Source organism: Gorilla gorilla, chromosome 14, assembly GCF_029281585.2.
Source record: "Gorilla gorilla gorilla isolate KB3781 chromosome 14, NHGRI_mGorGor1-v2.1_pri, whole genome shotgun sequence".
Taxonomy (NCBI): domain Eukaryota; kingdom Metazoa; phylum Chordata; class Mammalia; order Primates; family Hominidae; genus Gorilla; species Gorilla gorilla.
In genome coordinates, this window is record NC_073238.2 from 31,723,563 (window position 1) to 31,795,651 (window position 72,089).

General features: G+C 38.2%; 1 protein-coding gene and 1 pseudogene across 1 annotated transcript; both read right to left on the minus strand.

Annotated features, from left to right (window-relative positions):
- Window positions 1–5,338: 5,338 nt before the first annotated feature.
- LOC129526487 (phosphatidylinositol 3,4,5-trisphosphate 3-phosphatase TPTE2-like) lies at window positions 5,339–42,340 on the minus strand (annotated as a pseudogene).
- A 4,304-nt stretch (window positions 42,341–46,644) lies between these two features.
- On the minus strand, window positions 46,645–46,965 carry LOC129526436 (cytochrome c-like). The gene has a single exon (XM_055360615.1). It carries the CDS (start codon window positions 46,963–46,965, stop codon window positions 46,645–46,647), a length of 321 nt encoding a protein of 106 aa, XP_055216590.1.
- Between the last annotated feature and the right edge of the window lie 25,124 nt (window positions 46,966–72,089).

Genomic DNA, 72,089 nt, shown 5'->3' on the forward strand with positions numbered 1-72,089 from the left:
ATAGCACGAAATGCCTTCATCAAGAAGTTAGAAATATCTCAAATTAACATTCCTACTTTGCACTTAAGGGAACTAGAAAAAAAGGATAAACTAACTCCAAAGCTGGCAGAAGAGAAATAACTAAAATTAGAGAAGCACTGAATGAAGTGCTTTTTGAAGTGCTGTTTTTTTTAGACTAGATGCAAAAATCCACACAAAACATCAATGAAACCAATAATTAGTTTTTCAAAAAATAAACAAGATGGATAGCCTGATAGCTAAACAAAGAAAAAAAGAGAAGAGCCAAATAAGTACAATCATAAATGACAAAGATGACATTACAACCAATCCCACAGAAATACAAAAGATCCTCAGAGAATACTACAAACAACTCTATGCACACAAATTAGATAATCTAGAGGAAATGGAGAAATTCCTGGAAACATACAATCTCCCAAGATTGAACTAGAAAGAGATTGAAACCTTAAATAGACAAATACCGAGTTCCAAAATCAAATCATTAATATAAAATCTACCAACAAGGAAAAGCCCTGGACCAGATGAAGCCACAGCTGAATTCTACCAGATGTACAAAGAACTGGTACTAGTTCTATTGAAACTATTCCAAAGAACTGAGGATGAGGGGTTCCTCCCTAACTCAGTCTATGAAGCCAGCATCAGCCTAATACCAAAATCCGGCAGAGAAACACACAAAAAGAAAACTTCAGGCCAATTACTCTGATTAATGTAGACACAAAAATTCTTAACCAAATACTAGGAAACAGAATCCAGCAGCACATCAATAAGTTAACACACCACAATCAAGAAGGCTTCAGTACAGGGATGCAAGGCTGGTTCAACATACGCAAATCAATAAATGCGATTCACCACATAAACAGAACTAAAAGCAAAAACCATATCATCATCTCAATAGATGCAGAAACAGCTTTTGATAAAATCCAACATCCCTTCACATTAAAAACCTCAACAGACTAGACATCAAGGGAACATACCTCAAAATAATAAGAGCCATCTATGACAAACTCACAGCTACCAACCTACTGAATGGGCAAAACTTGGAACCAATCCCCATGAGAAATGGAGCAAGACAATGATGCCGACTCTCACCACTCCTATTCAACATAGCACTGGAAGTCCTACCTAGAGAACTCAGGCAGGAGAAAGAAAGAATAGGCATCCAAATAGGAAAAGAAGAAGTCAAACTATCTCTCTTTGCTGGTGATATGATTCTATATCCAGAAAACCAAAGACTCTGCCAAAAGGCTACTAGAACTGATAAACAACTTTAGCAAAGTTTCAGGATAAAAAAATCAATGTATCAAAATCAATGGTATTTCTATACACCAATAATGTCCAGGCTGAGAGTTAAATCAAGAACAGAATCCCATTTACAGTAGAAATAAGGAAAATGAAATAACTAGGAATACAGCTAACAAAGGATGTGAAAGATCTCTACAAGAAGTACAAAACACTGTAGAAGGAAATCAGAGATAACACAATTAAATGGAAAAACATTCCATGCTCATGGATTGGAAGAATCAGTATCATTCAAATGGCCACACTGCTCAAAGCAATTGACAGATTCAGTGCTATTTCTATCAAACTACCAATGTCATTCTTCACAGAATTAGAAAAAAGTATTCTAAAAGTCATATGAAACCAAAAGATGGCCTCAACAGCCTGAGCAAATCTAAGCAAAAGGGCAAAGCCAGAGGCTTCAAACTATAAGGCTATAGTATCCAAAACAGCATGGTACTGGTACAAAAGCAGACATATAGACCAATGGAATAGAACAGAAAACCCAGAATAAAGCCTTACACTTACAACCACCTGATATTGCAAGCTGACAAAAACAAGCAATGGGGAAAGGACTCCCTATTCAATAAATGGTGTTGGGGTAACTGGCTAGCAATATGCAGAATAATGATACTCGACCCATACCTTTCATCATATACAAAAATTAACTGGAGATAGATTAAAGATTTAAATTTAAGACCTCAAGTGATAAAAATCCTAGAAGAAAACCTCAGAAATACCCTTCTTGACATTGGCCTTGGGAAAGAATTTTTAACTAAGTCCCCAAAAGCAATTGCAATAACAACAAAGATTGACAAGTGGGACCTAATAAAGCTAAAGCGCTTTGGCACAGCAAGAGAAATGATCGACAGAGCAAACAGATAACCCACAGAACAGGAGGAAACATTTGCAAACTATGCATCCAACAAAGGTCTTAGACCTTAGACCAGAATCTATAAGGAACTTACACTAATCCACACGCAGAAACCAAATAACCCCATTAAAAATGTGGAAAGAACATGACACATACTTCTCAAAAGAAGACATACAAGTGACCAAGGAGCATCTGAAAAAATGCTTCACATCACGGATTGTCAGAGAAGTGCAAATCAAAACCACAGTGAGATACCCTCTCACACTAGTCAGAATGGAGATTAATAAAAAGTCAAAAACAACAGATGCTGGCAAGGCTGCAGAGAAAAGGGAACCTTTATACATTGTTGGTGGGAGTGTAAATTAGTTCAGCCACTGTGGAAAGCAGTCTGGAGATTTCTCAAAGAACTTAAAACGAGCTACCATTTGACCCAGCAACCCCATTATTGGATATATACCCAATGGAAAAAAGACCATTCTACCAAAAGACACACACACTGATATGTTCATTGCTGTGCTATTCACAATAGTAAAGATATGGAATCAACCTAGGTGCCCATCAGTGGTGGACTGGATAAAGAAAATGTGGTACATATACACGATGGAATTCTACACAGCCATAAATATGAGTGAAATCAGGTCTTTTGCAGCAATATAGGTGGAGCTGGAGGCCATTATCCTAAGCAAATTAATGCAGGACCAGAAAACCAAATACCACATATTCTCACTTATGAGAGCTAAACAACAGGTATCTTTGGACATAAGCTTGGGAACAATAGACACTGTGGACTACTAGAGGGGGATGGGGGGGTGCGGGTTGAAAAACTACCTATTGGGTACTACGCTCTCTACCGCGGTGCAATATACTGATGTAACAAACTTGCACACATACCCCTACATTTAAAATTAAAGCTAAAATTTTAAGACATGAGTATCATTCTGATCTAAGTTTCTTGAGTTCTTCAAAGAATCATTCATTTTGCACTCCAAGAAAGCAACACCCAAAGAGGCCTTAAATGAGTTTTCTTTGAATAAGCAAAAGCAGAATAGTGTGACAACTCATAATTTCCAGAAATTTTGGTGGGTCTTGGAGGTCTGGGGAAGAGAAACCTTAATGGTAATCTCCTTATTTCAAAAAGGGAAATTCTTAAAATAAAAAAGGGGGTTTCCTTCCTTCCTGTGTTTCTAGTATTAAAAAGACAGATCTTATTCTTCCCTGAGCCAGCTAAGTATTTTCCTCCCTATTCACCTAAACCCAGGACGTAATCTGCCCTCTGTAGATTATGGCTGTGTGAATTTTAAAGGAAACAGTGTAACCTATGTTGTGCCTACACATGTTTCTGTCATTAATGGCAGGGCATAATATTAACATGAAAGGAATTTGAAAGCAAGTTCTATGATCTTTTCCTCAAAGGGGGAGTCAGATCAGGGGGAGTAAAGGAAAAAGGCCTTAGCTGGGCTGCTGCACGGGCAGTTGGAACCTTTTTTGGAATATTTAGAGGAGAAAAAATCACCTGCAGCGAGGCGGCTCACCAGCCTAGTGGGGCTCTTGGCTCCTGGCAGGTTGCTGCCTTCCATGCCCACCATGGCTCAGGGCTCTGCTCTCGTCTGTGCCACTCTGGTACCCACAGCCCCTATAGCAAGTATTTTTCTATTTCCAGTCAAAAATTAAAAAGCTCTATGGCAAACTCCCAACATTCAGCTGCTGATGTGGGTGGTCCCAGCGGTTAGTGTGTTGGTTAGAAAGTTGCTATGCCGGACAGGTTGGCCCTGGACTCTCAAACTCTGTATTTTCATGAACTGCTTCTTTTTTTAGTCCTTTCTGTAGAGTGCCAGGTTTTTCAGGAATGAGTATATTGTGTTTTAGCAGTGACACTTGTCTTATTAGTTGTTACCTTTCATTTCCTGATGAACTCATCTTGGTCTAGATTGTTGAGGGCCTTGCCAATAAAAGGAAAATCATTCAAATAAGAATAATTTCAATAAAGCCAAGATAGAAGGTTTTCAAGGACAATCATGGCCAGAAGATACAGTGGCAATAAAGGTATTTTGAATGAAGTAACACCCACAGACTGGGCGTGGTGGCTCATGCCTTAATACTAGCACTTTGGGAGACTGAGGCAGGCAGATTGCTTGAGTTCAGGAATTTGAGCTCAGCCTGGGCAACAACGGCAAAACCTCATCTCTACTAAAAATACAAAAAATTAGCCGGGTGTGCTGGCATGCGCCTATAGTCCCAGCTACTCGGGAGGCTGAGGTGGGAGAATCAACTGAGCCTGGGAGGTTGAGGCTGCAGTGAACCAAGATCACACCACTGCACTCCAGTCTCGACAACCAGAGTGAGATGCTGTCTCAAAAAATAAAAAATACAAATAAAAAATTTGTTAAAAAAAAGTAGAACCCAGCACCAAAGAGGAAATAATAATGATTTCCTGTAGACATAAGGCTAACCAGTGTTTATAATGAAAAGATAACCTCCCTTCAGAGTCCCCCCAAGCTTAGGTGAAGTTGGTTGTGAGCAGGAGTAGTGTATTTCAAAATAATACACCTAGATTACTCTAAGAACATTTCTTTTGACTTCACTTACAAATTTATACAAAAGCAGAAGTTACCAAAGATTACTTATCTTCATATTTACCACCATCTTCTTACCCCAACCCCCATGTCTGTGTGTGATTAAAGGAAGCTTGTCAAGTAAGCTACCTATTTAGTGCTCGGAATGAGAGACTGTGTGTTGGGAGTTGGGGGACTGCTTGTGTGAAACACTTCTCTCTTCTGGATTTAAAACTGAGTCTTGGTTGCCAGTCTGTTAACAGACAGTTTGTAAATGAAGGGGAAGAAAAATATATAAATTAGCTTTCTAATAAATCTGAAATTACAAATGTGAACCAAAGCAGGGAATAAATACTTGACCAAAAATATGTAAGTAAGTGGGGGTTGGGGAATCACAAATTCTAAATATCTCAAGTTTTTGCTATGAAAGCTCTATTTCAAAGTTCTTCAAAATGATGCCTGATGTTCCTGCATACTGTGTTCCAAATTTATGTAAATACAAGATGGAAACTGTGGAGTATGTGCCTTCAAAAAAGAAGAAAAACACTGACATTTTATCTATATATATTTAATAGATTTATGAAGAACATATATAAACATATATAAATATAGATGCATCATCAAGGAAGACTTAGGACATATGAACATGTGGCAGGGGTTGGAAAGAACATAATTCTTTCCCAGAAGGGGAAGGGGTAGCTATACTTAATCGGATCCAGCTACAACGTCATTGGAAGTCATTTCTCGCCAAAAAGTGTCTCCACGGCAAATTCTGGTGGATAAATTTTCCATGCTTTTTGTTTATGTGGATTATCCAATTCATTTCTGGGTAGATAAAGCCTAAGAACAGAAAAAAATATATTACATTTTATACTGGGGCTCACCGAAAAGCCACACAGTTGGGTACCCACGTTAGAGCTGGAAGAAACAAAAAAAGAACCTCACCATGAATAGAACTCCAGCCCCTTTTTTGTGTCTCAGTTGGTTCCTTCCACCTTTTTAGTGAGACTTAAAAATACTTTAATCTTCAGCAACACATCAGTAACACATGCTGACTCTCTTAGCATTGCTTTATATGGAATTAATGACATCCAAGTTTAATAAAATATCTAAATTTCTCTATGCGACAAATATCAGGATAGACATGAATGAAAACCCAGTAATAAAATACTATATCTCTTTTAATTTATGTGTGAGGTTGCAATTTTTTGAATTTTTACAATCAGACCTTGGAAATGACCTTGAGCAGTAGGATATAACTCCCATATGCTTAGCGTTCCAATAATGGAACACCAGGCATAAATTGGTTGACCCATTTATGCCTAGTGTTCTAAATGACAGAAGTTAGCATTTTTGGCTAAACAACAATCTCATAACTAACAAAAACAGCTTTACCAAGTAGTATGTAAATTTAAATGTTACAGAAATCTTTAGAAATGTATATAAAAGTAAGAATAAAAGTGATCTAGCTTATCACTTCTCCAAAATGAACACAGTGTTTTAAAGGAAAAAAAAACGGTATCCTTTAGCAAGAACCACTTTTGAGGAGCAGCATCAAATGAAGCTACACCCAGGTCTCACTTTTTGAGGGACTTTGCTCATGTTAGAAGAAAAAGCTTATTGTTTGTATGCATCCAAAAAAAAAAAAACTTGTAAAAAATTTCCATCGAATCCAAGGTTGACTCTATCAAAATCCATTAAATGTTTTGCATTGCAAGTGTGTAGACCAGAGGTTTAATTTCCTGTTGCCTTGCTGGACTTAAGGAGTTATTCGATCCAGCTCACATTTGAAGAAAAGATTAGGACTAGATGTAAAAATAACTTTCAAATTCATGCCACATATAATCATAGCCACTTCTTCAACTCTGACCTAAATCATTTAAAAAATATTTTGTCCTTTTGTATTGAACATTATGGTTGATATAAAAAAAATCTCAATTTTTCACCATCACAAAACAAATGCTACTTATAGTGGAGAACTTCTAGATTGAGAAATGAGTTTCCAAATAAGGTAGAAGGTTTTTTTGGAACAATAATCTCCAAATCCAATTAATAATTTTTCAGAAAGGTTTCCCAATTCAGTTATTAGAAAGCCACATTTGAATGGCTATTTAAATAGACTATTACTTAATGATATTTCTTAGCTGTATTCCTTAATACTGTGTCTTGTAACTTCTCCCAGATATAAGTGTGTCCATCAGCTTTTAATCTAGCTGAAGCCTCCCTAGGTCCTGCCTTACTTTAGCACAAAAGGTTGATGGTGGTTCGTCATTGGTAAATCAGCACCTACTGACAGGGACCTGATATATTGAAGGTGCTCAGCAGCCTCATATTGAACTTCTCTGGGAGGAATTTACTACCAAACTTAAGATCTGATGATAATACTTTTGAACTCATAACACAGTCCTATGGCATGGACCCTGAGGATACTGCAACAGTGGGTCTCAAGAACAAAGGTATTTTTAAAATAACCAAAGTAAGAGGAGTAAGGCAAGGAATAATGGTGGCTCAAGGATTTTGCTTTCTATAAATTAAGTTTATGACAACCAGCAAAAGACTTGCCATTACACCTTATATATAGACATTGAAGATTAGGCTGTTTCTATGGGTTTCTATTATATTCATACCTGTTATTTTGAATAAAAGATGTGTTGAACCAGAAGAAAAATGGACAATTGTCATAGTATTTAGGAAGATTCTAAAAAGAAAAAAAATTTCAAAGTAAAACTGACACCAAGAACTAATCATTCCAAAGAAATTAAAGTTCCTTTCTTTATTCCTTCATATATTTATCAAACAATTATAACCATTAAATAGGTAGCACTCTGCAATCTGTAACAATACACTCAAGACACAAAGGAGGAGGCTTTAAGAAAATGCTATTGCATTCTCTTGCTGTTTCTATCAAAATTTTCAAGGAATAGTGTTTTTCCCATGATAGGTATTTAATTTAAATGCTGCTATTTGAATCTGGTTTAGATAGTGCCAAACAGACGCTACTAAGGACCTATGCCTATATATACCCAACTACATTGTAGTGAATTCTTATAATTTTTTGTTGCCTCAGCATCCCTTTTAATTATAAATTGGATTTTCTGATATCAGAAGTGGGGTTCAGTCACCCTCAGCAGTTTCCAGTTCACCTCCTCCCAGTTTCTCCATGTGACTGATCCTGATATCTACCTTATACAACCTTCTCCTGATGACCACTTCACTATGGGACAGCTAGATATAACCTACTTGACTCACCCCACAGACCCCCATACTCCACAGGGACCATGTGGATATATCAGTGACCACCTCTCAGTCACAGCAGAGACTCATGGCTGCTTGCGTTAAACCAAATTAGACTTCCCCGCAGGAAACCTGCTCAGGTAGCACCTTACATCCCAATAAAGGCTTCCACTGTCAGGTCCCTCCCTCTCTCTCGCTATTGCTCCCACCCATCAGTCAAGCACAGGTCTCCTGGATGGCTCCCCCTTCCAGTTGGCCCTGTGAAGTGTGCTGCCCTCTTCTCTCTGGAATTAATAAAAAACTGCTTTGGTTATTTCATGTGTTGTATTGTGCTGCCTTCTCTGTTTCACACAACTGAGTCACCCAAACCTAACTCTCTTTCCAATCAGTGCTCCCAGCTACTCAGGAGACTGAGGTGGGAGGATTGCTTGAGCTCAGGAGGTTGAAGCTACAGTTAGCTATGATCACGCCACTGCACTCCAGCGTGGGTGACAGAGTGGGACCCTGTCTCAATTTCTTAACTTTTTAAAAAAGATGCAAAACAAAATGTAATCATTGCTATGCAGTAAAACATACCTTTGGGTTTTTTTTTTGGGTTTTACTTTTTTGTGTTTATTTTGTATTTTTTGTATTTGAGAATACATGTAAATTTAGAAAAATTTAGAAAATTTACAATTTAGAAAAAAACAAATGAACAAAAATTATTTAAATTACATATGCTCTTTTAAAAAAATTTGTTATAGATCTGATTTATTCTTTTCCTCCCCCTCCCCCTCCCTTGTTGGGAATTGTAGTAAAGCAAATCTTAAATAAAATCATTAGACCAGACAAGAACAATGGCAGAGGCTATTTTGTGATTACTCACCAAAGAGAAAAACTGCACTTTCACATCATCATACAGAGGTGGACCGTCGAATACATCAATTAATACTTTGTCTGTTTCAATGTCATGCAATATCTATGAATGAACACATGGAATTGAGAACTATAAACCTAGATAATAATAACAATGAAGTTCCTTTTCACTTATCATGACTTCCTGTATTTATCAAGTACTTTTGGTCTCACAGCCCAATCACTACATGCATAAATAATTATTAATAATCTTTTCTAGTTGCAATACTATTGTTTATGTGTGTGTGTGTTTTCATTTGTTTTTTGTATTTTGAGACACAGTCTCACTGTCCCCCAGGCTGAAGTGCAGTGGCATGATCTCAGCTCACGGCAACCTCTGCCTCCCAGGTTCAAGTGATTCTTGTGCCTCAGCCTCCCAAGTAGCTGGGACTATAGGCACCTGCCATCACACCCAGCTAATTTTTGAATTTTTAGTAGACATGGGGTTTCACTATATTAGCCAGGCTGGTCTCAAACTCCTGGCTTCAAGTGATCTGCCCGCCTGGGCCTTCCAAAGTGCTGGATTACAGGCATGAGCCACTGCACCCGGCCTGTTGTTTATGTCTTTTAAAGGCCAACATGTTTGAGGGTTATCATGAAGCACTTTTCTTTTTTTTTTTTTTTGAGACAGATTCTCACTCTGTCACCAGGCTGGAGTACAGTGGCATGATCTCGGCTCACTGCAACTTCTGCCTCCCAGGTTCAGCTGATTCTCCAGCCTCAGCCTCCCAAATAGCTGGGACTACAGGCATGTGCCACCATGCCCAGCTAATTTTTGTATTTTTAGTAGAGACGGGGTTTCACCATGTTGGCCAGGATGGTCTCGATCTCTTGACCTCGTGATCCATCCGCCCTGGCCTCCCAAAGTGCTGGGATTACAGGCATGAGCCACTGTGCCTGGCCATGAGGCACTTTTCAAAAGTGCCGCACTTTTAAACAGTATTGAACTTTCCATTCGACTTTAATCAATTAAATATTATTATTTAATGTGTGTCATTTGATATTCATGTGTTAGGGCCTTTTTTGAGAATACATTAAGAAGCTCAATTTTAAAGCTAGCATTGACAATCAAAAAGCAATGCATAACTTATCATGGTTTTTTATTTTCTTTTTTTTTATTTATTTATTAGACTTTAAGTTTTAGGGTACATGTGCACATTGTGCAGGTTAGTTACATATGTATACATGTGCCGTGCTGGTGCGCTGCACCCACTAACTCGTCATCTAGCATTAGGTATATCTCCCAATGCTATCCCTCCCCCCTCCCCCCACCCCACCACAGTCCCCAGAGTGTGATATTCCCCTTCCTGTGTCCATGTGATCTCATTGTTCAATTCCCACCTATGAGTGAGAATATGCGGTGTTTGGTTTTTTGTTCTTGCGATAGTTTACTGAGAATGATGATTTCCAATTTCATCCATGTCCCTACAAAGGACATGAACTCATCATTTTTTATGGCTGCATAGTATTCCATGGTGTATATGTGCCACATTTTCTTAACCCAGTCTATCATTGTTGGACATTTGGGTTGGTTCCAAGTCTTTGCTATTGTGAATAATGCCGCAATAAACATACGTGTGCATGTGTCTTTATAGCAGCATGATTTATAGTGCTTTGGTTATATACCCAATAATGGGATGGCTGGGTCAAATGTATTTCTAGTTCTAGATCCCTGAGGCATCGCCACACTGACTTCCACAATGGTTGAACTAGTTTACAGTCCCACCAACAGTGTAAAAGTGTTCCTATTTCTCCACATCCTCTCCAGCACCTGTTGTTTCCTGACTTTTTAATGATTGCCATTCTAACTGGTGTGAGATGGTATCTCATTGTGGTTTTGATTTGCGTTTCTCTGATGGCCAGTGATGATGAGCATTTTTTCATGTGTTTTTTGGCTGCATAAATGTCTTCTTTTGAGAAGTGTCTGTTCATGTCCTTCGCCCACTTTTTGATGGGGTTGTTTGTTTTTTTCTTGTAAATTTGTTTGAGTTCATTGTAGATTCTGGATATTAGCCCTTTCTCAGATGAGTAGGTTGCGAAAATTTTCTCCCATTTTGTAGGTTGCCTGTTCACTCTGATGGTAGTTTCTTTTGCTGTGCAGAAGCTCTTGAGTTTAATTAGATCCCATTTGTCCATTTTGTCTTATGTTGCCATTGCTTTTGGTGTTTTGGACATGAAGTCCTTGCCCATGCCTATGTCCTGAATGGAAATGCCTAGGATTTCTTCAAGGGTTTTTATGGTTTTAGGTCTAACGTTTAAGTCTTTAATCCATCTTGATTTTTGTATAAGGTGTAAGGAAGGGATCCAGTTTCAGCTTTCTACATATGGCTAGCCAGTTTTCCCAGCACCATTTATTAAATAGGAAATCCTTTCCCCATTGCTTGTTTTTCTCAGGTTTGTCAAAGATCAGATAGTTGTAGATATGTGGCATTATTTCTGAGGGCTCTGTTCTGTTCCATTGATCTATATCTCTGTTTTGGTACCAGTACCATGCTGTTTTGGTTACTGTAGCCTTGTAGTATAGTTTGAAGTCAGGTAGTGTGATGCCTCCAGCTTTGTTCTTTTGGCCTAGGATTGACTTGGCGATGCGGGCTCTTTTTTGGTTCCATATGAACTTTAAAGTAGTTTTTTCCAATTCTGTGAAGAAAGGCATTGGTAGCTTTATGGGGATGGCATTGAATCTGTAAATTACCTTGGGCAGTATGGCCATTTTCACGATATTGATTCTTCCTACCCATGAGCATGGAATGTTCTTCCATTTGTTTGTATCCTCTTTTATTTCCTTGAGCAGTGGTTTGTAGTTCTCCTTGAAGAGGTCCTTCGCATCCCTTGTAAGTTGGATTCCTAGGTATTTTATTCTCTTTGAAGCAATTGTGAATGGGAGTTCACTCATGATTTGGCTCTCTGTTTGTCTGTTGTTGGTGTATAAGAATGCTTGTGACTTTTGTACATTTATTTTGTAGCCTGAGACTTTGCTGAAGTTGCTTATCAGCTTGAGGAGATTTTGGGCTGAGACAATGGGGTTTTCCAGATACACAATCATGTCGTCTGCAAACAGGGACAATTTGACTTCCTCTTTTCCTAATTGAATACCCTTTATTTCCTTCTGCTGCCTAATTGCCCTGGCCAGAACTTCCAACACTATGTTGAATAGGAGTGGTGAGAGAGGGCATCCCTGTCTTGTGCCAGTTTTCAAAGGGAATGCTTCCAGTTTTTGCCCATTCAGTAAGATATTGGCTGTGGGTTTGTCATAGATAGCTCTTATTATTTTGAAATACGTCCCATCAATACCTAATTTATTGAGAGTTTTTAGCATGAAGGGTTGTTGAATTTTGTCAAAGGCTTTTTCTGCATCTATTGAGATAATCATGTGGTTTTTGTCTTCGGCTCTGTTTATATACTGGATTACATTTATTGATTTGCGTATATTGAACCAGCCTTGCATCCCAGGGATGAAGCCCACTTGATCATGGTGGATAAGCTTTTTGATGTGCTGCTGGATTCGGTTTGCCAGAATTTTATTGAGGATTTTTGCATCAATGTTCATCAAGGATATTGGTCTAAAATTCTCTTTTTTGGTTTTGTCTCTGCCAGGCTTTGGTATCAGAATGATGCTGGCCTCATAAAATGAGTTAGGGAGGATTCCCTCTTTTTCTATTGATTGGAATCGTTTCAGAAGGAATGATACCAGTTCCTCCTTGTACCTCTGGTAGAATTCGGCTGTGAATCCATCTGGTCCTGGACTCTTTTTGGTTGGTAAACTATTGATTATTGCCACAATTTCAGCTCCTGTTTTTGGTCTATTCAGAGATTCAACTTCTTCCTGGTTTAGTCTTGGGAGGGTGTATGTGTCGAGGAATGTATCCATTTCTTCTAGGTTTTCTAGTTTATTTGAGTAGAGGTGTTTGTAGTATTCTCTGATGGTAGTTTGTATTTGTGTGGGATCGGTGGTGATATCCCATTTATCATTTTTTATTGTGTCTATTTGATTCTTCTCTCTTTTTTTCTTTATTAGTCTTGCTAGCAGTCTATCAATTTTGTTGATCCTTTCAAAAAACCAGCTCCTGGATTCATTAATTTTTTGAAGGGTTTTTTTTGTGTCTCTATTTCCTTCACTTCTGCTCTGATTTTAGTTATTTCTTGCCTTCTGCTAGCTTTTCAATGTGTTTGCTCTTGCTTTTCTAGTTCTTTTAATTGTGATGTTAGGGTGTCAATTTTGAATCTTTCCTGCTTTCTCTTGTGGGCATTTAGTGCTATAAATTTCCCTCTACACGCTGCTTTGAATGCGTCCCAGAGATTCTGGTATGTTGTGTCTTTGTTCTCGTTGGTTTCAAAGAACATCTTTATTTCTGCCTTCATTTCGTTTTGTACCCAGTAGTCATTCAGGATCAGGTTGTTCAGTTTCCATGTAGTTGAGCAGTTTTGAGTGAGTTTCTTAATCCTGAGTTCTAGTTTGATTGCACTGTGGTCTGAGAGATAGTTTGTTATAATTTCTGTTCTTTTACATTTGATGAAGAGAGCTTTACTTCCAAGTATGTGGTCAATTTTGGAATAGGTGTGGTGTGGTGCTGAAAAAAATGTATATTCTGTTGATTTGGGGTGGAGAGTTCTGTAGATGTCTATTAGGTCTGCTTGGTGCAGAGCTGAGTTCAATTCCTGGGTATCCTTGTTGACTTTCTGTCCCGTTGATCTGTCTAATGTTGACAGTGGGGTGTTAAAGTCTCCCATTATTAATGTGTGGGAGTCTAAGTCTCTTTGTAAGTCACTCAGGACTTGCTTTATGAATCTGGGTGCTCCTGTATTGGGTGCATATATATTTAGGATAGTTAGCTCTTCTTGTTGAATTGATCCCTTTACCATTATGTAATGGCCTTCTTTGTCTCTTTTGATCTTTGTTGGTTTAAAGTCTGTTTTATCAGAGACTAGGATTGCAACCCCTGCCTTTTTTTGTTTTCCATTTGCTTGGTAGATCTTCCTCCATCCCTTTATTTTGAGCCTATGTGTGTCTCTGCACGTGAGATGGGTTTCCTGAATACAGCACACTGATGGGTCTTGACTCTTTATCCAATTTGCCAGTCTGTGTCTTTTAATTGGAGCATTTAGTCCATTTACATTTAAAGTTAATATTGTTATGTGTGAATTTGATCCTGTCATTATGGTGTTAGCTGGTGATTTTGCTCATTAGTTGATGCAGTTTCTTCCCAGTCTCGATGGTCTTTATATTTTGGCATGATTTTGCAGCGGCTGGTACCGGTTGCTCCTTTCCATGTTTAGCGCTTCCTTCAGGAGCTCTTTTAGGGCAGGCCTGGTGGTGACAAAATCTCTCAGCATTTGCTTGTCTGGAAAGTATTTTATTTCTCCTTCACTTATGAAGCTTAGTTTGGCTGGATATGAAATTCTGGTTGAAAAGTCTTTTCTTTAAGAATGTTGAATATTGGCCCCCACTCTCTTCTGGCTTGTAGGGTTTCTGCCGAGAGATCCACTGTTAGTCTGATGGGCTTCCCTTTGAGGGTAACCCGACCTTTCTCTCTGGCTGCCCTTAACATTTTTTCCTTCATTTCAACTTTGGCGAATCTGACAATTATGTGTCTTGGAGTTGCTCTTCTCGAGGAGTATCTGTGTGGCGTTCTCTGTATTTCCTGAATCTGAATGTTGGCCTGCCTTTCTAGATTGGGGAAGTTCTCCTGGATAATATCCTGCAGAGTGTTTTCCAACTTGGTTCCATTCTCCCCATCACTTTCAGGCACACCAATCAGATGTAGATTTGGTCTTTTCACATAGTCCCATATTTCTTGGAGGCTTTGCTCATTTCTTTTTATTCTTTTTTCTCTAAACTTCCCTTCTTGCTTCATTTCATTCATTTCATCTTCCATTGCTGATACCCTTTCTTCCAGTTGATTGCATCGGCTCCTGAGGCTTCTGCATTCTTCACATAGTTCTCGAGCCTTGGTTTTCAGCTCCATCAGCTCCTTTAAGCACTTCTCTGTATTGGTTATTCTAGTTATACATTCTTCTAAATTTTTTTCAAAGTTTTCAACTTCTTTGCCTTTGGTTTGAATGTCCTCCCGTCGCTCAGAGTAATTTGATCTTTGGAGGAGGAGAGGCGCTCTGTGTTTTAGAGTTTCCAGTTTTTCTGTTGTGTTTTTTCCCCATCTTTGTGGTTTTATCTACTTTTGGTCTTTGATGATGGTGATGTACAGATGGGTTTTTGGTGTGGCTGTCCTTTCTGTTTGTTAGTTTTCCTTCTAACAGACAGGACCCTCAGCTGCAGGTCTGTTGGAATACCCTGCCATGTGAGGTGTCAGTGTGCCCCTGCTGGGGGGTGCCTCAGGGACCCACTTGAGGAGGCAGTCTGCCCGTTCTCAGATCTCCAGCTGCATGCTGGGAGAACCACTGCTCTCTTCAAAGCTGTCAGACAGGGACATTTAAGTCTGCAGAGGTTACTGCTGTCTTTTTGTTTGTCTGTGCCCTGCCCCCAGAGGTGGAGCCTACAGAGGCAGGCAGGCCTCCTTGAGCTGTGGTGGGCTCCACCCAGTTGGAGCTTCTCGGCTGCTTTGTTTACCTAAGCAAGCCTGGGCAATGGCGGGCGCCCCTCCCCCAGCCTCGCTGCCACCTTGCAGTTTGATCTCAGACTGCTGTGCTAGCAATCAGCGAGACTCCGTGGGCGTAGGACCCTCTGAGCCAGGTGCGGGATATAATCTCGTGGTGCGCAGTTTTTTAAGCCGGTCCAAAAAGCGCAATATTCGGGTGGGAGTGACCCGATTTTCCAGGTGCGTCCGTCACCCCTTTCTTTGACTGGGAAAGGGAACTCCCTGATCCCTTGCACTTCCCAAGTGAGGCAATGCCTTGCCCTGCCTCGGCTCACGCACGGTGCACGCACCCACTGACCCGCGCCCACTGTCTGGCACTCCATAGTGAGATGAACCCGGTACCTCAGATGGAAATGCAGAAATCACCCGTCTTCTGCGTCGCTCACGCTGGGAGCTGTAGACCAGAGCTGTTCTTATTCGGCCATCTTGGCTCCTCCCCCCCGGTTTTTTATTTTCTAAATTTAGAAAATAACAACGGGGGTCTGTAACACTTGGGGGTTGGGCCTGCATGCTCCTCCCAAGGGAGGGGGACAGTTGGGTCCCCCTGCTCATCATGTTTTATCAGAACTCTTGTGTTTGTCAATGGGATCTTTGAACTTGACCAGTGCAGGCTGCTGGATGGAGGAAAGATAGCTCATCTTTGGAGCAAAAATTGACCAAAGATAGCTGAAGTTTTGGAATGAATGACTTTGAAGCTGTACTAGTTCTCTGACTCATTCTCATAGAAATAATGGCACCCACAATAAGAAAGGTCTATGCTAGGCCCTGTGAAAAACACAAAAGGAGGTGCAGACTCAGTTGGCCCCTTCAGGGAGCTGTACATTTAAGAAGCAATAGTAGAATGGTACATAACTCAATCTGTATGACAAAGACTGGGTGTGCTGTTATGCACTATTGGCGGCTAATTAACAGAAGGTGCAGAATGCAAAAATTTCATTAAGGAGGTAGAAATTGAATTGTGCATGAAGCAGTTTAGATAAAGGAAGAAGAGCTCTGAAAATAGAATCTAGTCCAAACGGAGGGAAAAAGACCAGCAATAACACAAAGTAGAAATTAGAAAAATGGGCCAGGCGTGGTGGCTCAAGCCTGTAATCCTAGCACTTTGGGAGGTTGAGGTGGGCAGATCACCTGAGGTCGGGAGTTTGAGACCAGCCTGACCAACACGGAGAAACCCCGTCTCTACTAATAATACAAAATTAGCCAGGTGTGGTAGCACATGCCTGTAATCCCAGCTACTTGGGAGGCTGAAGCAGGAGAATCGCTTGAACCCAGGAGGCAGAGGTTGTGGTGAGCTGAGATTGTGACAGTGCACTCCAGCCTGGGTAACAAGAGCAAAAGTCTGTCTCAAAAAAAAAAAGAAAGAAAGAAAAAGAAAAAAAATTGGAAAAACAACAACAAACAATGTCGGGCAGTGTGGCTCATGTTTATAATCCCAGCATGTTGCGAGGCTGAGATGGACAGGCTGCTTGAGGCCAGGAGTCTGAGACCAGCCTGGGCAACATAGCAAGTCCCAGCCTCTACAAAAAAAAAAAAAAAAAAACTGGGGGATTGCTTGAGCTCAGGAGGTTGAGGCTACAGTGAGCCATGATCATGCCACTGCACTACAGCCTGGGTGACAGAATGAGACCCTGGCTCAGGAAAAAAAAAAAAAAGGAAAGGAAGAAATAACCAATTAACTAACTAACTAACTAAATTAGAGTTGTGTTCCAAGAGCCAAAAGGGATGACCCAGTTTATTTGGAATGAAGTCTGCTGGTCAAGCTACTGATGGAAAAAAGCTCAGGTATTACGTTAGGGCTATTATATCTTCAGAGCTCAAGAGCCAAGGAAATAAGAGTGAAGTTGTTGAAAAATATGGTGGGGCATTTCCTATGTGAGAAAGAGGCCTGATAATTATCACATATAACACTTATTTAGTGATTTATAGTTTACAAGGAAACTTTATATATATTATCTAATTTAATTCCCATTACACTTGGATGTGATATTCATTTTACAGATAAAGATGTTGAGTCAAAGGTGTTAACTGGCTCTGACCACGGGCACACAGTGTGTCTTCTGCTCTAGCTACAATTTTTCACAATGAGAGCAATATTTCAGGAGGCATATTTCAGGATTCTATAGATTGCAATATAGAAGGAGAAAGAAAGGGTAAGGAGACCACTGCAGAAATCTACGCATGAGCAAAGGAGATTCTGGACAATTAGTGGCAGTGATAACAGAAAGGAAGGAGAACATAGAAAACTGTCAAAGGCATAATCAACAGAGATGGATGACTAACTGGATTTAGGGGGCTGAGGCAAAGAGAATCAGAGCCCAAGGCATGAGTGAAAGAATGCTGGTGCCATTGGCAGAAGCAGAGAGAAAGCTCCTTGATAATTCAGACTGGTGAATGCATTTGAGTTGGAGTGGAAACTGTTCATGTTGTAGCTCCTGCATCTACAACTCAGTGGATGCGCATAAATAGCTGTTCAGTAAATGAACAAATAATAGCTGAAGTAAGGGGAATGGGTCATCCTTTGAGAATAAAGCATTTGCTAAGAACAGAAAGCCAAGGGTCAGGCCTGGGTGAATGCCCTCAGTTGGGAGAGGCCAAAAAAGCTGGGGGCGGAGTGGGGAGGGGGTGGCAGGGAATAGGGTTAGTAATAGGAGAATTTGAGAGAAAGGCCTGAGTAGGAATTCTAAAAGTTTATGGTTATTAGACCATGAAGGATGCTTTCTTACTGTTTCGGAAAAGGTACATAGTTTTAGGCATTTCTTCATTGTAGCAAAACATTGACTACCAGGTCCCTTTTGCTTTGGATAAAAAGGTTCCTCCCCAGTTCATTCACCCTTGCATTGTTTCTCACAGGGTCATCCCACAGAACCTCTGGCTTAGAATCACTTGGGACATTGCTAAGTCTATAGATTCCTGGGCCGCATTCCAGATTTCCCAAATCATACTTTGGGGGTACAACCTAGGAATGTAAATCTTTACAAGCTCCTCAGTGGTTTTCATGCACACTAAACTTTTAGAATCAGTGCTATATAATAAAAGATCAAATGACTGAGAAGAAGAGAATATGGCTAAAAATGACCAGATATGTAAATTAAAATCCTTAATACATTCCTGGGAACATGCTCAGCATTTGTGGAAGTGTGAAAGGCAAAGCAACACTGACCAGAAATAAACTCTGGAAAGCACCCTGAAAAAACTGTTTTGAACAAACAGGTTAATTTACCTCTGGTTTGCATCCAAACCCAGTGACACCAAGTTGGATGGTAACCAGAAAGCGTTACGGAATCTCTTTATGGTGAGTGATAGTTTAGGGAGGTGAACATTGCTGGTTTGACATTCAGCCTTAAAACAAACATCAGAATTTTTCAATTCACATGTTTTCTCTTACCAAACAATTTCCTAATGAAGTACTGGAAAAGACAACCTTTTTCTCCATTACTACTTGGACTTTTAGATCACATACATCACCTGTTCCAACAAAATGAAATTAAAAAGTTAGGTTGGTTAGCATGAAGATCAATATGTCTCACCAATTAACATCATGGATTAAAAAGAGAAAAAATTATGCAAGCTAACAATGTATCAATAGTTACTTATTTGGTCTTGCATGGATTTTGTCTTTGAAAGACAAGCCTTCAAGCCCATTTCTGTCTCCTAAAGCAGATTTTATAAGATGAGAGAAGAGAAAAGAATACATATAGTTCAGCTTCCAAGACTTAGAATCCCATCACTTTATCTTTCCAGAAAAAATATTTAGGGAAGCTAGGCTGGGCACAGTGGCTCACAACTGTAATCCTAGCACTTTGGGAGGGTGAGGTGTGTGGATTACTTGAGGTCAGGAGTTCTAAACCAGCGTGGCCAAGATGGTGAAACCCCATCTCTACTAAAAATACAAAAATTAGCCAGGCGTGGTGGCACATGCCTGTAATCCTAGCTACTTGGGAGGCTGAGACAGGAGAATTGCTTGAACCAGGAGGCAGAGGCTGCAGTGAGCCGAGATCACACTACTGCACTCCAGCCTGGGTGACAGAACAAGACTCTGTCTCCAAAAAAAAAAAAAAAAAGAAAAAGAAAAAAAATTCAGGAAAGGTGACTTGCAACCTTTCTTGCTAATATGTTGCTTTCTTCAGACTTCTAATCATAATGATTCTTAATAATAAATACTGGAGTTTAACTACTTGGGCCCTACTTTAAGGCCAGTTCCTGATGCAATCTCTATAAAAATATAGGATAGTTATATCCAAAAATTCCCGTGGTGTTCAGTATATATTTACAGACAAAGGCTCTTTTGTTCCTTTTTTTCAATTCAAATGACCCACTTCCCTTAGCGTTTCCTCAAAGACTTGGTTTCTCAGCCAATTAATTTTTTTATTGCTTTCCTCTCAACTCTACATTAATTTTAGTTTAAATATTCACAAAACTAAAGGTAGAGAATTAAAACAAATATTTTAATAAACTAGTGTATTAATTATCTTTGATTGTTCATCTCATATGCTGTTTGTTTTCATTTAATTTTGTTTTCACTAACACCATGATATTCATTTGTCATTAGAAATCACAGTTTCTTGCCTCAGTTCCCTCTTTCCCATTCCAGGTGCAGAACTTTTTTCTATTGATGTCTACCAGAAATCAGTGAAATGTAGAACTAAACTCAGAAGGCTAAAAATACTAGGCTGTCTATGTGGACACCAGCATCCTGGCCCCATGGCACCTATAGCACCCAGCACTGGCACCATCTCAGGTCCACAAGCTGGCTGCTAGAAGAGGTTTGCTTTAGGGGTTCCGAAGCATCGCCTCCCTGCTACCTCTCTGGCAGTGGGAGTGGTGAGGCCCCATCCCTTCCACACAGACACATCCTGCTTTCCCACCTCCCCTGAGTGTAAGCTGGGAGTGAGAGGGTTACAGATGGAGGAGAGAGGGGAAAGGGAGAGCCCAGGGTGATGAGAAAAAATATGCCTCTAAAAGAAGGTGAGAAAATGATACGATACGGAGACACCTCCACCAAGGCAAGCTCTGAACTAGAGGTGGTTCTGAGAAATAAGCAGGCTTGAGGGCACATGGGTCCTCCTCCTCCCTCATCAGAGGCTCCCTCTGCCCGGAAAAGTCCACCTGGGTTGAGACCAGAGGAGCAATGAGAACAGGAGAGATGGGAAGGGGATGAAGTCCCCCAAGTTGGTGATGGAAAAGAAAAAGTGAAGAACATCTAAGGGCTGGCAATCAATGGGCAATTGCAGGAGGAGCGGCATAAATAAGGAGGAGTTCCTGTGTGAGGATATGTAAAAAGACAGGTATGAGTTAGGATCATCTGTATATATAACTATGAGCAAAACCCTCCCAGAGTGGGGACATTGGCCCTCCTGCCCAATTCTTCAATTATACATAAAGCACTTACCACGAATCGAATAAATAATCTTTTTATAAAGAGTATCCGTCTTGGAGGGAGATTCCAGTTGTAGAGATGTTTCACGTGTGCAAAATATCCAACATATCTATTCTGAAAAGCAACAGAAATCTTCCTTTAAGTGGAGACGAAACGTCTAAAGTCAGCATTCCTTTTTTTTTTTTTTTTTTTGCATAAAGCTTGTTAATGGAGGTAAGTAATTAAGAAAACATTTACTGGATGCCATTATATAACTAGACATTTTTAGGGATGCTGCCCCACAACTATCTACCTTGAGGGAAAAATACTGAATTCAGTGCAATGGGGAAGTAACAAGGATGGAGCCAGGCCCTGTTTATAGACTGCTTATGGTTGAGAGGGCAACTAATCAGAAGCACAACAAAACAGTTACAGCATCATCAGTGTCCAGACAGAAGCTTAGTTGTGACTGAGTTAGAGGAAGGCTTGTGGTTTGGTGAAGAGCAGCTTCCTGGGCATGAGAAAATGGTATAAGTGAAAACTCCAGAGGAATACATGCAAACCTCAGTAGCAGGTTTCCCATCACTCTTCTCTTGTTCCTGACAGCTAGGATTTCTTCACTTTGCATTTCCTCAATTCTGTTTTCTCAAGGAGGCCCTGGAATTCTCTCAGCCTTGTCCTTTCCCTGGGGCAAGCTGTTCACAACGGTTCTCCCCTGAATCTTTCTTCAAGGTATTGAAGAGCTCTGGTACTCAATCAACTGGTTCAGAATTCAAAAGTTGGCCATCATGGTGGCTCCCACCTGTAATCCCAGCACTTTGGGAGGCCGAGGTGGGCAGATCACCGGGCGTCAGGAGTTTGAGACCAGCCTCGCCAACAGGGTGAAACCCTGTCTCTACTAAAAGTACAAAAATAGGCCATGCGTAGTGATGGGCACCTATAATCCCAGCACTCGGGAGGCTGAGGCAGGAGAATCACTTGAACCCAAGAGGTCGAGGTTGCAGTGAGCTGAGATTGCACCACTGCACTCTAGTCTGGGCGACAGAGCGAGACTCTGTCTCAAAAATTAAAAACAAAACAAAACAAAGCAAAACTCATAAGTTCACAGACTCTTCCTTACCCATTGGGAAATGTTCATTAAAGTAACTAACTGCCATACTTCCCTTTAGAAAGGGCCAGTCATGAGACAGGTTCATGAAAGTCCTTAACTTAGGAGTAGATGTAGTCAGTAGAATGGCCCACAATACAGGATCAGAATGTGATGGTGTCTGAGAATCACCACCAGACACAGAGGGCACTCTGCCCTGAGGTCTTGCCAACACAGCTCTCAAACGTGCAGCTGAATCCCTGTGTTGCTTTTTCGGTGAATCAGCAGAGATTCAGTTGCAGCCTTTGGTGTGCTGGTTCTGGACTAAAGTTAGGGAAACTATGCATGACTGCAGAAGAAATGGGGATGGGGAGATGTGTGGGGAGAGTTGTTGAAGGAGCTCCATCTAGCATCCCGTTAGTTTCTGCCACTAGATTCTCCACCTTTCCCTAAGGGCTGTAAACCACCAGGGCCCTCAAGCTGCTTGTGCTCCCACGCTTCCTTCTCCTACAACTTAAAACAACATGGACTTGTAGTAGAAATTAATACAACCAACACATAGGAGGCACTCACTACAAACAACAAGATATTAAGAGAAAAGGGTGGAAAGATGGGTAAGCCATGGGCTTTGCCTTTAAAGGGGATACAGAAGTCACCACTTCAAATAACTAGAGAATGATGCAAAGCGACGTAGTCCCTAAAAGAAACACAAAGGGCTCTAAGAATTGAAAAAGCAAGAGACTACTTCAGGCTGAGAAGGGAAAGGGACTCTAGGAAAAGGGGCATGAGCAATGGCATGAGGGTATCAAGTGTCCATAGGCTGGGAAAGAGCGCACAGTCTAAATGTGTTGGAGTATGGGATGTGTGCATGCACATAGCGGAAGAGAAGGTTGGAAAAGTCAAAGTGTGGCTCTTGAGTGCCAGGTTGAAACGTTTAGTTTATTGCCATTGGCAGTGGGGACATAGTATGGATTTTGAGCATGGAAATGGCATGTTTAGGGCTGCACTTCAGTAAATTCACCTATCACTTTTAGCTTAGGGTCTATGACTATCTTTGTTTTGTTTTGTTTTGTTTGGGGCTTGGGTGTGGGAGAAAAGTAGCAGTGGATAAGGCTGAGTTCTTCTGGCCCAAACTAAAGGTTTAGGGCCAGTAGTTAGAGTGTTCTTCCAACGGGGCCAAGAGTACTTACTCAGCTCCCACCACTTTAAGAAAAACTCATTTACAGCCACATCCAAATCCATTTAGGAATTCCCAACCCGCTCTCACTTTGGTTTCAGGGGCAATATAGAAAAGGCAATATAAATGAGAAGCTGTGCACAGCAAGGGCTTCAGAGACTGACATCTAGATTTCAGTCCTTGGTTCAAAGGTTACTTTCTCTGAACCTCAATTTTCTAATTTATAAGATGAGAATAATAGTAGTGCCTACTCATAGAGTTACTGAGAATATTAAATGAGATAGTGAAAAGAGAACTCTTAGAATAGTTCAGCAAAGTCTAGAATGTTGTAAATGCTATAGGATAAACATCCTGGTTTCTGCAATAAACAAATTACAAGTAATAAAAAATGGTGAGAAATCTATGAACTTAGATTCTTAAAAGAGACTTAGGAGACACAGCAACCAAATGAAATGTGTGGACTTTGTTTGAATTCTGATTAAACAAACTAAATTTTCAAAGATTTTAAGACAATTTTGGAAACAAACATGGACTACAAATTTGATACGTAGGATTTTTAAGGTATAATATTGTTAGATATGATATAAAGTGTTAAGGTTTTTTGTTGTTGTTTTAAGAGTACTTAAATGTCATACTAAAATGCTGTGGGATAAAATGATCTGACGACTGAAATTTCCTTTACAATAACTCAGATTTAGGGAAAGCCAGAGTGGAGAGTGGGGTTGGGGGGTGTGAGTGGAGTGGGAAAGAATGGATGAAACGTGGCTGGCGCCGGCTGAAATGGCTGTTGCAGCAATGTGATGACTACATGAGGATATATTGTATGATTCTCTGGACTTTTGTATATGATTAAAACTTTCCATAACAAAATGTTTCTAAAAGAAAAAACAGAGTAACAGTGTATATTTCATATAGGTGTTATGGGTATTAAATGAGATATGTAAAAGTGCAATACTGTCTGGTATACAGAAGGGGTTTTGAAAAGTGTATTTCCCCTTTTATTTTCTGTTTTAAAATACACCTCCCCCACAACACACAGAAAATACACACACACACACACACACCATGAGTCATCCAAAAACAGTCTTTGTGATGTTCTGCAAGGGTTGAATTGCCCTAGTAAGGGTTTGTGAAAGACTTGGATCTTTTTTACATTGAAATCAAAGGCTGGTGATTTTAGATACACTTCAGGGTCCTGGAGCCTTGGGTACTGGACCTTCCTACTTTGGGAAAATAATCAACTCCTGATCTCCGTAAACAATAACCAGTATAGAATAGAAAGCAGGATTCTCTGAGGAGAAGCCAGAGTCCCCAGCATGTGGGCAGCACCTGAAGCGTGACCCTCAGACTCAGGGAGGGACCAAGGCCTGTTGCAGGGCACCCAACTGCTGCTGCCTGATCACCAAAGGAGAAGAGTCTAAAATGAAACCAAATAACAGGTGGCAATCTTAACCCACTCCCCTTAAAAAACTCCCATTTTTAAAAAGAAAACTTACCTGAGAAGGAGTTTCTACTCCCTGAAATTTATTGCTGTGGGTTTTATCTGTTTGCCTTTCTCCAAAATAATATAGGCTTTCCTACAAAAAAGGGTACAATCCAACCATGGTTCATCTGCACTCTTTCCTTTCCTATATTAGGTACCCTTAGTGTTTCTATGCCCACCTTCTTTCCTAAAGTCAGTGATTTTGTTTGTTTGTTTTTTGGTAGAGTCTTGCTCTGCAACCCAGACTGGAGTACAGTGGCAGGATCTAAGCTCACTGCAACCTCTGCCTCCTGGGTTCAACTGATTCTACTGCCTCAGCCTTCTGAGTAGCTGGGACTACAGGTGTGTACCACCATGCCCAGCTAATTTTTTGTATTTTTAGTAGAGATAGGGGTTTCACCATGTTGGCCAGGCTGCTCTCAAACTCCTGACCTCAAGAGATCCACCTGCCTCAGCCTCCCAAAGTGCTGGGATTACAGGCATGAGCCACCCATGCCCGGCCACAGTGATCTTTGGGCAGAGGCTACCAAAAATAACAAAATTAGGACTTCTCTCATTCAAGGATTCACACATTCATAAATTTTAGAGCTGGAAACACCTTAGAAAGCATCTGGTTCAACCCTTCTTTCCATATTACAAATGACAACACTGAGACCAAAAGAAAACCAAGCAACCTGCCAAGGAGATGCTGCAGCCAGTTAGAAGAAGCACAGGCCTGGAATACAGGTCCCTGGATCTCAGTCTAGGGCTCTGGATCAATGGCTGTCAATGACTTTCAAACCTTTTGTTTTTTAAGCTGCAATCCACATTAATAAACCTAGGAGACACACACACACACACACACACACACACACACACACATACACCAATATTTAAACCTTTTGATATTTTCTATTCTGCTCTATTCCATTTTATTTTCAAAAGATGTCAGTTACAACCCAGTAACTTTATTTTAAAACTCACTGATAAATCATGATCCACAGCTTGAAAAACACCATCCTAGAACACCCATTTTCAAAATCTGTGTATCTCAAATTAGAGAAAGCAAAGGTGGTGGAACTGGAGTCTGGGTATTGTGCACAACCACCACCTCTTCCGTAGACTGAGGCCAAACAACTCGAGCAGAGCTGCTGGAAATGGTAGCATCTCAGCAAGAAAATGGCAGAAAGAGAAATGACTGAGAACTCTGCTTGAAGTGGAAACAGCCCACCTTGTCTTATCAGAAATGTCTAGAGGTCACAGACTCCACATGTATTGACTAAGCAAAATATTTATATTCAGGAGACGCTTTGTTTTGAGTTGTGAAATGTTGCTTTTTATCTACCTAAGAGTTGTGAGGATGGGCAAGGCTCTTTGGAGAATTTATCTAATTAAGCTTGATACTATTCTCACGAGGAAGGAAGAAGACATGGTACTGGCAGAAGTAAGAGCAGGGCCAGGTGAAGTGAGGGAAGCATCTTGATTACTGAATGTTTTTTTCTGTGTAACATGGCTTTACACCCCTCACCTTAATCCTGCCCCATCAGGTCTTGTCTTTATTTAAAATGTTGATATTGTATACATCATAGATTTTTTTGCATTAATTTTTATTAAAATATTGTGTTAAGATTATTTATTTTAATTACTACAATTTTTAGCATTCCCTTAAATGTTGCACCTCATTGACCTCACTCTAGTCCTGGCCCAAAGAGATTCTGCAGTCAGCTACTAACTAGTGCACGTTAAACAAGAAAGTATCAAAAACAGACTTTCTAAAAACTGCTTCTCTAATTACAATTTTACTAAGCACCATAACTCAAATAATCATCTTAACGTCCTACCAGCGATGTTTCAGAACGAGCAAACTCAATCATCATAAGACAAAGTTTGTAGAACATCTTTCATACCTCGGCAGTTAAAAATATTTCGGAGGCAATAAGGAGGGCACAAACCATAGTCCCGGTTCTTCCTAGAAAAGAAAAGAAGTTAGTTCAAGAACATACATGGTATAAAAATACACTCAGAAATATTCAAGGAGTGCATTTTAACTTGATTTTCTTTCTTTTTTTTTGAGACAGGGTCTTGCTGTGTCACGCAGGCTGGAGTGCAGTGGCACAATCTTGGCTCATTGCAACCTCCGCCTCACAGGTGAAAAATACGCAAATTACATTTACAGTAAAAATATCTCTCGATATCTCTCCACAAAAGGACACGATGAGGTTTTTACTAAATCTATAAGAAAGCAACAATTCATGTCTTTTATAATTTTTTTGGATAATAGTGAAAAAGAAAAATTCCCAACTCATTTAGTACATTAATATAACTGATTCCAAAATTGCACAAATACAGTAGAAGATATTTTTACACCAGTCTCATATATAAATGTAGATTTTAAAATATACATATATTTTCAAAGTGAATTCAGCAACGTAGAAACACCATGTATCAACACCAAGTGCCATTTCTCTTAAGGATGCAAGGATTTTTTTCCAAGATGGCAGATTACAGGCTTTTAGCATGCCTCGGTCATTTGGAAATAGCAAGCAAGTACATAAAGACCAACTCTGTGAGCTTTAATTCAAGAAAGAAAATGGCAATTCCCCGGAATTATGAAGGACATCCCAGATCCTGGGGAGGACATTGCAGGCAAGCAGCCCTCAGGACAGCATTCGACTGATAAAAGTGAGTGAAGCCTCAGTATGTGAGAGAGGCAGACAGCATCCCTCTGTCTCACCTTTCCACTGGAGATCCACGCAACCCGGGCAGAGGAAGAGATTGTTTCTCCCAAGCCTTGGAGCTCATTTGAGGAGAGACTTGGAGACTTTGTGGGGGAAAGACACAGGGAAACGCCGCTGGCATTGTCCCAAACCTGGACTGGGAGCAGGACAACACTTGGGGAATCTTCCCTATCTGGCTCCACCCATCTTGTGCCCCCAATCCCCCTACCCCTAGGGCTGAGGGAGCTCAGATTAATGTGTACTCAGGAAATCAGCCCTTCGCCTGGGGCAGCAGAGAGCTCCTCCCAATAAACAAGGATCAAGTACAGAGCCAGCAGCACTGGCAACAGCCAGCTCTTACCCATGGCGCCATCTACTGGCTTGTAGGTCAAACCACACACCCAATATAAAACCTGCTGGCAGAAGTGCATAGGGCTGCAGAAGCAAAGCCAAAAGACCCTACCCAGCATGCTCTACAGTCACACCCCCTAGGGAGAAGGGACAGGGAAAGAAGAAAAAAATAACAATAATATTATAGGAAAGGAAAGAAAAAGAAAAATCCTACCCAAACAAAAATAATTACACAAATTAGAAGTGCTAGCATCTCCAGATGAGAAGGACCCATGCAAGAATTCTGGCACCATGAGAAATCTGAATGTAGTGACACTACCAAAGGATCACACTAGCTCTCTGGCAATGCTTCCTACCAAAATGAAAACTCAGAGATGACAATAAACAATTCAAAGCTTGGGTTGCAAGGAAGCTCAATGAGATTCAAGGTTGAAATCAACAAAAGGAAACTTCTACATCAATCCAGGAAATGAAGGAAGAGATAAACATCTTAATAAGAAATCAATCAGAACTTCTGGAACTAAAAAAATTCACTTAAGGAATTTCAAAATACAACTGAAAACTTTATCAATAGACTGGACAAAGTAGAAAACATAATTTCAGAGCTTGAAGACTGGTCTTTTGAACTAATCCAGTCAGACAAAAATAAAGAAAAAAGATTTTTTAAAAGTGAAGAAAGTCAGAAATATGAGATTATGTAAAGTGACCAAACCTACAAATTACTAGCATGCCCTAGAGAGAAAGAGAAAAAGAAAACAGCCTGGAAAACATATTTGATGGAATAATTCAAGAAAATTTCTTGAATCTTGCTAGATAGACATCTAAGTACAGTGAAGCCAACGGCACCTGTGAGATACTATAAAAAATGAACATTACCAAGGCATATACTCACCAGACTGTCCAAGGTCACTGTCAAAGAAAAAGCCCTAAAGGCACTGGAGAAAAAGGCCAGATCACATACAAAGGTAGCCCCATCAGGATAACAGCCAAATCCAACAGCACATCAAAAAGTTCATGATCAAGTAAGCTTCCTTCCAAGGATATAAGGTTCAGCATATGCAAATCAATAAATGTGATTCACCACACAAACAGAATTAAACAGAAACCACATGATCATCTCAATACATGCAGAAAAAAAGCTTTTGATAAAATTCAACATCTTTCTTGATTAAAAAAAAACCACTCAAGAAACTAGGAATCAAAGGAACATACTTCAAAATAGAGCCATGGGCCGGATGCAGTGGCTCACATCTGTAATCCCAGCACTTTGGGATGCCAAGGCAGGCAGATCACTTGAGGTCAGGAGTTCAAGACCACCCTGGCCAACATAGTGAAACTCCGTCTTTACTAAAAATACAAAAATTAGCCAGGCATGATGGTGCACACCTGTAATTCCAGTGACTCAGAAGGCTGAGGCAGGAGAATCGCTTGAACCCAGGAGTCGGAGGTTGCAGTGACTGAGATTGCACCACTGCATTCCAGCCTGGGTGACAGAGGAAGACTCCATCGCAAAAAAAAAAAAAAACCCAACAAACAAACAAACAAACAAAAAACAGGCTGGGCACGGTGACTCATGCCTGTAATCCCAGCACTTTGGGAGGCTGAGGTGGGTGGATCACCTGAGGTCAGGAGTTCGAGAGCAGCCTGGCCAACTTGGTGAAACCCTATCTCTACTAAAAATACAAAAATTAGCTGGGCGTGGTGGCAGGCACTTGTAATCCCAGCTACTTGGGAGGCTGAGCCAGGAGAATCACTTGAACCTGGGGGGTGGAGGTTGCAGTGAGCCAAGACTGCGCCATTGCACTCCAGCCTGTGCAACAAGAGCAAAACTCCCTCTCAAAAAAAAAAAAGAAATCATTTCCTTTGCAGCATCATGGATGCAGCTGGAAGTCATTATCCTGAGCAAATTAATGCAGGAACAAAAAACCAAATACCATATGTTCTCACTCATAAGTGAAAGCTAAACAATGGGTGCTCATGAATATCAAGGTGGCAATAATGGACCCTGGGGAGTTCTAGAGGGGGCACAGCAGAAAAGGGCAGAGGTTGAAAAACTAACTATTGGGTCCTGTGCTCAGTACCTGGGTGATGCGATCAATCACACCCCAAACCTCAGCATCACACAACATTACCAATAAACCTGCATATGTACTTCCAAATCTAAAAGTTAATTTATACCAAAAATCTAAGCTCAAAAAGAAAAAAAAGTCTTTTGCCCATTAAAAAACAAATAATAAAATATACAAGAATCATCCTATATCAGAAATCTATATTAATGCAATTTATCATATTCATTGATTAAAGAAGACATACCTTACAATTATCTCAATTAATGCAGGAAAAAGCATTCACTAAAATTCAGCCTGCACCTGTGACTTTAAAAATTAACAACAACTAGGAAACTTCCTAAACTCAACAAAGAGAATCTACCAAAATAACTACCAGGAACATCATATTAATGACATAATATTGACAGCATTTTCTTTAAAGCCTGGAATTAGACAAAAATGCCCTCTCTTCACTGTTTCCATTTAACAGTATACTGCAGAGCCTAACCAGTGTAGAAAGTCAGTGTAGTAAGTAAATCTTTAGAATAACTCCTTAATCTAATGAGAGAATTTAGGAAGATTTCTAGATGCAGGCTCAACATAAACAAAAATTAATAGCTAAATCAAGGATGCAGGTTGAAATCTTTACAGTAATTACTAAAAACATAGAAAAGGAGTATATGACTTCCAAGGTAATGACAGAGGGTAAGAAGCAAAAAATTATATTATTAAAATTCAATGGAACGAAAACAGAATTTCAGTAGGAAAATAGAAGAGTTAAATAAAATAGATGTACATAGAATGCTGTTCTCAACAATGCATAATACATGTTCTTTTCAAATGTACAGAAAACATTTGACAATATCGACCAAATTCTGGGCCATTAAGCAAGTCTAAACAAATTTCAAAGAACTAAAAAAGAAAAAAATACATAGTATGTTCTGTGTCCACAACAAAATATAATCAGAAATCAAAAATTTAAAGATAAATACAAAACTCTCATATGTCTGGAAATAAGGAAGCACACTTCTACATAACTTATGGGTCAAAAAAAAAAAGCACAAAGTTGGAACATAGTTTGAACTAAGTAAAATAAAAACACTACAAATAAAAATTTATGGGATGAAACTAAAGCAATTCTTAGAGGAAAACTTGTAGCCTTAAATGGTAAATAGAAAAGAGAGTGGCCGACACTCTAAGAATTATCCATGTCAAGAAGTCAGGAAAAGAACAAATTAACCCAAGGAGTACAGGAGAAAATACCAAATATCATAGTAATTGATGAAATAAAAAATAAGTAAAAAATAGAGACCACCAATAAGGCCAAAAATTTGGTTCTTTTAAAAGACTAGTAAAATTGATAAATCCCTGGTGAGACTAATCAAAAGAAAAAAGGGGAGAAGGCACCAAGAAAGCAATGTCTGGAATAAAAAAGGGAACATCTCTGCAGACACTAAAATGGTAAAATGATATTGTGAACAATTTGATGTCAAGGCATTTGCAAAGTTAGATTAAATGGACAAATGCTGGGAAAACTATAATGTACCAAAATGGGCAAAAGAAATAAAATTATAAAAACATTCTATATAGGGAATTGAGCCATAATTTAAAGACTTCTCTCCAGAGAAAACTCTAGGCCAATGTGCCTTCACTGGTGAATTTCACTTTACACTTAAGAAGGAAAAAAATCAGCATGCATAAATTTACCCAGAGAATAAAAACAGAGAAAATGAAATCTAACTCATTTTACGAAGCCAAGATTTGAAAAAACTATGAGAAAGGAAAATTATAACCAATTGACCAGATGACATGAATTTGAAAATCCTAAACAAAATATTAACAGACAGAATCTGGCAATATAATAATAAAATAATTTAATAAGTATTTAACAAAATAATACAGCACAACTAAATTACATTTATTCCAGAAACATGTTGGTTTACCACTTAATCAATGTAATTAACCACATTTATTTATAGGATAAAGTAGAAAAATTATCATCTCAAAGATTCAGAAAAATCTTTAAGAATTCAACATCCATTCATGATTTAAAAAAAAAAAAAACTCTTAGCAAGCTAAAGGAATTTCTTTTTTCTTTCTTTCTTTTTTTTTTTTTTTGTTTCATTTTTTCAGACAGAGTCTCACTCTGTCATCCAGGCTGGAGAGCAGTGGTGTGATCTTGGCTCACTGCAACCTCTGCCTCCTGGTTTCAAGTGATTCTCATGCCTCAGCCGGAGTAGCTGGCATTACAGGCATGTGCCACCATACCTGGCAAATTTTTGTATTTTTTAGTAGAGACAGGGTTTCACCATGTTGCCTAGGCTGGTCTTAAACTCCTGGCCTCAAGTGATCTGACCCCACTGGGCCTCCCAAAGTGCTGGGATTACAGGTGTAAGCCATGGCGCCCAGCCAAGGAATTTCTTAATCGATAAATGGTAGCTAATACACACACACACACACACACACACACACACACACACACACACACATAGTCGTTAAGCAATTGGAGAGATGTTGAAAGCTTTTCCTTTGAGAGTGGAACTGTATGTTGATGGCTGCTATTGCCACTTCTGATTCTACACTGTACTGAATGTTCTAGCCAGTGCTAGGGGAGATAAATGACTGAAATGGAAAAAATACAATTTATTATTTTCATATGATGTAATCATGTACCATAAAATCCAAAAGAATCTATAGATAAATTAGTAGAACTAATAAGTGAGTTTAGGCTGGGCACGGTGGCTCAGGCCTGCAGTCCTAGCACTTTGGGAGGCGGAGGCTGAGGCTGGCAGATCACTTGAGCGCAGGAGTTTGAGACCAACCTGGGCAACATAGCAAAACCCCATCTCTACAAAAAAATGAAAAAATTAGCTGGGCATGGTTGCACCTGCCTGCAGTGCTAGCTACTCAAGAGGATCACCTGAGCCCAGGGAGGTTGAGGCTGTAGTGAGCCATGATCATGCCACTGCACTCCAGCCTGGGTGACAGAATGAGACTCTGCCTCAAAAAAAAAAAAAAAAAAAAAAAAAAGTGAGTTTAGGAAAGTTGCTAATTGCAAGATTAATAAATAAAATGAACTGCATTTAAAACAATAAAAAACATTTAGAAAATAAACATTTTAAAGGGATATCATTTAAATAACCACAAAAAAAATCTAAGAATAAATCTCACCAAAAATATGCAAGCTTTCTATACAGAAAATGAGAAAGCATTGTAAAGAGAAATTGAAGAGGACCTAACTAAATGAGAGAATACCTCTGTTCATGGGTTGGATGAGTCAATATTGTAAAGATTCAATTCTCCCCGGTCTATAAATTCAATGCAATTCCAAACAAATTTCTATCCAGTGTGTGTAATTTGACTAGTTGATTCCCAAATTTATATGGAAATATAGATGACTTAAAATACCCAAACAATTGTGAAGAAAAAGAAAAAGATGATGAGGACGTATTAGAAAGCTACAGTAAGATAGTTGTGCTATTGGCACACAGATGAAAAATCAATGAACAGAATAGAAAGGTCAGAAACAGATTCATGTTCTTCAGAGTAGCAAAGAAATGAAAATCTTCTGAACCAGTGTGCTGGAATAACTGGATAGCCATACATGAAAAAAGATGAAACATGATGCCTTCCTCACACCACACACATAAATCAATTTTAAAAGGAATGAACCTTCTCGAAGAAAATATAGTAGTAAAATGTCCTTTAAACTCAAGGAAAATTTTCTTAATCAGGACACAAAAACACAAACTTTATAAAGGGAAAGCATGATACATATGATGGTAATACAACTAAGAACTTATGTTAACTAAAAGATACTCCTGAGAGACAGAAAAGGCAAATCACAGAGCAGAAAAGCTTTCTTGAAATACATTTATGACCAATAACAGAATTGAAATCAGAATACATAAAGAACTCCTACAATCAGGAGAAAAAAGATGAATAATCCAGGAGAAAAATGGTTAAGAAAATAAAAAAGTTACTTTACAAAAAAGGATATCCAAATACTTAATAATCTTAAAAAAACTTCCTCAATCTTATCAGTAATTATAGAAATGCAAATGATCACCACCATAAGATGCCATCACACAAACACCCAAAGGCTAAAGATAAAAATACTCAGAATTGCAAGTATTGGGGAAGATATGGAATGCTTGAAGTCTACAATACCAGTGGAGTAAAAATTGGTACAACTGTTTTAGAAAACAGGTGACATTATCAAGTAAAGTTCAAGATTCATTACCCTAAGACAGAACAATTTTAGTCTGAGGTATACACTCAACAAAAATGTGGCCACATGTGCAATAAGAAACATGTATTTTTAAAAGCAGTATTATTGGGCTAGGCGTGGTGGCTCATGCCTGTAATCCCAGCAATTTGGGAGGCAGAGGCAGGCACATCACTTGAGGTCAGGAATTTGAGACCAGCCTGGACAACATGGCAAAACCCCATTTCTACTAAAAATACAAAAGTAGCTGGGTGTGGTGGTGGATGCCTGTAATCCCAGCTACTCCGGAGGCTGAGGCATGAGAATTGCTTGAACGCAGGAGGCGGAGGTTGCAATGAACTGAGATCATGTCACTGCACTCCAGCCTGGGTGACAGAGTGAGACCTTATCTCAAAACAAAAAACAAAATAAAAATTGGAAACAACCCAAATGTAATAGAAAAAAAGAGATTCCATTTTCAGTCACAATTTGTGTAGGAATGAATTTTTGAAAAGACGTGCAAAGACATGATAAAAAAGTATAAAATATTATTAAAGAATGAACAAGATGATTCACATGTACAACTCAATATCTCAAAGTTGTCAGTTCTCTCAAATTAATCTGTAAATTCAATGTAGTTCCAGTAAAAATCTTAAAAGTGTTCCATTATGGCACTTCACAAAATGCTTTTAAAATTGAATGTAATAATAAAGTTCCAAGAAGAGCAAGACAATTCTGCCTTTATCAAACCATATTATAAAGCTACAATAATTACAAAAGTGTGGTAGAGAGAACTTAGGAACAGTTTTGAATATTTATAGAAACTTGGTATATTACTGAGAGGGACTAAAAATTAATGGAGAAAAAAATAGCATGCAATTGATGGTGTTAGGACAATTGGCTATCTATATGAAAAAAAATACTTCCCTCCCAACTTCCAATTAGATTAAAGACCCAAATACTAAAAATGGAACTTGAATATTTTTGAGGAAATGTGGAATATCTTTACTATATCAGTATAGGGGTGAATTTCATAAACATGACAGAAAAGCATGAAATACATACACACACATAGAAAAACAAATTTTACTATATTCAAAATTACAAACTTCTCTCCGGGCATGATGGCTCATGCCTGTAATCCCAGCACTTTGGGAAGCTGAGGTGGGTGGATCACTTGAGTCCAGGAGTTCGAGACCAGTCTGGGCAACACAGTGAGACCCTGTCTCTATAAAAAATACAAAAATTAGCCAGGCATGGTGATGCTGACCTGTAGTCCCACCTACTCAGAGGGGCTGAGATGGGAGGATCACTTGAGCCCCAGGAGGTTCAGGCTGCAATGAGCTGAGATCATGCCACTGCACTCCAGCCTGAGTGACAGAGCGAGATCATGTCTCAAAACAAAACAAAAATTTACAAACTTTTGTACAACAAAATAAATCACAATCAAATTTAAAAGGCAACATGGGGGGAGAATATAATTACAATACTAAGAAAAATTGGCATTCAGATTCTTTAAAGAACTCCTGTAAATCGATATAAAATATTTTTACTATCATGATACTACTGGTAACCTGCAGGCAGCAACCAACCAGAAGACAGCAAGACTAATATGAATGAACACATAAAAAAGAGGCTGCTCTGGTACATACCAGCTGAATATTAGCCCTCTAAACAACCTTTAACAAAATCAGCAAAATATTATGTGAACACAGAATAATGTAAACCCCCTCTCAGCAAAAAAGAAAAAAGTCAAATTTGAAATGAATGTTTTCCTTCAAGCAAGGAATTAGCATTAGTTAATAGAAAGCTGATGCTAACTTCTTTAATAATAACATTTTAGGTTGGGCAATGTGAAATGGCCATTTTTAAAGCAAAAGATGGTTAAAAACTGGCAATTTCAAATGATTCAACCTCTATATTCTTAACTATGGTATTGTAAATTACCAGTTTATACACAATATTCCAACCTGTAGAGCTAAACACAGAACCTGTATATTAACTAATATACAGCTAAACACAGAACCTGTATATTAACTAATGGGCTTGAAACTAGTCAATAAGACTAAAACTTGATTTTACTGAATTATGTAAGTCAGTTTATGGTGCTATGTTTTCCTGGAATTTGATATAAAAATTCATTTGGAGCCCACTAAAAATGTAATTATATATGTTTGTCAAAATTTGTGAAATATGCTTAGATGATTATTTAAAGCCTAAACCTGAATGAGAGAAAATCTAACTAAACTTAAATTGGTTGGATTTACAAATGGCATTTTTTCCCCCATTTTAACCCCACCAATGTCAACTTCTTCGTATCATTACACTATAAAAATTCCAGTATAATTTTTGAAATAGCATCTCTGTTGGCTCCCTTAATCTAAAAGGTTCTCACAAAGTTTAAGAACAACCTTAAATATTACTGGAACAAAAACAGACATCTAGACCAATGGCACAGAATAGACAGCCCAGAAAAAAATCCATGCATTTATACGCAGCTGATGTTCGACAAAGGTGCCAAGAATCCAAGATGGGGAAAGGACAGTCTCTTCAATAAACGATACTGGGGAAAATGAATATCCACTTGCAGAAAAATGAAATTGCAACCTATCTCACCCAATATACAAAAATCAACTCAAAGTAAATGCTTAACTGTGAAATGTGAAATTGGAAAACTACTAGAAGAAAAGATAGGTGAAAATCTTCTTGACATTGGTCTGGGCCAAGATATTTTTGGATATGACTGAAAAGCACAGGCAACAAAAGAAAAAGTAGACAAACGATACTGTATCAAACTAAAACGCTTTTGCACAGTGAAGGAAACATTTATAGAGTAAAGAGAGAACCTACAGAATGGGAGAAATATCTACAAAGCATACATTCGATAATAGGTTAACAGATTTTTTAAAAAAGGAACTCAGACAACACAATAGCAAGAGAACAAGTTACTTCTCTAGAAAATGGGCAAAGAACCTGAAAAGATATTTCCCAACGGAAGACACACAAATGGCCAAGAGGTATAATGAGAAAATGCTAAACATCATTAATCATCAGGGAAAAGCAATTTAAAACCACAAAGAGATATCCTCACACCTGTTAGGATGGTCATTAACAAAAAGACAAAAGAAGAGTTGGTGAGGATCAAGAGAAAAGGGATCCCCCTTGTACACTGTTGGTGTGAATGTAAATTAGTAGTTATTGTGGAAAACAGCACTGAGATTCCTCAAAAAACCAAAAATAGAACTACCATATGATTTGGAGATTCCACTTCTGGGTATATATCCAAAGGAAATGAAATCTGCACTCCCGTGTTCACTGCAGCATTATTCGTAATACCCAAGCTATGGAGTCAATCTAAATGTCATCAGTGGATGAATGGATAAAGAATATGTGGTATACATAAATAAAGGCATACTATTCAGCCTTAGAGAATATCCTGTCACAAGATAATATGGATGAACCTGGAGAACATTATGCTAAGTGAAATAAGCCAGGCATAGAAAGACAAATACTGCATGTCTCGCTTATTTGTGGAATTTTAAAAAATCATATTCATAGAAGCAGAGAGTAGAATGGTGGTTACCAGGGACTGGGGGGACAAAACTGGGGGGATTGTGAAGATGTTGGTTTTTACTTTATTATTATTGTTATTTTTTTAGATGGAGTTTTGTTCTTGTTGCTCAGGCTGGAGTGCAATGGTGCGATCTCAGCTCACTGCAACCTCTGCCTCCCAGGTTCAAGCGATTCTTCTGCCTCAGCCTCCCGAGTAGCTGGGATTACAGGTGCATGCCACCACATCCGGCTAATGTTTTGTATTTTTAGTAGAGATGGGGCTTCACCATGTGATCCACCTGCCTCAGCCTCCCAAAGTGCTGGGATTACAGGTGTGAGCCACTGTGCTCAGCCTGAGATGTTGATTAAAGGATGCAAAATTTCAGTTAGACAGGAAGAATAAGTTCAGGAAATTTATTGTACAACATAGTGACCATAGTTAATAATAATGTATACTTGAAAATTGCTGAGACAGTAGATTTGAAATGTTCTTACACAAAAATATGTGGAGTAATGCATATGTTAATTAGCTTGATTTAGCCATTTCACAATGTTTATGTATATCAAAACATCATGTTGTACACCATAAATATATTGATTTTTTGTTAATTTAAAAATAAAAAAGATCAGCCTTAAATAAAATAAAAGTACTCTGATATTCTAAAATTAAAGACTGTTTGTATTTTGAGAGATATAAACTGGCAAACCAAAAATAAAAAATCCAAATACTAGGAAAACAAGGGAAAATATGCTCAACCTTCCTTAGTTCTTTTTTCCTACTTTCTTCCAGTCCTTATCCTCTCCCTATCTCCTACCCTTCCTCCTCTCCTCTTTCCTTTCTCCTTCCCTTCTTTCAGTCTTGGAGCTAATATTTAAAAATGCTAACAATTATTAATACATATTAATAGCAATACGTATCTTGTTCTTCTACTTTATCTATATTTACATGTCTTTAGAAAGGGAAAAATAAAAAGGAAAATGTTATTACCTTTGCCTCCTTTACAGTGAATCGCTACGATGTTTTCAAGATCTTGAGCCATCCACTCATTTACTTCCTTGGTGAAAGCCACCATCTCACTGATTTCAAGTTTAAGATTTTTAGTTAAAATATTTTCAAAAAATCAAGCCCAATATATTTAGCCCTCTTCTGATAGTCAATTTAGCATAAAACTTACTGTAGAGTGGGGACATTATGATCATCAATCATGATTCTACCGACCCTATTATGGAAGTGCTTAGGATCATAAGCTCTTTCACCTAAAATAAATAATATGTATGTCATATCTCTATAGGGAATAACATGATAAATGATGAAGTTATGAATAAGTTAACATATCTTATTAGAATTCCTTATCTATCTTCAAAAAGAGCTTTCCAAGTTGCTCCTGCCACTCTAAAATAAACGCAAGCATTTCAAAAACGTAAGGATGGTAGTGGTTTATCCATCTCATGTAACCTAAACTCAACTTATTTTTGTTTAATAGGTATAATTTTTAACTTTCTAGCAGACTATTCATTATATTATTTCAGGGTAGTTAGAAACCACACAAGAGGCAAATGTAGCTGACCAAAATGTTTGCCCCCTGAAAATGTCTATTGAGTATACAGGTAGAGGAAAAAATCAAGAGAGACAGTGTATTAAACTGGGTTACAACCTATTTTCTACAGAGTCTTTTGCTTTTTTCCCATCTAGAGGCTTGCTCTCATCACATGCCACTGCTGATGGGTCAGAGGGCTCATTTGTTAAATTGTCTATGTCCTCATAACACAATCCGGCAGGAAAAACAGAAAGATTTTCCTAAACCTAATATCGCCAGAACAGATCTTCCCTAAAATGGTTTGCTTCCACTCCGGCCTCATTGGTCCTGCCAAAGCCTCATCCTTCATACGGTACCTTGTGCTGCTGGGCTAACTCCTTCTACTAAATGGGGCCAGTCCAAGATGGGGATTTTTAAATTCATTCCTTGCCACTACCAAATACTTATGATTAAATGCAATCTAAAAAACAAAATCATCTTCTTACATGCAGTAATCTGTTTTCCACCTACAGTAGCAAAATATAGAGTAATGTACATACTGCATAGATTGTAGACTCGATAGTGGTTTCGATGTTTCTTATCTAGAAACCGCACAACTTCCTAAAAAAGACAAACAACATATCCTACATATTTACATGGCACCAACACAAGCTATTTCCTAGGGGGAACCTAAAATGGTTATTACTTTTATTAATTTGTCTCTCACTAGCATCTTCTAGGGGAGATTCGGGGAATAAGAAGGTATGCAAATTTCAAGTTCTAATCCACTGTGATTTTTCAAATAGTCCACAAAGTGTGTTTGGCTACTCAGATGAGTCTCTATTGTAAATACACACTGTTTAAAGCTATCACATATGTAAATTAGCTGGTTAACTAACTTTAAGTAATTTGTTCTAAATCATTAATTCACAGTTAATATGGTTCTTGTTTAAATCTATATTGGTTCTTATTTAAATTTAATTCTGAATAGATACATCTTTAGAGAGTGATCTGCATATTATAGTCTATCTAAGCACTATGGAAACAAATAAATGCAAAAAGTATAGAGTATGATTGTGTGTATGTGTGATAGAAAAAGATAAATGTATCAAATTTTAAATAACTGGTAACAATATGGAGACTTTTTGGCTCATTTGTTCTCTTTATTTTTTTAAATGAAGATATATGTGTACCTATAAGTGTGTGTGTGTGTGTGTGTGTGTGTGTGTGTATATATGTATATATATATATGTATAACCTTTAAAATGAAAAACAAATAGTAGTTATTATTTAAAATACAATCAATACCACTATATGAATCCGACTTTCAGTAAATATATCTTTCTGAAACATACACACACATACGTATATATCTCTGTGCAACAACAAAAATGACACAAAATTTTAAAACTGATTAGTATGGTACCCTCAGAGCGATGTTTACGGGCTTAATATTGAGAAAAATAAAATGAAGGTATCAAAGTCGTCCATTTATTAAACTGGCTATCTCTGTTAGGAGGAGATAATAAGTCAAAAAGATGAACACTCTGAATCTGCATAGTGGGGGAGGCAAGGATAAACAGTTTTATATACTTCAGAATTCATGGAATTTCTTATATAAAATCCACACGGGTTTAGAAATCACATATAAAAACTATAAATATCTATGAGAAATTTAAGCAAATTTTAATCAATTCTTTGGATGAGGAAGAACTAAAGGTGTTGAATCAATGGAAGATCAATAGGCTTAGGTTTGACTTCATAAAAATCTGAAATTTCTGCTTAAAAATGCTATTAATGAATAACAGGGGAAACGATTTTTCAGAAAAATTGGCTGAATGGGGACTATGCCTAGTATGATAAATTAATAATTCATTAACAGCAACTTAAATATTACTCACTCACCTTATGGATAAATGGGCTAAGGACATAAACAATCCATAAAAGAGAAAATCTAACTGATTAACAACCTACGTAAACATTCAGTGTCACCAATAACAAAGTCAAAACAACAATGAAATGCCATTTGCACCCATGAAATTAGCCCTTTCTCTTTTAATGAGAAAATCCAATGCTGGCAAAATAAGGCATGAAATTTAAAACTTTGATTTATTGTGGATACAAGAATACAATTGCTCTTGGAATTGGCAATATATATTAAGAACCCTAAAAATATTCATACTCTTAGCTAGGTAATTTCACTCCTAGCAATCTATACAGAAAAAGCCTTATGCGCAAAGATGTCTGTTGCTCTATTATTGATTATAGTGACACTTACATGTCCAACATTAGAGGTTAATCATAGCACTAATGAAATATCATGCAACATTTAGAATACTGTCCTGTCCTTCATATTTTATTTATTTTATTTTATTTTATTTTATTTTGAGATGGAGTTTCACTCTTGTTGCCCAGGCTGGAGTGCAAAGGTGCGATATCAGTTCACTGCAACCTCTGCCTTCCAGGTTCAAGCAATTCTCCTGCCTCAGCCTTCTGAGTAGCTGGGATTACAGGCGCCTGCCACCACGCCTGGATAATTTTTTGTATTTTTAGTAGAGACAGGGTTTCACCATGTGGCCAGGCTGGTTTTGAACTCCTGACCTCAGGTGATCCACCCTCCTCGGCCTCCCAAAGTGCTGGAATTACAGGTGTGAGCCACTGCGCCCATCCCTGTCCTTCATTCTCTCAACAAGTAAATATCTCACACTGGTAATTTATGTGCAGCCTTCCTTAGTATACATATATAGAAAAACAGTCAATATTTGCTTTTTCATGGGAAAACAAATATAACTGGACAGTTAAGCTTTAGGGATTTTTCCAAATCCACTTCCTAGTTCTCTCAATGCCTAAAAAATGATATATATATATCATTTTATAATCATATGTATATATATATATAGCAACTCAACATTTAGATGATTTACTGCTGTGTTTTCTGATCTAAGTAGTTTACCGAAGACTGCAAATACCTCTTATCCAAATTAGGTGGAAAAGGACATAAAGAATCTAGAAAAAATTCAACTCTGCCAAGAATCTACATTTTTCTGGTCACAATCTGTCACCAGATGGACAGTTTCTGTTTTCAGCCAGAATAAAGTGCATTCAATTCTACCAAGAACAGAAATTAAAAGATGGCTAAGATTGTAGGAATGTAGGTAATTGTATACCTGATTTTTCTCAATAGCTCAGCCTTTGCATGGCTCACTAAGTTTATAATTTCTGAAACTCTTCCTTGTGATGCAAAAGTAAAAAATGCTGTCTCCTCTTAGAAAGTCTCTTGCAACAACCTCCACTACGGGTTTTCCTAAATCTACCATACTCTTCTCTCTGCCTATCTTAGTACATTCCTTGATTTGGAGGCAAAGGTATACTTCCGTACTTGCATGGGGTGGTAGCAGTGGCCAAACTTGTTGATGCTTCCACCATAGTGCTTGTTTCTCCACTAACTCTATGGGTCCTGCATCTCTAAAGTTTTTGCTACTTCAAGGCAGCATCTGACATTTCTCCACTAGCAAATTTACCACTTATGAAATTGTAATGTCTGCTTTGCTTATTCGCTGTTGTTCAAAATGTAACCCTGCAACTTGATTCCCTTTTAAGAATAAAGGGGAATCACACGACTGTTTAGCATCCTCTCAGGACTTAAGTATGCCTGGATTTCAATCTTCTCCCTTTTAGTCAACCTTGATTTAATATACTTTGTAGATGCTTCTCAAATATGACAGAGACACTCCCAGTGCAGGACATGCATTATCACTGAACATGCAATCACTGAAGGGCTCCATGGCCTGATTCCCAGCCTGCCCAGGTAGCTGAACTAGTAGCTTAGATTTGGGGCTGCACTCTGGCAAAGATGAAAGATTAAATATTAATATGGATGGTAGATTTGCGTTTTGGGTGGTTTACGATTTGTGGAATTTATTAAAACACATGATTACCTCCTTTTGGGATACTCTGATTAAAAATGGTAAAGGAATCAATGACTTATTAGTACTTTGTCAATGCCCCAAGGAGATAACAGTTTAATAACTAATAGAAACCAAGAGTCTAGAGATCACCCCAGAAAAAAATAGTAATGTCTTTGTCTTGATTTACATGCTAAAAGTTTTTGGCTTTTTTAAAAACACCCCAGCTAATATTAAGTGTTGCCAAATTTGTATTAGTCACCACCAAATCTACTAAAAGAAAATGGGCTCAATTTAGACATGCTATAATTAACTCACAGTTATTAACTTAACCTGCTTTAAAAAACAATATTAGCAATCAAGAGATGTTTTCACCATAAAGATGGAATTTGGAAATTTTGGGATGGCTGCCCTCAAGTGCCAAGACCCATCCAGTGGACCCTGGTCACATTACTCCATGACTGTGCCCATTCGGAGCGACAGAAAGTACTTCCATCTCAAATAAATAGTTTGAAACAATTTTCAAAATTAGCCAAGGGAGTGGTAGAGTCATGTCTTAGCCGTGAATAGCATAACCTGGGTGAGATGTGGTTCAGACCCTTCTCTTCAAGGTCTTTAGGTATTTACAAATGTATTTTTATACAATTGCTGAAGTCTTGAGTCTCTGACTATATAGCAGTTATTTCTTGTGAACTATCTGCATGTATAAAAATGCTTCCCTGCCTGAGAATAAGGTAGAATCATTCCATCAATGGTCCCAATTCTTCAACTTTTCCTGAATCCAAGCCCTCACATTTCACCTCGTAGTGCCCTTTCTCTCTAATTTTGTGTTCCATTATGTGAGTTGATTTGGTCACTGGGATGCCACAAAGGAGAGGCTTGCAAAAGCATTTGTAAGATTCCACTCTAGCTCTTTCCTTTTGCCATGACCTTGAAACATACCCATCATATTCATCCTGATGGAGGATGAAGATAAGTTGAGTAGATAGGGGTCACCCAAGCCACCTAAGCTAAGGTAATTGTAGACCAGCTGATAAAGACATTTCAGGAAAGGAAACTACATATCCCTCATGAACACAGATGAAAAGTTCTAAATAAAATATTAGCAAAGAGAATCTAGTGATACATAAAAAATACATTAAGACCAAAAGGAGTTTATTCCAAAAATAAAAAAGGTTGGTTTAACATTTGAAAATCTCATTAATGGAATAACAGAAAAACATTTTGATTATCTTGATAGATGCAGAAAAAATATCTGATATATTCAACACCAATTCATGATTCAAAACTTTTAGCAAACTAGAAATAAAATGGACTGTCTTAATCTAGTAAAGAATGACTACAAAAGCCTATAGCAAACATCATTTCAAATAGTGAAGCATGAAATTCTTTCCACCTGGGTTTGGGAACAGGGCAAGGCTGCCTCCTCTTACCATTTCTATTCAATATTACCGTGAAAGTCCTAGATAATTCAATAAAGAAAGAAAAAAGTATAAAAAGTGGGAAGAAAGTAGTAACTTTATATGATTGCATACATTTTAAAAATCCCAGGGAATCTACACATTCATTATTAAAATGAATATGTGAATTTATGAAGGATGCTAGATGTAAAGTCAACATACAAGGCCAGATATGGTGGCTCACACCTTTAATCCCAGCACTTTGGGAGGCTGAGGTGGGAGGGTTGCTTGAATCCAGGAGTTCAAGACCAGCTTGGGTCAGTGAGACCAAAGAGACTCCTTCTCTACAAAAATTAATTTAAAAAATTAGCCAAGTGTGGCGATGCCTGCTTGTAGTCCCAGCTATGTGGGAGACTGAGGTGGGAGAAATGCTTGAGCCCAGGTGCCACTGCACTCCAGCCTGTGGTGACAGAGCAAGGCCCTGTCTTAAGACAAACAAATAAACAAAAGTCAATATACAAAAATTAGTTATGTTCCTACATACCAATAGCAAATATTTAGAAAATGAAGATCTTCAAATATCATTTAAAATAGCACAAAAACTTATCAACTACATAGAAATAAAACTAACAAAAGTTGTAAAACCTGTACACTGCAAACATTGCTAAAAGAAATCAAAGAAGACATCAGTAGAGAGATGTATTATGTTCATGAGTTGGAAATCTCAATATTTTTACATGTCAATTCTCTCCAAATTAAGCTATGTAGTCAATGCCCAAGTCAAAATACTAACAGGGTGTGGGGGTGTGTTTGTGTGAGTTTGAGTGTGTGTGTGTGTGTGTATGTAAATTGCCAAGATGATTCTAAAATTTATATGGAAATTCAAAAAATCTAGGAGAGCCAAGATAGTTTTTAAACAAAGAAGTACAAAGTTGGAGGACTTATACACAAGTTCTCAAGAGTCACTATAAAGCCATAATAATTAAAACTATGGTCTGGACTTAAGTATAGACAGTCATAACGAAAGGACAAAAAGCCCAGAAACAGACCTATACGTATATGTTCACTTTATTTGCAATAAACGCACCTCTGCAATTCATTGGGGGAAATCATGCTCTTTACAATAAATGGTACAGGAGGAATTGAGAGCTATGTGAAAAACATGAAACTTGATACTTTATATCTTTACAACAATTAATTGGAGGTCAGTCATAGACCAATATATTGATAGAGGTGTTGGTTACATGCATATATACTCAGGTAAAATATCATCAGGATATATACATGAGTAGTGCAACCTACCATATGTGTTATACCTCAGTAAAAATGTGGTTATAGATTCATGCATATATAATGTATACGTACATCAGGGCATATGTATATACAGATAATTTACTTCAACTTTTATTTTAGGTTCAGTGGTACATGTGGAGGATGTGCAGGTGTGTTACACAGGTAAATGTGTGCCATGGTGGTTTGCTGCACAGATCATCCCATCCCTAGGTATTAAGCCCAGCATCCATTAGCTATTCTTCCTGATGCTCTCCTTCCCCCATCCCCTCCCTCCCCACAGGCCCCAGTGTGTGTTGTTCCCCATTGTGTGCCCATGTGTTCTCATTGTCAGCTCCCACATGTAAGTGAGAACATGCGGTGTTTGGTTTTCTGTTCCTGTGTTAGTTTGCTGAGGATATCAGCTTCCAGCTCCATCTATGTCCCTGGAAAGGATGTAATCGTGTTCCTTTTTATGGCTGCACAGTTTTCCATGGTATTTATGTATCACATTTTCTTTTTTTGTTGTTGTTTTTTTAAGTGTTAAATAATCTTTATTTGATATTACACATAAACCACACAAAATGCCTTTGAATAAGTAAAAGGAACCATCTTAAATACAAGGAATTCTAATTACATTGGCATAGTTAAGGCCAAAAATACAAAGTAGACATTGCTACCTTATCTTCAACCCTTGCCTTTAAGAGGCAAATAAACACAAAATACAGGTGAATCTTGCTTGGTTCTGAGACAGTGAAGGAATTTCCCCAGTATTTAAATATATTCACATAACCAGTCATATAAATCTAAATATAAACCAATATAAACATAAAACCAATCTTCAATAAGTTTTAAGATGGTACTCACCATCTTTGTGAAAAGTTGAACATTATTAACAAAGTCTAATCATATCTTTAGAAGGAGTAAACAGTGATAGCATTCACTGAATTGGAATTACTATTAATATTCAAAAACCAAACTTATTCATTTAACCACAAGCCAGTCTTAGTTTTAAATCAGGACTGCCCAAAAAATATTCTGACAGTCATTCATAATCTGAATTCTGGTGTATGAGATCTATTATATCATGGGACACATAAAAAAGCCATGAGACATTTCTGTTTTGTAATATAAGGTATAAGGCAGTGGCCAATTATTACTCACTAGTAACTTTTTTGAGATAAGCTATCAAGTCTGCCCTTTCTGCATTGTTTTTAATGCTGGCAAAGATCATTTTTGTTCCAGGAATGTACTTCCTGGGATTCTCAGGGCAATACTCTATCAGTGTATCCTCTCCCCAGGTGATGCCTTTGTTCTTATCGGTGTCTATGTAAGATAATCCAATGGCCTGACCTGTCTTCCACCTGAAGAGACCATGGAGATTAGGCCCAGTCTTTTGTTTGCCTCCCTTTTCCACGGTGTGGCACTGGGCACACTTCTGAACAAAAATTTTCTTGCCTTTCTCAACATCACCCATATTTAATTCTCTCTTTCATCACTGGCACTACAAAGATTCCCGCTCAGAAGCCAGACATCCCGCTCTATGTACCACATTTTCTTTATCCAATCTATCATCGACTGGCATTTAGGTTGATTCCATGTCTTTACTATTGTGAATACTGCTGCTGCAATGAACATATGTGTGCATGCATGTATTTTTATAAGACAATGATTTATATTCCTTTGGGTATATACCCCATAATGGGATTGCTGGGTCTGATGGTATTTCTGCCTCTAGGTCTTTGAGGAATTGCCACACTGTCTTCCACATGGGTCGAACTAATTTACACACCCACCAACAGTGTAAAAGCATTCCTTTTTCTCCACAACCTTCCCAGCATCTGTTATTTTTTGGCTTTTTAATAATAGCCATTCTGACTGCCATGAGATGGTAACTCATTGTGGTTTTGTTTGCATTTCTTTAATGATCAGTGATGTTGAGATTTTTTTTCATATTTTTGTTGACTGCATGCATGTCTCTTTTGGGAAGTGTCTGTTCAGATCCTTTGCCCACTTTTTAATGGGGCTGTTTTTTTCTTGTAAATTTAAGTTCCTCATAGACTCTGAATGAGATATTGCCAGTGAAGCCTGAGAAACAGCAAAGATGGCAGCCAGCTCCTTCCTTTGGAAGCTTCATCCCAGGGGGATACTGACCTGTAGCCAGCCCGCACATACCTGCAGGAGGTGGCTGGAGACCCCTGTTGGGCATTCTCACCCAGTCAGGAGGCATGGGATCAGGGACTCCTCCAAAGAAGCAGTCTGGCTGCTTTGGGGTAGAGCAGGTGTGCTGCATTGTGGGGGATCCTTCCTCCTCCGGACCACCTGTATTCTCCAAAGCCAGCAGGTTGGAGTGGCTGAGTTGACCAAACTGCAGAGATGGCAGCTGCCCCTCCCACCAGGAGCTCCATTTCAGGGAGAGATCAAAGCTCTGTCCATAGAACCGTTGCTGCAGTGGTTAAAGCCCCCACAGGGATTCCTGCCCAGTGAGGAGGAATGGATTGGGGTCCTGCTTAAAGAAGCAGTCTGGTCATGATCTGGCAAGCCAGCTGTGCTGTGTTGTGGGGAACTCTTCCTTGTCCAGATTGTCTGTATTCTCCATAGCTGGCAGGCTGGAGTGGCTGAGTCTATGAACCACAGTGATGCTGGCTGCCTCTCCCCACCTCCCCGGGAACTCAGACCCAGCTGAGGTGGATTCCAACCTGCTGCTGTTGGCAGGCTAGGATTCCAAGCCAGTGGGTCTTAACTTGTGAGGTGCCATGGAAATGGGGCCTGCAGAATGATGCTGCCTGGCTCCCTGGATTCAGCCCCCTTCCCAGAGATACATATGGACAGATTTCCCACTGTGCTGAAGATCCCAGGCTACAGTGTGTAAAACTCCTGGGTTTCTGTGTGTGCCTGAGCAGCTGATGTGCCCAGACTCCATACAGGTCTGTGTATCAGACCCACAGCCCTGGTGGCATGGGCTCACAAGGGGATCTCTTGATCCATGGCTTGCAAAGATCCATGAGAGAAGCATGGTTTCCTGGGCAGGACTGCACACTCACTGCTTCCCTTGGCTGGGAGTCGGGTTTCCTTTGGCTCCATGCCGCCCCCGGCTGGGCCATCGCACCCTCTGCCTGCTTGTCTTCATTCTCCATTGGTCGACCTGTTCATCCAGTCAGTCCCAATGTGAGAACCTGGTTATCTCAGTTGAAGGTGCTGAATTCCCTCGCCCCTTTTCATTCCTTTTTGTGAGCGCTGCAGACTGCAGCTGCTTCTAATTGGCCATCTTGCATCACTCTAAACATTTCTTTTTTAGCCCTAGTTCTTAATTCCTATAGCTCTTGGTTTATCACCAGTTTCTTGATAAAATAATCCATCCACGTTCTCTAGTTATGGGATGATGACTCAGGCCAGGGATCCAGGACATTTTCTGGGAAGTAGCTGAACTTGCAGGCCTGTCCTGTTCAGAACTGAGCTAACAAACTGCAGAGAGGTACTCCTTCCACCTCTCGGCAACTGATGCCAGCCCTCGATAGTTATATTTTTATTGAGGTATAATAAGTATTGTAAATTATATAAAATTAAACAATGATCCTTTCAGCTGGCATTTCACAGTAAACAGCATTATATGTTTGAAATTAATTTAGTCATCCACAGAGCCTAAAGCCATATGCCCTGACTATAATTTAGGATCTCAACCTAAGAATACACATTTTGGGTTATAGCATCCCCATCTTTCTTCCCTATGGTAGACTATCAAAAACTGCCACAATTCTTTATAGTTCCTTCCATCAAGAGTTGGAGTTTATTTTCTACTCCTTGAATCCAGACTGGTAGTGTAATTTGCATTGTCCAATAAAATGGGGTAGAAGTAATATATAATTTTGAGCCTGGGCCTGAAGAGGATTTGCATTGTTTTGTTGCCGCTCCTGGGACTCTTGCCTCTGCCATCATGTGAACAGGCCTGAAGTAGCCTACTGGAGAATGAGAGACCACATGGGGCCATTCAGCCAAGTCAAGTAATTTTCTTTCCTTTCATTTAAAAAATCTGTTTCCTTCATTCTTTAAAAATATTTTTAATTGACACATAATACTTGTTCATATTTATGAGGTAGAGAGGGATATCTCAATACTTGCATACAATGTGTAATGATCAAATCAGGATAGTCAGCATATCTATCACCTCAAATATTTATCATTCTTTGTGTTGGGAACACTCAACATCCTCTCTATTTAAAAATATACAATAAATTATTGTTAACTGTAGTCACCCTACAGCACTAAGAACACCAGAACTTTTTCCTATCTGTAAGCTTAAATCTCATATTTCTTTGTTGATTTTCTGTCTAGATGATCTGTCCAGTGGTAAGAGTGGGGTGTTAAAGGCCCCAACTGTTACTGCATTGGAGTCTATCTTTCCCTTTAGACCTAAAAATATTTGCCTTGTTTATCTGAGTGCTCTAGTGTTGGGTACATATATATTTACAATTATTATATCTTATTGCTAAGTTGATCTCTTTATTATTATAAAATGACCTTCTTTGTCTCTTCTTACAGTTTGACTTAAAGTCTGTTTTTATCTGATAAGTATGGCTACTTCTGCTCGCTTTTGATTTCTGTTTGCCAGGAATATTTTCTTCTATCCCTTCACTTCCAGTCTGTATGAACCTTTACAGGTGAAGTTAGTTTCTTGTAGGCAGCATACAGTTGGGTCTTTTTTTTTTTTTTTTTTTTAAATCTTGGCAGCCAACTCTATATCTTTTAATTGGGAATTTGATCTGTTTACATTACATTCAAGGTTACTATTAATAGATGAGGCTTTATCCTGTCATTTTGTTCATTTTTTTCTGGTTGTTTTGTATATCCTTTGTTCTTTTCTTCACCTATTTTTTTTTAATCTTTGTGGTTTGGTCATTTTCTGTAGCAACAAAGTTTGATTCCTTTCTCTTTCTCATGTGTATATCTGCACTACCAGTGAGTTTTATACTTTTGTGTGTTTTGACAACAGTAATCATCCTCTTGCTTCCAGATGTAGAACCACCTTAAGCAGTCCTTGAAAGGTCAGTCTAGTGGGAATGAATTCCTTCAGTTTTTGCTTGTCTAGGAAATACTTTATTTCTCCCTCATTTCTAGGGGATAGCTCTACTAGGTATAGTATTCTTGGTTGACAGTTTTTTTTTTTTCCTTCAGTACTTTGAATATATCATCCCATCTTATTGTCTACTGACCTGTAAAGTTTCCACTGGGAAATCCACTGTTAATCAAATGGAGTTTCTCTTATATGTGACTTGATGCTTTTTTCTTGCTGTTTTTAACATTTCCTTTTTTTTAATTTTTTTGGATACAATCTTGCTCTGTCACCCAGGCTGTAGTGCAGTGGTGTGATCTTGGCCCACTGCAACCTCCACCTCCTGGGTTTAAGCAATTCTCGTGATTTAGCCTCCCAAGTAACTGGAACTACAGGTTCATGCCACCACACCTAGCTATTTTTTTTTGTATTATTTGTAGAAATGTGGTTTCTTCATGTTGGCCATGCTCGCCTTGAACTCCTGGCCTCAAGTGATCCACCCTCCTCAGCCTCCCAAAGTGCTGGGATTACAGGTGTGAGCCACTGCACCTGACGAATATTCCCTCTTTTTGACTTTTGACAGTTTGACTACTATGCACCTCAGAGAAGATCTTTTTGGCTGTGGCTTTGGGGGCAAAAACCATAGCGGCGGGGCAAAAAGCCATGGTGGCGGCGGGGGCAGAAAAACCACAAAAACCCACAGCGACGGGGGGAAAAGCCATGGGGGCAAAAAGCCGCAGCGGCGGGGGGAAAAAAGCCGCTGCGGTAGAGGGGCAAAAAGCCCCAAAAAGCAGCTGCGGTGGTGTCAACAACCACGGCAGCAAAAAGCCTCAGTGGCAGGAGCAAAAAGCCATGGCGGTGGGGGCAAAAAGCCATGGCAGCAAAAAGCCATGGGGGCAAAAACCCGTGGCGGCAGGGGCAAAAAGCCGTGGCTTCGGAGGCAAAGAGCCGCAGCGGCAAAAAGGCGTATTGGCGGGGGCAAAAAGCTGCAGCGGCGGGGGCAAAAAGCCGTGGCTTCAGGGGCAAAGAGCTTCAGTGGCAAAAAGCCACAAAAAGCCACAGTGACGGGGGGCAAAATTCCACGGCGGCAGGGGTAAGAAGCCACGGTGGCAGGGGCAAAAAGCTGCGGCGGGAGAAACCCGCAGCAGCAGGGGCAAAAAGCCGTGGCAGTGGTCATGAAAAGCCACAGCAGCAGGGGCAGAAAGCCGCGAGGCAGGGGAAAAAGCCGCAGTGGCGGGGGCAAAAAGGCACGGCAGCGGGCGCAAAAAGCCACAGAAAGCCCCGGTGGTGGGTCAAAGAGCCACAAAAAGCCCCAGCGTTGGGGGCAAAAAGCCGCGGCGGTGGTGGCAAAAGGCAGCGGAGGCAAAAACCCGTGGCGGTGGCGGCAAAAAGCAGCGGCGGCAAAAAGCCTTGGTGGCAGGGGCACAATAGTGGAAATGGGGTAGAAGGCCAACAGAGCTTGGCATTCCTGGACTGTGATGTGGAAGGAAAAGTGCAGCAGAAGACAAAGATGTAAGTAGGCTTGACTCAGTGCAGCTAAGAACTCAGATGTTATCTTGATGTTATCTATCAGCTAATTTTTTGTATTTTAGTAGAGAAGGGGTTTTACCACGTTGGGCAGGATTGTCTGGATCTCCTGACCTCATGATCCATGCACCTCAGCCTCCCAAAGTGATGGGATTAAAGGCATGAGCCACAAAGTGCTCAAAAAATCTATTAATTAAAAAATGTGTATGTAACCGTCTTCAATCTACCATGTCCATTAGCAGATAAATACTACAAGCAAAATAACAACAATGAAATAAACATAGACTTAGAGTAGATACTCTGATTTATTTAATAAAAATTTGAAAGTAGACCAAATTACTCTATGATAAAAAAAATCTGTTACTATTGAGGATGAGGGTTAGTGTTTGGAAAGGGGCAGGAGAAGTATCACTATTTTTAGTAATGTTCTATTTTCGTACATGGCTATAAGCAAATACATGTGTTTCATTAATCAAGCTATCATATTTAATCATTGTACTTTTCTGCATGTATATGTCAATAAAATGTCTTAAATTATATACAGCAAAAATAGACAAAACCACAACAAGACATACACGAATGTTAAACCTAGAGAGAAATTTGAATATAAGTAAGTCTCTGAATGACTGCTAGAACAAACCGAAAAATAATCAGGATGGAGAGCTTTGGAACAGCATGACTAGCAAAATTGACATATCTGTCTTTTAATATAGGCAGAAACATAGTTAGATAAAAAAAGGACTTGTCTCAGAGTATGATTTCTGAAAATAGTGGAATCGAGTTTGAATCTAGTGAGTACATATAAATAAATGTCTTAAAACTCCTCTTATGTCAGCTAATTAAGAAATATTGTAATAGATATTAGAAAATATTTTAATAAATTGAGTGGATTTCACATGCTAAGGAAATGATCTTACTTGCATTTGATAGTTCAATTAGATACATATATACCTATAGGTAGTTTAAAACATTTATGATAACCTTATATACTTTTAAAAAGCATTGATATCTGTTTGCACTATCTCGTCTGTAGAGTACACATACCAAACATGATTATAGCTCTTCTGCTATAAACTTCAAATGTCTAATTAATACAAAAATCTAGAATGAGAAGAGTTCTTTGCATTTATTTTTTACCAAATAGAATATAGGAAGGGTAGCTGCAAATATACCTGACACACTTATCTGTGAGTATGGTGGTAGCCTTTTTATTTTATTTTATTTTTGAGAGAGGGTTTCACTTTGTCACCCAAGATGGAGTGCAGTCATGTGATTAGAGCTCACTGAAGCCTTCACATACTGTGCTCAAGCGATTCTCCCACCTCAGCCTCCTGAGTAGCAGGGACTGCAGGTGCATGACACCATACTAGCTAATTTTTGTGAAGATGGGGTTTTACCATGTTGCCCTGGCTGATCTCCAACTCCTGGACTCAAGAGATCTGGCCACCTTGGCCTCCCAAAGTGCTGGGATTATAGTTTTGAGGCACCGCGATCAGCCTAGCCTTAAAAAAGGCTGACCAGAGATCTTTATCTATGTATATCTATATCTATCTATAAAAAATGTGTTTATTATATAAAAATATATATTATTAATATTATATAAAAAAAAATTTTCAAGGTAGAAATATATAAAGAGGGTGCATGTAGAGCCTGGGTCATTGTGTAGTGAAGCTCAAGGCCTCTGAAGAAATGCCCCTTGCCTCTTTTGTCTGGGCTAGAATCCAAGAAGGGAAAGCAGCAGATGCACTGGTTCCCAGGTTCTTGGCATGCTACAGAGAGAAACTTGTTTGAGCTAGGGTAGCGTTAAACACCCTTGTTCTTACTCTCCTGTTTCATGTAGTGAGCAGAGACTAGCTTCATGAGAACAGACTGTGACAGTCAAGGCTGTCTGATATTTTGTGCAGCATTAATTGAGAAATTCTAGCACCTGAAGACCTCTGGGCCATTTGAGGGTAGGTGCAGGGGAGGAAAGGGAAGTTTGCATGCCTCCTGCTGTGGAGAGAACCCGTGGGAAGCACAGACCTTGTCCTAACTGAAGGCAGACCCCCTTGCTAACCAGCTTCTCATCAGCCAACCCTGGATGAGTTTCCATGTCTATTTACTAAATAATCCTTATTGCTTTTCTTCATATGGGCAAAGTATGGTTACAGGGAATATTGTTCCTTTGAACACCCATTGTGCAAACTCCTTCCTGTTGTGGGAAAACAGGCTTCCATATGTGTCTTGTTGGGAAACATATAGGCAATTTCTATATTTTTACTGCATCTATTTCAGGGATAAGGGAACTGAATAGTGCCCATCAAAGGCTCACCTGATGTTGGAAATTGATCTGAGAGTGCGGAAGGACAGAATTCTTTCTTTGTTTCTGGGCAGCGGTGGTTGAGGGATCATTTTGTGGCAGCTACAGTGGCAATGATGGAGGCAGAACGGAGGGCTCAGTACCAAGACGAAGAGAGACTTGGCCTCACAATGGCAGCATTGCAGGGGTGCGCTCTACAGAGCATTTGCTCACATGGTTTTGGGCATTGTCTCTAACTACATTGCTTCCCCAATAGGTTGACCCATTCTAAATAACTCCTTTTCTCTTTAAAAGAGAAAACTTCATTTGTATGACTTGCAATTGTAAATGACACCAATTGGCCAGTTATCATTCAAATTCTCTGTTACTTAATCCTGCCTTTTCCTAACGTATGCAACTTTCCCCTAAAAAATTGGACACTTTGTTGCTTACTCATTGTCTTTACACATTTTAAAATGTTGCTTTATGCCCCCAATCCCTACTACATTTTCGATGTTTTGCAAGTGGAGCCCATGTGTTCTTGATTTACATGAAGCTCAAAATAATGGTTATAGTAACTAGTACTTCATAATTAAGCAAAAAGCTCTTATTGAAAAATGACAGAACTATAAATTGAGATGACAACATGGAGAGATATTTCCTGAGATCACAAAGTTATGGTATGGCAGAACTAGAACGTTGAGTAGAGACTCTGTGTTCCCAATCATTATTTCTACCACCAGCTTTCTATTTTGATGTTAATAATGTTCTTATGTGGGAAACCCTACATATTTGCCAATGTTTAGTTCATTGACAAAGAAATATAAAGAGCTTCAAGAACACTCTAATCTTTAAAAAATAAAATATCTATAATTGGCCATACGAAAAAATTGATACTTGACATATACTGAGATCGTTTTACTTTGTGCTAGACAAATGAAGTCATAGAACAGAATGTGCTTTAAATATTATGAATAGTGCTTGCGTGTGTGTGTGTGTGTGTGTGTGTGTGTGTGTGTGTGTGTGTGTGTGTGTGTGTGTTTATACATGCGTATTAGGCCGCTGAAAAGTTTTACTGTTCTTTCCAGGACAGAGACTGCCAACTTTTGAACCTAATTAGAACAAGTATATTGCTTCTTCATATTTTTATTAAGGCAAAGAGAGTCTAGTTAAAAATAATTCAACTTATCATGGAAATGCTGTAAATTGCTGTGAAGTGAGTTGCTGGCTATCGCTTGTCAGAGCAAATATATTGTACAAATCTTAGGGGAGAATTAGTGCTTACGCATTCAAATCAAATCATCTTGCAGCACACTGAGAAAAAGGTTAGATTTTTAAAATAATTCCGAAGTCATGAAAAGAGCATACATGCTCAATAAAGAGCCTAGCAACCCTCAATGACCAATTCCCCTTTTATATAGTTTGGTATCTGAATTAGAATCTCAGAATCTACAAATTCCTCTGGGTATGGGTGCTGCATTTTGAGGATTTTATAACACTGCCATCACCAAGCTCTCTTTTGATATTCACTTTAAGGAGATAATTTACGGGCAACCAGAGAGCATAAACCAAAGTAGATATCTATCTAGATAGATAGATACATCTCCATATCATTGACAGGATACCTTCTGGCCGAGGGTGAGTACAACCTATGGGTGTGGTTGGAGAGAACATGTGTTCCACCTGAATGGCAGATCAAGATTATTCCTTCTTATCTGCTGCAATGGCTCAATGTGTTAAGGAGAGGAGCGAGACAGCAAGAACTGCATTCATTCAGTCATACAGATCAAAAGGAGGAATGTCGCCCAGCCCTCTAAACTGACCCAAAACCCAGCTCATGTCTCAACTGCCACCTCTACTACTTAGAAAGAAGTAACTCCGCCAAAGCAGGGTTCTGGACAAATATATTTTTATTGATCCTATACAAATAGATGAAGACGGACTTGGATGTTAAGAAAAATAATACTATACAAAATCAAGAGTAGACAGTCGCCCCTAGACTTAAATTAAAAGTGTGTACATTAGATAATTAAATCCAATGTATCAGGTAAAAACTTGAACAAACCTTTTAGCCTCTTCCATAAAATTCAGGGAAGCATGTCCTCCACAAAACAGAATCAAAATATAAATGAAAGACTGGTTTAAGATGAAAGGAAACCTTATAAATGAAAAGAAGCCAGATGAGAGGCACTTAACTGAGAATGAAAAAAAACTGAGTGGACAAAATAATTATGAGAAGATGAATCTTCAAATCAGAAAGAGGGAAAAAAGCTCATTTGATACTGTGGGAACTCAAAAGAGAGTGAACACAAATGTGAAATTTCCAAGAGTACAGAAAAGTAGCATAACTAAATTAAGAGCATGAGAAAATGTATACAATTCTGAGTAATAAGAACAGAAATCAAAAGTTAGTATTGTATGTTATATTTTAGTAGAGCAACACTGAAGACGAATGAAAACAAGAAATAATATTAAATGTGAACATATGGAGAACAGAATAATATTTTTAAAATTTTTAGTTTCTAAGTTTACCTGAAATTTTAATTTTGGTTTCTTATGTAATACCAGAGTTATTAGGAAGGTATTAGCTAATAACACTATTTTCAGTGATATTTTAAGTATTTGTCCTAGAAAAATTTCTATTTTTTAAAAATGTATATTTAAAAATACATTAAGTGTGTACATACATCAATCATATGTATTGATTTCTGGTTTTTTTTGAATTGCAAATGAAATTTGTATTTTTGTGTTCCTGGAATAAAATAAACTTGAATGGATTGTAATATATTATTCATGCTGTAATTCAATGGATTTGAATTCTTTAAGAATGTTACATTTATAGTTAACAGATATTGACCTATAAATTTTCTTTCCTATAATGATGCTGTGAGACAATCTAAGAAGAATTAAAATTTAAATTCATGTATTCCTACTTTTTCCTCTGTTCTCTAACTGTAATCTATTTTAATTACAGATGGAGGAACAGATAGATGTTAGATAAATAGGTATATAATAGAGAGATCATCCAAAATTCTTATTCTTATGGTTTTATGTAGTCAGTATTTACCTCTATTTTTCTACATGTTTATCCTTCCAATTTAGTTCATTACTTCCTGCACCTTTGATGTCATATACATAAACAGGAAATAACACATGGTGGCCGGGATGTAGAGAAAGCCACAGGACTTGTGAATAAAATCCACAGGCAAGGATGTGGCGATTCGTTTTGCAGTATTGGAGGGAACGCCAAACGCTATGTTTGCTGTGGAAAAGAGTATGGTAGTTCCTCAAAACATCAAAATGGTATTGCCATATGATTCAGCAGCGCCACATCTCAGGATAGCAAAAGAATTGAAAGCAGAGTCTTGAAAAATATATTTGCACATCCATGTTTGCAACAGCGTTATTGGCAATAGCTAAAACGTAGAAGCAATTGAAGTGTCCAACAACAGATGAATGGATAAGCACAATATGATATATGCATACAATGGAATATTATTCAGCCTTAAACATGAGGGAAATATTCTGACATATGGTGCAACTTGGATGAAACTTGAGGATATTATGCCAAGTGAAATAAGTTAGTCAGTGAAGGACAAATACAGTATAATTCCATTTGTATTAAAGTGGTCAGAATCATAGAGATGGTACAATGATGGTTGCCAGAAGCTGGGGGAGGAAGAAATGGGGAAGTATTGTTTAATGGGTATAGAGTTTCAGTTTTACAAGATGAAACGAATTATGGAGATGGATGGTAGGGACGGCTGCACAATGTTATGACTATATTTAGTACCACTGAACTGTACACTTAAAATGGTTAACAGAGTACATTTTATGTTATGTGTATTTTACCATAATAAAAAAATAAAATACCTTAGGAATATTTTCATGAAAAAGCCCACATAAAATTCATTTTAATGCACGTGTTTATGCATAGCTTTCTATTATTCTCTTTTTTCTTTATATTCCAAATTCTAATCAGAGAAGGGATTCCCCTCTGTACCTCCAGGATATTCAGTAAAGACCACTGGAGGTTCATGCCCTAGTGACAGTGCTCATTTAGCTCCAAATTACAGATGGCTCTAGACTAACTCCACAAAGTTTAAAGAGAAGATTTAAGACAACAACAGACAAATACTCATCCTGAAGTTACTGAACTGCCTGCCACAACATTGTTCAAAGGTAGCCAATAAAATCTAGATATTCAATAGCATAACATCAAAATACCCAAAAAAAAACCTCTGACATGCAAAGAAGCCGTAAGATATATATAATTAAGATATATATTAACAGGATAAAAATAAGTCATTTATAAATGACAGAAAAGAAGGAAATTTCAAGGTCCTTAAAGTAAATATATTTTATAAATACATATAGATAAATACATATATATGTCAAGGTACTTAAATGAAAATTGAACATAGGAGAAAAATAGAAGTTATAAAATGAAAAATGGGACATGTATAGATGAAAAAAATATTTGAAATAAAAATTCCATGAGATTGAATAAGTAATGGATTTTACCCTAACATCAGAAAATTTATAGAAAAAAATAGAAGCTTTACAAACTAAAGGACAGAGGGTAAACTAAAATAAGAAAGCCAGAAACTCACTGATACGTCAGACAATATGCAGCAGTGTAACATACATGTAATTAATATCTCAAAAAGAATGGGTGGGGGAATTACAGGTGAATAAAGAATGGTACACTCATTCCTGAGGGCACCGAGGAGGGAGGATAGCTTTAGATTTCTAAGGGAGGGTATTATCCATTCATGAAGGTCCAACCCCATGACCAAACACCTCCCAGTAAGCCCCACCTGCAACATTGGGGATGAAATTTTAACATGAGATTGGAAGGGGCAAGCATTCAAACCATAGCAAGAGTTAAATTTCCTTTTTAAAAAAATCACTGATATGATTCCATTTCGCCATAGATAAAAGCTAGTATTTCAGCCTACCATTGAGTGTGCTTATAGCTCACCAAAAGGGCACTCTGTCTCGGGAATACAGATTTGCCTAGAGGTATCCTAGTGCAGTCAAAGAAAGAGCAATGAGGGATAGAAAAGGTTAGTGATGGAGACACCAGCGCTGCATTTTGCAACAAACAATGTAAAAATTTTACGGATTAGTTCAGCTAACTTACTACAGTTTACATTCCTCTCAGGTGGGAGAATTGTTGCGTTTTTTCTCAAGATAGAAAAGCAATTCAGATAATCTGAAATCTCCACAAGAAGGATAAGAAGCACAGCAGAAACTATTCTAGGCAGGAAGTCAATCCTTTCAACTGTCTGTGCTCCATAGCAATAATTGTCTGCACTGGGAGTCATATGAGGTACAGACAACAGCCAGACCTCTGATCCTCTCATTAGTGATTTCAGAAGAAATTACCAGTCAACTGAGTAATTCACTGAGTAAAGTAAACATTTGGCACTGAAAGAGGTTAGACGGATAACTATTTGTATCACCATATTCATGAAGCTGGAATATTTTCCATTACTGGTATCACATCCGAATGGAAGATGTCAAAAGGTCTCTCATCTTGTAAGATGGATACAAAAGAACATTTTCTGAGAAATGAAATTATTAACACACCTGCGAGGTGGATGGAAGAGAAAAAAAAGAATAATCAGCTTGAGTTCTTCTCCTTGATAAGACAACTCACTAAAAACATAAAGAGAAAAATACAAGTTTAAAATAATTAACCAGAAGAAGACGACTCTAGAGTTTTTAAATTGCTGATAAGATTTTAATTTGCTCCAAGTTGAAAATAATCATATTGCTTGTGTTTTAAGCCACATAATGAGCAATTATATCACACATGATAGTTTCAGCAGTAAAATATTATCCGTTAACAGCTGGAACTCATAAAAGCATAGCACAATGTGAAGATGGAATTTGCTAAAATAAACCATCTGCTGAAAACTACTATTCTGCAAATTTAAAAATAAAGTTTACATGTTATTTGTCTTATTTAATAGGTCTGTGAAAAAATGCGCTATTTGAAAAGTAGCTGCTACCTTAATTAATTCTTTATATTAGATGGCTGGTTACAGTAATGCACAGTAATGTGCTACATAGATATATTGCTAAATTTTCTGCATATACTATGTATTTGGCTTAAATTATTTGAAATTTTATAGTTAAAATAACAAATGTATATTTAAATGTTTTGACACAAATTGCAAATATACCTTTAAAAAGCGTCTTACACTCTAAATATTATTTGTCACCTATATATTTGTCTTTTCTCTATAGGAAAGTTTAAATTTTTCCCTTGAAGCTTTAATTATTTGAGTCTATAAAACAAACTGATAATGTACAAATTAACAGAAAAAAAGGTTTACAGATATGTGCACAAGAATGCACTTGGAGTTCACATAATATATATAAATATATCTATACAAGTATTTGTATATTATAAATAGATATACAAATATATACTATATACATAAAATCTCCAGGAAAGGCAAGGTAGTCAACACGCCTATGCTGTCTTGAGGTTACAGAAAACACAGAGCTGTAGGTTGGTAAATCAGGCTTTGCGGAAGACAGGTGACGACAAGGAAGAAAGAGGAGCCTGGCAGCAGAGGTGGTCTTGTTACATGGATGAAACCTCAAAGGGAGCAGCCCTCCTCTTGGGAAGTATAGATAGGAAATGGTTTTTAGAAATGTAAACGTGCCAAGCTCAGTTAATCTTTCCTAAACCCAGACAAGGGAGTATCTCAGGGAAAGCCTGTCTATATCAATGCAGATTTTCTCTACACATGCAAACCTCCCCAACAAACACAGCTTTTCAGCTATTCTTGTAGAAGATGCTATCTCCAGTCTTCCGAGTAGCCATCTTGAAATATGTCAAAAAGCTGCCCAGGCGCATGCCTGTAATCCCAGCACTTTGGGAGGCTGAAGTGGATAGATCACCTGAAGTCAGGAGTTGGAGACCAGCCTGACCAACATGGTGAAACCCCGTCTCTACTAAATACAAAAAATTAGCCGAGTGTGGTGGCGCATGCCTGTAATCTCAGCTACTTGGGAGGCTGAGCTAGGAGAATTACTTGACCCTGGGAGGCTGAGGTTGCAGTGAGCCAAGATTGTGCCATTGCAGTCTAGCCTGGGCAATAAAAGCAAAACTCCATCTCAAAAAAAAATGTATTTTAGGGTAATATCTTGAGTATCTTTACCTCCATATGTACAATAAATATTATTGTGATTTTTAATCTTTTCTGTGGAGAAAACAGGTGTGATTTCTAGTGTAGCTGAACATCGTTTATTTGACAATATTGCACTTGTGTGTGGGTGTGTGCGTGTGTAGCTACTCTTTAATTTTGTTCTCACATAATGATTAGATATTAACAATTAATTCAGTAAAATGTATGTTTTGCAATATTTCTCCATGTTATTATGCTTTAAATTAGTTTAATCATGCCCCTATGTGTACATTTTAACCTTTGAATATAGGTCTCAATCTTACTTTGGTTCCTGTATTTGAATTTATGCTAATAAAGTCCTACAGCTAAAAAAGATTATATAAACTTATCTACATTTTTACTAGTATTCTGGTGTCATTTTAAATTATGTAATGAAATCAAATTTGAATTTGGATTATTGTTATCTGAGTTAAGGATCTAAATTTTTAATTTTCTTATAAATATTACATAATTATTTCTGAACCATATGTTGACTAATCTGCCCTTTATATGATATGCATTATAAGAGCTTGGGATTGTTTTATTTGCAAAGATGAATGCTTGAGAAGTAGATATTTAATCATAACATTTCAAAATCTACTGGATAACCTAGAATTGAGAAATAGCCTATAGGTTGAAAAACTCCTGTAGTGAAGAAAGAAAATAACTAATATACAGTGATAATATAAATATTATAAGTATTTATTTTATTATCGCCCTGAAATTTGATAATACAAACATGTAATATCTACGTATCATCCATATATCAGGTCATAAAAAATCAATACATTCTTCAAAAATTTAGCATAACAGAAAATGCACTCTCTATCCTTGATAGAATTAAGTTACCAATAAAAGTAAAAATAAGTAGATAAGTAGATGGAAGTAGATGTTTAAAAACAAAGAAAAATATTTGTTTTAGATAACATAAAATCTCAATTGACAATTCCAATATTTCCAGAACTTTGCCTGTCAACTGGTGGAGAGTTTTCCCCAGGAGACATTTGTCAATGTCTAGGGTTATTGTGGGGATGTCAAGACTGGTGGAGGTGTGAAATTTAGAGGGCAAACGAAACACCTAGCATTGCTAGGGCAGCCTCCCACAACAAAGAATCCTCTGGTCCTAAAGGTAAGTAGCACCAAGGTTGAGAAACCATAATCTAGACAGTAAACACTACGTAGCTATTCCAAGTGCTCAGGAAAACACATCAGTGCCCTCGAGGGGAAAAGTGTGAACGTTTTAATTGCCGTACATGGTGACACAAATCCATGTTGTTAATCTAAGTGGAAGGGGCTGAAGCACAAAACGTAATTCAAAGAGTTTACCTGAGCCAAAATGAGGACAGCTGCCTGGAAGAAACAGACCCAAGTATTCTTGGATATGAACTCCCTTTGGAGCTTTGCAACAAGTAGTTTCTTAAAGGCAAAAAAGGGTCCAGAAGTGGGATGATGCAAAGAGGTTTGTCACAAATTCTCATTGGCTTATGGAAATCACATTTATTAGTGACTGGCTATACACTGTTACACTATTATTGGGTGTGGATTATAGTGTCTGGTGTGGCGTTATTGGTTAATTTATAGCTACTGTGGCAACAGCAAGCAGCCTAGAAGAACACTCAGCTCAAAGAGGAGCAGGACAGAACTGCTGTCTCATTTGAATATCTCTATGGGCCTGATTATTTAAAAGGACTTGCATTTCTCAAATAAAAGTTATTTTCTTTTCTCAATGTCCATAAATGAGAATAAATAGACGTAAAATAGATCTTTTCGAGGATGAAGTAAATGGAATGAAAAACAAAACCCAAGCTGACCAGAAATCATAAAGGGAAGAAAAGGTTATAAATATATGGATTTTTCAAAGTGATTTTAAGCTATTAGGAATCAGTTAAATGTTGGGGGATTTTGTCTGAGAATGGGCTAAAGGAGAATGTCCCTTTTGCCTTCTGAAGTTTCCCTGAAAATCACTAATAGGAGGCAGATAAGTAGTAGAAAAGGCATACAGTTTTCTGCAATGTGTGTACACTGGAGCCCTTAGAACGAAGACCCAGACACACGATGCATGCAGAAGCTTATCTACCACATGAAGTTTACAGAAAGAATGGGGTCTTGGATCACAGGGGAAAAAAAAAAAAGGTTATGTAAGAAAACGACCCTGGCTAGCAACAGTGGGCTTATTACATAGGTGGAACCTCACTGGGAGCAGTCCTCAGAGAGAATAGACAGAAAATGTTTCTTTCAGACCTTTGGAGACCTCAGACTCTCAGTTAACCTTTCCTAGATCCAGACAAGGGGGCAGACCTCAGAGAAAGCCTGGCTGCATCAAGGCAGATTCTCTACCGATGCAAATCTCCCCAAGACAGCTTTGCAGCTAAGTTTGCATTTCCAGCCCTTCTCAATAGCCATTTTGAAATATATCAAGGAAATATATTTAGGGGTAAAATATATTAGTTTCCTTCATACAGCTATAAAACATACAGGAATAATTTTTGTCAACGTCTACTACAAATCCAATATAGCAGTAATTATAAAACCCACCAGATATTGAAGAAAAAATATGTAGAGTACCTCAATTACAAATGTTGATACTAAAATGCCAAATAAAATAAAAATAATATCCAACAATATTTGAAACAGTAAGACAAGAAATTGGCAAAAAAAAATAAAACAAATATCCACCTTGGGGATGAAAGTGTGTTTCCAAATTTGGTAATCCAATAATATTAACAATCATATTGATTAGCCCAAATTAAAAATAAATAGGGGATTCTCAGTACATGCTAAAATATATTTGTTAAAAGGCAATATTCATGTCTTTAAAGATTTTAAATGCTATAAAGAATCTGATATTCTATATGCAAACATGGTATGTCCATTAGAGGAATAGAGGCCTGATTTTCATTTGTTACTACATAGAGATAGAGAAGTGGATAGATTAATTTGCATATGCATAGAGAAAGCATAAAATAGAAATTTACTATCATATTAAAGGAATTTTAATTCAACAATAAAATAATTCAAAGGTAAAATTTTAAATATTTTTAACAGGTACATTAATATTAGATAATATTTATAATAATTGTGAAAATATTCAATGCTAAAATAAGATACAATGTCTAAACATCAGTATTAAAACTAGCATAAATATTTGCTTGTTTATACAAGGAAAATTCAAGCTCGACCTAAAATTATATAGGAAATAAAAATTTTAAGGGAGCTCTTTAATAACATAAACATATATATATATATATAGACACACACATATAACATGTATATATGTTATATGGGATAGATATAGACTTAACATATTATATCTATATTTGTATCTATAACTACAGCTGTATGTATCTACATTTCTATATATTTACTCAGTGATATAAATATAGACTGGAATAAATATAAAGACACATATGAGTCTTGGATAAAAAGGATTTAGTATCATAAAGACAAATTCTTTCCAAATTCACTTATGAATTCACAACAATATACAGTTTCATTAGTATAATTTAAAATTTTTAAATAATTTCCAAGATTCATTTAAAGGAATATACATGTATACAAGCAGTCAAGAAAGAAGCAAGAGTGCACTAAACTAACTTGCTATTAAAATACATTTTTAAACTTAGTAACTAAAACTGAGCAGTACTGATTTGGAGTACTGGAATTTAGGTATATGGGATCTCAAAAGCACAGAGCTCAAAGGAGACCCCTGTATGCACGAGAGTTTAGGATGTGCTTTAGAAGGCATTACCAAACCACCGGCAAAGTTACTTTAGTGTCTTAGTCTTACTAGGTTTGAAAAGCCAGAGAAAAGACTCAAGACCACCATATAGGAGCAAAACAAAAGGACAGGGAGAGAATGTGAAGATACTGAAACATTTTACATAAAGTTGTATAAAACATCCTTTAAAGAAAATATAAAGTTTAAGATATACATCAAAATCAGCAGAGCCACTAAATAAATAAATAGGCATTGTAAAATAGCAAGAGAAAATTTAAGTGGATTTCTAAAAAATATTGACACCTATGATTTTTAAAATATGTTTAAGAAATCCCGTATTTCACAGGGCAGCCTTTCACAACGCAGATATATTAGGACATAAAGGTCCTTCTGTTTTTAATTTACTAGTGTTTATAGGGTTACAAATATCTTCTACCCTTGTCTTTTGTCTGATGGTGCAAAAAATTTTCATAAGCATGTATTTCTGAATGCCTGATGGATTGACATATATAATATGCTGCTAGTATTAAAATATGAAACAGAGAACGCATCCAATCTTCTCACTGTTTACATAAATTCTAGGTTTCTCCTGTTTACCTCAAGCACGTATGGAGCGAATTCTTACCTTGTAATATTGCCATGGCATTCACATTGAACATAAGTTGAACTCTCTCATATGGTAGCTGGGTTCAGATTCCCTTGACAATTTCCAGTTCTAACCCTCACAGTTCCTCAGTGTGGCTGGCCCAGATATTGACCCTACACAGTTGCCTCCTCCTGGTGACTACCAGCTATGGAACCGTTGGATACAACCTACCTGACTCACCCCACAGACCTCACAGCGCACATGGACAGCCCCCACACGCCAGAGTGGCCCGCTCGGTTGCAGCGGGAGTCAAGAAATGTGCCTTCTGGCACTCACCCCACCGACTAGTGCCCCGTGGAAAACTTATTTGGGTAATGTTCTGGGCCCAATAAAAGCTAGAGTCCCACAGACCCCTTTTCTCTCTCCTGCTCCCCACTCATCTTCCGCATTTTGTTCAGCCGTATGAGGTGTGCTACTGTATTTGTCCATTTTCACACCGCCGGTAAAGACATGCCCAAGACTGGGTAATTTCCAGAAGAAAGAGGTTTAATACATGCACAGTTCCACATGGCTGGGTAGGCCTCACAATCATGGTGCAAGGTGAAAGGCACGTCTCACATGGCAGCAGACAAGACAAGAGATATTGTGCAGGGAAACTCCTCTTTATAAAACCATCAGATCTTGTGAGACTTATTCACTATCAGAAGAACAGCATGGGAAAGACCTGCCCCTATGATTCAATTACCTCCCACCTGTTCCCTCCCACAACATGTGGGAATTCAAGATGAGATTTTGCTGGGGACACAGCTAAACCCTCTTCTTAGCTACCCTCTTCTCTCTGGATCTGTGAGTAATAAACCTACTTCTGTGATTTCCCATGTTTGGTTCTGTGGCCTCCATGTGTCTGAGCTGACCTACACTGGAACCTAACTCTCCTCCTGGCCAGGGTCTCTGAGAGTGGCTCTTGTCAGAAATACACAGGACACAGGTCAGGCAACAGTCACCAGGCATCTCCTAGTCTCAACAGATGTTCTGTGAGAGGGAGGCCTGGTCGTGGGATGCACACCAGGCCACTGCTGGGGTAAGGAAGTGTCCTGTGAAAGGCACATGTTAAGCATCCACAACCCCCTGACCAGAACCCCAGAAAGGCAGGGCTCCAATTGACGGTCACTCTCCGGAGACAAACCTCAAGCCCTAACTGGAGGAAAAGAAAACAATGTAAAAGTTGAATTTATCTTACTATTTCAATGATCCAGTAAAGACATTCTATGCCTGTACACCACATATTTTCTTCGATTGTGGATTTATTTTAGATAGAATTGTAGGTCTGGCTTTCACTTTAGCCTGGTCTCTACCTCAAGCATAAGGTAAAGATTTTCCATGGGTTCTTTTCTGGTACTACTACCTGCCAGTGTGGGGTCATGTCCTAGTCTATCTTGAGGGAATCCCCCTGTTCATTATTGTCAGAGTGAGACTGTTAAGTCTTGATTTCCCTGGACAACTTCACTGCATGACTTTTAATATGATTTTTTAATATACCCTTTACTGGACAATAAATTATATAGTTATCTGAGTAAGAGATATGGTCAGGAAGAGGCATTGCCTCATTCAGCTTTTCACTTTGGTGAACTCGCATATGTTCTCCTCACCCGCCAGTCACCTCTAAACCGTATTGTTCCAAGACAACAAACAGAACTCGAGTGTGTATCTTTCACCACTGGATTTGTGTTTGCTCCATAAAGCTTCATGCCTAATAGGGTTTCTGTTAGCATTTTCTCTATTTATTTTCCCATAAAATATCACAGGCCTTCTTCATATGGAATTATGGGTGATTTCCTTCAATCTGCATCATATCAAGTTGAGGTTCATGTTGATGAAAAGTAAAACATACATTGAAAATATCAGTAATGATGTTTTCCCCTCCTTTTTAGCACCTGTGCTTGTGATACAAGCACATTTTAATACAATTGTAGTCTCATGCTTTGCTCATTCCTATGATGAAAATAACATTTTTAGATAAAATATCTGAGTTTTATGAGGCCTTTTGTATGTGATGTGATAGAATATCAGAAGACCATACTTTTTTCTAGTTTTCCATGCAATTCTATCATTGTTTCATCTTTAATCCTACCAGAGTAATTTTCCAAAATAGATATCTTGTCATTCTTCCTGTTATCAGTAAATATGTGAAATGAAAAGCTAGATTACATAATTTATCTAGAACAAGAAAGTAGAATTGAATCTATATTCATTAATGAGGCTAACCAGTCAATTACACAGATAGGCATTTTACATTTTGAAGATCATATGGACCCATTGTCAGAAATATTATTATTTATGTCTATATGGACATCACCTGTGCATATTTACATAGAAATCAATGAGAGCTGATTTTTAATTTTATTATATATATTTTTTGAGATAGGGTCTTGCTTTGTTGCCCAGGCTGGAGCGCAGTGGTGCAATCACTGCTCACTGCAGCCTCAGGCTCCCAAGCTCAAGCAATCCTTCCACCTTGGCCTCCCAAATAGCTAAGACAACAGGTGCACATCACCATGACCACTTTTCTTTTTATTATACTTTAAGTTTTAGGGTACATGTACACATAGTGCAGGTTAGTTACATATGTATACATGCGCCATGCTGGTGCACTGCACCCACTAACTCGTCGTCTAGCATTAGGTATATCTCCCAATGCTATCCCTCCACCCTCCTCCCACCCCACAACTGTCCCCAGAGTGTGATATTCCCCTTCCTGTGTTCATGTGATCTCGTTGTTCAATTCCCACCTATGAGTGAGAATATGCGGTGTTTGGTTTTTTGCTCTTGTGATATATTACTGAGAATGATGATTTCCAATTTCATCCATGCCCCTGCAAAAGACATGAACCCATCATTTTTTATGGCTGCATAGTATTCCATGGTGTATATGTTCCACATTTTCTTAATCCAGTCTATCATTGTTGGACATTTGGGTTGGTTCCAAGTCTTCGCTATTGTGAATAATGCCACAATAAACATACGTGTGCATATGTTTTATAGCAGCATGATTTATAGTCCTTTGGGTATATACCCGGTAATGGGATGGCTGGGTCAAATTGTATTTCCAGTTCTAGATCCCTGAGGAATCGCCACACTGACTTCCACAATGGTTGAACTAGTTTACAGTCCAATGAACAGTGAGAAAAACAAGCAATGGGGAAAGGATTCCCTATTTAATAAATTGTGCTGGGAAAACTGACTAGCCATATGTAGAAAGCTGAAACTGGATCCCTTCCTTACACCTTATACAAAAATCAATTCAAGATGGATTAAAGACTTAAACGTTAGACCTAAAACCATAAAAACCCTAGAAGAAAACCGAGGCATTACCATTCAGGACATAGGCATGGACAAGGACTTCATGTCTAAAACACCAAAAGCAATGGCAACAAAAGCCAAAATTAACAAATGGGATCTAATTAAACTAAAGAGCTTCTGCACAGCAAAAGAAACTACCACCAGAGTGAACAGGCAACCTACAAAATGGGAGAAAATTTTCGCAACCTACTCATGTGACAAAGGGCTAATATCCAGAGTCTACAATGAACTCAAGCAAATTTACAAGAAAAAAACAAACAACCCCATCAAAAAGTGGGCAAAGGACATGAACAGTCACTTCTCAAAAGAAGACATTTATGCAGCCAAAAAACACATGAAAAAATGCTCATCATCACTGGCCATCAGAGAAATGCAAAGTAAAAACCACAATGAGATACCATCTCACACCAGTTAGAATGGCAATCATTAAAAAGTCAGGAAACAACAGGTGCTGGAGAGGATGTAGAGAAATAGGAACACTTTTTTTTTTTAACTTTTGATAGAGACTAGGTCTTGCTATGTTGCCCAGGTTGCTTGTGAACTCCTGGGCTCAAGGAATCCTCTCTTTTCAGCCTCTTCAACTGCTGGTATTACAAGCATGAACAACCATATGGGCTGGAAGCTGATTTTTACAATACTGAGATCATATAGATGACAGCACCTGAAAAATAGACAACACCAAGCCTTATGTTAAAAGGTGTGAGTGTATCATTATTGTTGTGGCTACTGGGGAGGAAAACATTAGTAAAACCAGTAAGTTAAAGCTCTTGCTTTAAACTTTGGCTTTAATTTAACAAATGTTCTATGGAGTGACAGTATGTATGTAACCATGCTATGCCCATTCACAGATGCAGTAGAGGGAAGAATTTCTCAAAGACAACTGTTCTAAGACTCAAATTAAACCGTACTGGGTTTGAAAAGAGAAAGTCCAGGAATTACCAAATATTTTAGATACCAGATAAAAGAGAATGCCAGGTATGCGATGATAATCAGCAATGGTTGTTCACACAATACATCAAATCAGTATTTGAATTAGCTTTTGAATTACAAGGACAAATGGATCAAGTGTAGACTCTTTAGTAGATAAATCTTATTAGGCTGAGATGTGTTTTCCCCTGTTTTTCCACAAGGAGATTACAAATTTGCAAACCTCAGCTGCTCTCATTTTATGTTCTCACCAAGCCAAAAGCTGAAGTTCATCAATCAGTGTATCTAAGTGTTCACTGGTTATATGCCATTTTGTAGTTTCAGCTATCTTTCCAACTTCCTAAATCATCACCTTCATTTGATCTTGTTTTTTTCCACTATCATTTCTTTATTGACCATATAAAGAATATAAGTTCTTATTTTGTTATTGTTCATTTTAGTCTAATTTCATCAAAAGATCACAATCTTTTAATTTCAAAGATTAAATGAAACCTACATAGAAATGAGTGTAAGATGTGCATTTGCATTATTTTGGCATCAATTTGCTATCCTCCCTCATGCACATAGAGATCATTTCCGTGTACGTGATTTCAAACATCCAAGTGCAGTATTAAAAGCAGTTGTAAATTATGGTTCTCATTTTCATGATACAATTACAATATAAACTTCCTCTTGCTGCTGTAACCAATTACCACAAACTTCATATCTTACAATAAAGTGACGGTTAATCCTACAGTTCTGTAGTTCAGAAGCCTTAAATGAAACTCACAGGGTTAACATCAAGTTTTGGGCAGGGCTGCAGTCTTTCTGAGGGCTATGTGGCAGAATCTATTACTTGATTTTTTTCAGCATCCAGAGGCCACCTTTATTCCTTGGAACATGACCTCATTCTTATATCCTATTTTTCTTTTTTTTTTTTTTTTTGAGATGGAGTCTCCTTCTGTCACCCAGGCTGGAGTGCAGTGGCATGATCTCAGCTCATTGCAACCTCTGCCTCCCGGGTTCAAGTGATTCTTCTGCCTCAGCCTCCTGAGTAGCTTGGACTATAGACACTTGCCACCACGCCCAGTTAATTTTTTGTATTTTTAGTAGGGATGGGGTTTCACCATGTTAGCCAGGATGGTCTCGATCTCCTGACCTCATGATAAACCCACCCCAGCCTCCCAAAGTGCTGGGATTAGGCGTGAGCCACCGCGCTGGGTCCTCATTCTTGTATCTTAAAAGTCAGTGATGTTGAGTAATTTCTCATGCCACCACCTCCAAGGTTGCCTTTCTTCTGCCTTCTTCTTTCACTTATAAGGAAGTTTGTGATTTCATTGATCCCACACATTTAAGACAATCTCTCTATCATTTTTCCAAAACCTTAATTTCACTTGAAATCTAATTTCACACTGCCGTGCAACCTAACATATTTGTATGTTAGACTCTGGGAATTAGGACATGGAAATTTTTGGGAGGCCATTCTTTGGCCTACAGCAGACATAATCTGTTTACCTGCAGATTAAAGCGTTCTTTATTTTTCTGTCTCCCTCTCTTAATTTTTTAAAAATAATATGAATTGTAGTAAAGAGAAAGAAAGAAAAGAAAACAAAGAAAGAAAAAGAAGGAAGGAAAGAAGGAAGGAAGGAAATAAAGAAAGAAAGAAGAAAGAAAAGAAGGAGGAAATGAGGGAAGGAAGGGAGGGAGGGAGGAAGGGAGAAAGGCAGGAAGGGAGAAAAAAGAAAGCATGAACACAAGAAAGAAAGAAGGAAAGAAAGAAAGAAAGAAAGAGAGAGAAAGAGAAAGAAAGAAAGAAGGGAGGGAGGAAGAGAGGAAGGAAAGGTGGAAGAGAGAATGGTAAAAGGGAGGAAGGCAAAGAAACAAAGAAAAAAGAGGCAAAGGAAGGAAGGAAAAAAAGGAAAGGAAGGGAGGGAGGAAGGAAGAAAAGGAGGGCGGGAGGAAGGGAGAAAAAAGGAAAGAAAGCAAGAA

What these genes read in the sequence shown, in the direction of transcription:
- LOC129526436 (XM_055360615.1), bottom strand. Translation starts at nt 46,965, where the DNA reads ATGGGTGATGTTGAGAAAGGCAAGAAAATTTTTGTTCAGAAGTGTGCC.